The sequence below is a fragment of the Diadema antillarum genome, unplaced genomic scaffold (genome assembly GCF_040938485.1).
Source record: "Diadema antillarum isolate AM-2024a unplaced genomic scaffold, OU_Dant_1.0 seq00001975_RagTag, whole genome shotgun sequence".
Classification (NCBI taxonomy): Eukaryota; Metazoa; Echinodermata; class Echinoidea; order Diadematoida; family Diadematidae; genus Diadema; species Diadema antillarum.
The window spans coordinates 12-72,100 of NW_027272633.1; the positions used below are offsets into that span (position 1 = coordinate 12).

Here is a 72,089-nt window from a genome sequence, read left to right on the forward strand (position 1 = left end):
GATTGGGGGGGGGGGGGGGGGCTGAGGGAGGAAAGGGTCGATTAAAAGGCCCGTTCCCCTTATACATGAGGGAACCTTGAGTTTTCGGAATATAAGTGATAAGTCTTGTGCACTCAGAATTATTCATATTTTTTTGTAAATCTAAAAAGTGTACTAAGCTAGGGAAAGAGGCATAGAGGGGGAGGGTTTGGGAGGGGGTATCCCCCTCCCAAGCACGAGAGATTTTGCACATTTTGAATTGAAATTCAACGATCTGGTGCACACTTTGAGTGAAATATTCAAAAAATATCTTATTTGATGAAAGGTTGCAAAGGAGACCCGCTTCATGTGCATGCATATATACAGTATACACGCATTTTTTTTTCCGCCTCCCAAATCCCCGGTCCAAATCTTAGGGGGGGGGGGGGGCGATCGCCCCCATCGCCCCCCCCCCACCCCCCCCCCCCCCCCCCCCTGGCTACGCCAGTGCCCTCATCTCACAGGTCCGGGGGTGCGTCGGGTACGTATGCACCTTCTCCACCCCCCCCCCCCCCAAAAAAAAAAAAAAAAAAAAAAGAGAAAAATCACATCGCTGAAAGGTTCACTTTTTCAAAAAAACGCATTTTCATGGTATAAGACTCATCACATACGCACTAGTCCAATATGACTGTAACTAAAAAACAAAAAAAGCTGTTTGAATGACAAATAAAACGCCTTTGTGATCCAGTATGCTGATGCATATGGCAGTCGCGACCAGACCAAGCTTGGTATATCTTACCCCGCCTCTGCACACGCGTTTTATAATTATACAAATTACAATACACGAATGTTGTGCCTTGCCCAAGCTCATGCAACATGTCAGATTGTAATGCATATAGGCGGTGATAGGGGTGGGGGACGAGTCCCCCTTGGAATTTTCCTTGGATTTATTCATATTATGTATGACCAGTGTATATAATTTGCCTGACTGAGGTCAAGTGTAATTTTGGCACAATTGTTGATTTCAAATTTAACTTTCGTGAATGTAAAATTGATTCTTGTGTTTCTGGCGTAGATGTTTTCTAGAACATCGTATTTTGTTTTTTGATGATCCTCCGTGTGTGTGAGTGTACATGCGTTTGCATGTCTGTGTTGGTGTGGACAAGCGCTCGTGTATGTATTATCTAATTCATGTTTAGGTGATGCAAAATAGGTGTGGGGGATGAGTTCGCAGGTGGAAATTATGTCACAATCTTATTAGTTCTGTTAAATGAGCTGCTGTGGAGACTTTTCTATTTTCTTTTCTCCAAGGCTTCTTTTTTTTCTATCTTAATGAGCTCCTCTGTATAGAGAAACTACCATTATGAGCGCCCTCAGGTTATTAGCCTAGGTTTATATCCTGATATTGTTTTATCTGTTTATAAAAACATTTGATGTGGTGTAGCAGAACTGGCTGGGGCAAGGTATTTTCAGTCGGGCTCACTTTTTCTCTCTCCCCCCTCCCCCACCCCGCATAATCAACAACATATTATAACCAATGACAAATCCTGTCATCTATTACTCCTGTGGCTTCACCGCGGATTCTTGTTTTCCATTATATCCAACCTTGTGAACACTAAATTATTTTGCACAACACAGTTTTCATTCTTTTGGGCTAAAATCTTTGATTAAATTCTATAATCAACATCGAAGAGTGTAGGTCTGTAATTTTCAACGGACAAAGGATCCTTGCCCTCTCTTTCAAAACAATGTAATGTTGACAGATTACTTGTGTCATAGGCCTCATTTAGGCAACAGCCGGAACCCTCCTTTTTAAGGATATGAAATTGCACAGTTAGAACTCCACAGAAAACCCATTTTCTTAATGATTGGCTTTCATTTTCTTTAACACTTCCTCAACGTTTTTTTTTTAATATTTTTTATTGTTGCTGTTGAACTGTTTCTTTCTTCGTAAGCATTTTGACTCCCCTCGTTAGGTTACGTATATCATTAATAATTACAATTTAAGCTGTAAAGCCTCAGGTGAAAAAAAAAATTCTGAATACTATTATTTCTTGTAAAGAGCCTACCAAAGTTTCATCTTGTAGGTAAGCTATGCTTTCATACGATTCTTCAACTGAGTATAGGAATTCCCTTTTTATTTAATCTAAATGATTATTCAGCATTTTATTTTTCCTTTTCCCTTGTTTATTTACAGTAGTTTATTTTGGAGTCACCTCTGTCCACAGTTTCAACCAGAAACTCTCGAGGCAGAATATACTTTGTATGATAGTGCCAAACCCTAATAATAATTGAGGGGGTCGGTGCAATATAGTGCTAACCCACACAATAGTCATTTTGAGATAATCGCTGTTGAATGTTTGGAAAGTCCACACATTGTACATTAATAAAGCATGAATGCATGCATTTTTTACCATCTTATTGGTTGAATTCAAATATGATATTTTCACTGAAGTTAGAATGAAGAATAAGGAATATGAAAACGCATGTAACTCAATTTTAACAAAAGTGTGGGTTAGCACTATATTCCACCGGTGCGAGTGTTTGTCATGAATGAGCTGAGGCCGAGTTAATGTTTGCTTCCCTCTACGGTCATTTGACGACACATATAACCATGGCAGACGGTATTTTCGAAAGTGGCACTCTTGTTCCAACCCTGAGTAGCTTATCTCAACTTCTTGGCGTCACCGAACCCACTCTCCGTTTCTTTATAACAGTACTACTAGGTAAGTTCTATATGATTTTGGTAAGGATTGTCATGCTGGTGAAGAGACCTTCCGTACCAGGACTCGTTCATATCCGTGGGGCGCCATCCGTAGGACGGCAGACAGCTGCGCCAGAAGTTTGGGGCGCAACAGTATGGACTGTCCCGCTAGATAGGGCACCAGCAGCAGCATGCAACAGGACAGTGCAGTGCATAGATAGCACAGTCACTGAGTCAGTGAAGCCGTAACAATTGCTAGGCCCTGGCCTGGCCCTAGATACTACTAATGCATGCAGTGATTTTGACCAGTAAGCCTAACCGGAGTAACCAACACGATACTACTAGAATTTAATGATATGAGAAACCAGTGGTTTTTTAAAACAATGTGAGACTGAATTTACTATTGAGAGGCATGCCCCTTTTTTTGAGATAGATCTAACAAAACATGTTAACAGTTAGTAATTGAGTATCACAGTTAGACTTAAGCCATGTGGGTGGTTTTCTATAGATATTCTAGATCGAGCCTAGTCCACATTAACTGCAAAATACAGCCTGAACAACGAACGCTAAACACAGCCCGAACACCGAACGCAAAGCGTTCGGGCTGTGTATGGAACTTGGAAGGATATTAAGTTATTGGTATGGGGTAGTATCACGGATAAATTCCAGCTTTTATGTAAATTTTACTAAAAATTGCTTCAATTTGAATACGAGTAACTTAAAGATTTGGTCCAATTGTTGATAACACTTGCTGTGGAACGTTTTGCTCATCCTTCTGCAAAAATTAAAGACTTTAAATGATCCGGTCAAATCGCAAGAGGAATCTGTGAGAATGATAAAACGTCTACTCCTTTCAACGGACTTGAAACCTGTAAGCATGCGTTAACCAGAGTGCAATGTAGCCTTTTCACAAGGCCTTCTCACTGTTTAAGTGTATTGCGTTGCTTTCTGGACGACTGAAGAAGCGATATATCCCAGCCGAGCGCGACAGCGTGAGAGCAAAAGGGCCTTGTCCAAAGGCAAAGGGTTGTATACCAGTAGACTTCTATGTGGTAAAATTATTGAGGGACATTAGGCAGTCTTTCTGAGCTTGAGGATAAAAGGAAGAAAGAGCTAGAAGATCAAATGAGACAAAAGAAAAAGAAGGAAGGACAGAAGATGCTATGCTGTGGAAATCAGCCCCGCCGCTGTATTGATCATGCGTAAACGCCGTTTGGTGGGGCCGCATTCACGAGTTGTGCAAGAAAGCCCCACCGCTATGCTTAGTACCATCAAATGACACACGGTGGGGCTGAATTCAACATGTAAGCTGCCGTTATATTTAGTACAGACGGACAGTGGCAGGGCCTATAAATTCACAAGAAGAATTGTATTCCATCTGTGATGGACTCCTCTATAGACCTTGGCCTTGAACAAGAATGTACAAATTACAATGGGGTGGGGAGGAGGAGGAGGTTATGTATTCTATTTCAAGAATGATTGAAGACGGTGTGTTATTAATTGGACCATGGACTATAGTCTTACAAGTGACCTTTGGACCTATCATTTAAAGAGGCCGGTGCCTGTGTAGTATTGATATTGTTCAGATCAGTTTAGTATGATTTACCCTTCATTACAAAGTATTTTAACCCATTGAGGACGAGTCCCGAGTATACTAGGGCAGGTGTCTATGGGAATTGCGTGTGGTAGCAAAATCAAACCGTCCTCAACGGGTTAAGGAGCAAACAATGAAAAACAAAACAAAACTAGATTAGACTCTACCATTGTTGGGCAAAATACACAAAGTACAGACAGTCATCAAATGAAGTGTGGACCTGAGGAAGCCCTGCAAATGACCATGAAGAGAGCCGTGACTGAAGATTTCAAAACAAATTACAAAACTTACAAAACTGTTATGAAAACAGAAATTATGCATTATCCAATCACCAAACTGTGAATTGTTCCAGTTTTGGAGGCCAGTGTGTTGAAGAATATCAAGTGCCAATTAGTAGGCTGTGATGAAACAACTATGTACGCAATGTTTCTAAATAAAAGATAAAAAATATTTGAGATTTACCTATGTGACAATTACATAATGTAAATGTCAATGTACATTGTACATACTGAGAGTAACAAATTGATGTATATTGGGGAACCTGCTTCGTAATGAAGAACATTTGAATAGTTTGGGAATGATAATCTGAGTGATTTTTAATTCAGTACATCTTTTTTGTGCAATGACTCAATCAATTAAAAATGGATGCTTAATAGTGAGTTACCTCCTACCAATGATTTTGCCCTAAGGAAATGACGGTGAATTTCACAATCTTACAAACAAAATATTTTATGGAAGAATACACATACCATGATTTTGAGTGCATTCCAGTGCTTCAAGTCCAAGAAACTCTCATACATTCTGACCATGACTTTTCAGTTGATAGCACATCAATAGTCCATGTCAAAAATGATAGTACAGATTTTTGTAATTGAACTCATTGTAGACTTTAGTGTATATTCAATGGATATGAAGAGGAAGTCTCCTATTCTGCAATCTAGTGAAGAATGTAAGGTACTTTATATTTTTCTTTGGCTGAAATTGAAATGAAAGTATAAAGCAAAAGCAAAGATAAACACTGGGCCAATCAATGTTGAGTTCATCACATTTCATGAGTATATAATACATTTGTGGGATAAAATTCTAATTTTTAGATACTCCTGACTATGCAAAACTTAGTTATGTGCTTTATACAATTATTCATAAACCACTGAGATCCATAAGCTGTGTTGAAAAAAAGAATATGTATACTATACTTTGCTGCATTGTACTCATTTGAAAACATGCACAATTTTAGTGTTAGCATTGAACATGTCAGCACCATACATGTAGTTTTGTTCATTTTTCATGTCAAAATTAGAAGTTGTACAATATGCAGTGATACTTCAAACTTATGATGTAATGTGACATAATGAAGTCCTTTCTGTATTGTACATTGCACTCACTTGTATGAACAGATGCAGAATTTTATTGCAAGCTTTACAGAACATGCTAACATCATAATTGCACTAATTTTTCTGTGCAAAATCAGAGGTTTTATAATGCAGTAGGAGTGATAACTTTGATGTACATGTAATATGACATACTACTGGAGTCATTTCTGCTTGATGTATGACTGTTTGATATTGCTTTCTAAGTTTGATCAAGGAGGTTTTATACATGGAGTTCCAACTGACTGTAATTTATTCAAGCAGTTGTCAGATTTCTATTGATGTAGAAAAGAATACCACAGGTGCACTTTTGCCTTTGATGATCGATGTTCCAAGCCGCCGTCTTGCTGAGCAATCTGAAGATTCATTTTGAAAGTTATCATAATGTTGGCCATATTTTGCTTATCTAACTATCAAATGAAATGAAATTTCACATAATAATAAAGCATGTAAAACAAAAGTCAATTCTGTTCAGAAATTTGCGCAAAAGTGTAAATCAGAGCTGTATTATGTGAAAATGTTTAAAACTGTACTATCCTGGAAAGCTGGTTTTATCACTTTTCGACTTAATTTCCCTAAATGAAACTAACATGTAATAATCTTCAGGTATAATTCTTTATTGATAGATAAGAATATTAGATTAGTGCCCGCGTATGCCCAGTTGAGTAATTTTCATTTTCATTTCAGCATTTTCCCCTCAATTTCTGTTCGCGCATCCTCGTGTCTGTACCACCTAGCTTTTATGAGAAGGGATAGTGAAAAGTAATTACCATCGAGAAGACATATCTTCCTTTGAAAGTGGCTGGTGATTATGCAATGAGACATGAGTCAATTGTCTTCATATCGGCCTGTTTGGCACATGCTTCAAATATTTTTGAGCGGCGGCTTCGAACATGGATCAAAGGGAATAACTCTGTTGTTACTCCATCTCTTCAACCTCCCTGGTTTGATCAACAGGGCTGCTGACCATTACTTTCAACCCGTTGAGGATGAGTCCCGAGTATACTCGGGCAGGTGTCTATGGGAAATGTGTGTTATAGCAAAATATGTCCGTCCTCAACGGGTTAAAGATGGTATTATGTAGTGTTGACATGCACTCTTACTGTTCAACATTGCAGGCTACCTGATTGCCCTCATTCCAAGAAATTTTCTCTACCATGCACCGGCTAACATCCAGCATGTCTTCTACATTGTGGTTGGGCTTGCCATGTCATACTATAACTTTGGTAAGATTATTATGCTATTTATTCAATCGACCTTTAGTGGTTGTATTAGTTCTGAATGACAGTCACTAGTTGGAATGCAGAGAAACAGTTGTGACACTTTAATTTTCCTCTTGAAACATGTAAAACTTTGTGATGTAACTTTTTTTTTCAATGAAAACAGTTTTTGAAATCTCTGACAACAAAGTAAATATTTACTTACTCTTAACTTCTTTGTAACCATTTGCCAACTATTGCAAGTCACCTGGGGCAAACCACAAGGGGTCGGCATCATTCATTCATTTTCTGGTGTGGGTGGGTAGGTAGGTGGGCCAGTTCACTGGGTTAGCATGGAGCTAGGTGTGATGACACAAACCCTCTTCACTGTCATTTATGTATGTGGCCTTTCAGATGTATCAATACCATAAATAGAGAGGTACTCAGGTTTCTGTGTACATCAGCAGAGGTACAAACTGAGAGCAAGGATTCAGTGCAATAAACTCATATGCTGTTTGTCCTTGTGAGCTATTTTCCCCAAGCACTATATAATACTATGACAAGCTTTCCATACTTATGGTTTCTGCATTTAATACTTTCATCCTGCACTACAGGAAAATTTGGCAAGTATCAGTTTCCAACCTTGTGAATTGTTTGTGCACCGAGTTGTGTATCAGTGCTAAACTTGTGTCTTCAGTTTTGCTCTGTCTGACTGCCAGTGTGTGATGAAAGATCCCGTGAACTTGTAGTATTCATTTCTGATGTATTTAATCTGATCAACTTGAAGATTAGCATTGATCCTTGCACTATGACAGTGTTTTCTTTTCTGATATGTTGCTACATTGCACATTTGAAGGTTGTTATTTAAACAAATAACTAATGCACATGTCTTCCCATTTGTGAATGTGAGTGAATCATCATTCCATGCCATAGTGAAAATTCAAGGTTTCAGCTAAAAGTTAAATATATAAGGGTTGACTGCAGGGATTGTACCAGTAATCCCTTTGTGAGTGCTAACGACTGAAAATACGGCTTTGACTTAACAGATAGAAGAAGTTAACTTCAATATTTCTTTGTTCCATACCTGCAGGCTACCAGACCATCCACTATGTAATCACAGTGGTGGTCAACTATCTTCTCCTCTCTCTGGCAGGTGGCACTTTGACATCAATCATCATATCTTTCATCTTTAACATGGTAAATATTGTACACAAATTTCGTGTTAATCCTTCACAATGCTATTGTGGTCTTTTTCATTGCTAGTCCCTTAAGCAATACAGGCACATGCAGGCACAGGGCATATGTGTAGGAACATGGTGTAGACCGATAAAACAAAAGATTAAGGATAAGGATTATAGAGAAGTAAATAGCATCAGACTAGCAACTCTTCTGTCTGTTTTACAATCTTTTTTATTTTATGCCGTCCTCAGAACAATGAGAGAAAAAAAGCACAGGTTGATTGTCCAGTACCGGTAAGCATTAAGTTACATGTTTGGATCAACAAGGTCCCTTCAATGTATGTGGCTCTGGCTCTTCTGGAAAGTTCAAAGGGGTACTACCCTTAGATAGCTTTTGTAGAAGTAGCTAAGGATCAGGGCAAGGGTTGACTTAGATTAGCCTTTAATATCCTTTCATCCTCAGTATCTCTGAACACTGTTTCATTTTGCAGAATAGTTTCTATAACCTTTTGATTCCTAGCTCTTTTGTAGACCCTGCCAAATTACAGTCCTCTTTTGATAAACCTTTCATTCTGCAGAATAGTTTTTATAACCCTTTCATTTAGCTCTTTTGTAGACCCTTTCAAATTATAGTACTTCGCTAGTTGCCTCAGTTTGCCGTATTCTTCTGGAGTAATGGTCTCCAAGAATGTATAGAAGGTGAACTTGTGATACTCAGATGAGTGCAAGATTCCCAGGTCTTGCTTTTTTAAGTCTTCTTTGGCAATTCCCACAGACTGTTGCCTTCCCAAAGTCCATTTGACTAAATTCCATGATCTATGAATTGTAATTGAATTGGCAGTCATAATTGTAGTTTGTGTTCACAGGAGAAAGTTTCATGATTGGAATGAATGAGAATGCAACCATGACTACAAACACATCTCCCCCCATGTTTAATCCAGCCCATTCTTTCCGATCTCCTGTTCTTTGTGATTTCTCACAGACTTATTTTCTGGTTGGGACTGTGTCGGTGTCAGATGGAAGTCATGATGTTTTGTGGGACACTCCACACTGTGTTATGGTGTTAAAGGTCATGGGGGTGGCCTATGACCTTTATGATGGACAGAAACCAAAGGTGAGCTTATCAAAACTGAAGTGATGCTTATATGATGAAAAACTTGTGAGCCAGTTTGTATTTTATTTAACAGATTACATGCAATGACAAAAAATTTGAACTGCAGGTGTTACCCATAGCCTAATACACCCATGAAGTCACATGTTTCAGGTTCAGAAAAATGCAAAACATAAGTTTACAAACAAGGCATTCTAGGTGAAATGTATAAACATTGAGTATTGTGGCAAATTAAGAGTTGACATTTAAACTACCTCCTTTCTTAATTTCCCAGAAACTGAAAAATCCTCCATTTTTGCAATGAGTCCTGCTACCATGATCTCCTCATTGACCCATTGCAATTAAATGTCTCGTCTTCTGCATGTGGACTAGAGTGCATCTAAACTTCAAGGCAATTTTCTCATGTCTGTTTGGATCATGGTTGATTTCGAAATGTTCTTGTGTTGTTGTTGTTTTTTTTTTGGGGGGGGGGAGGGAGGGGGGGGGGAGGAGAAAAGAGAAATAATTTATACCTGAAAGCTTAGAGTCTATTGATTTGAATATCAAGAAAAAAGATATGAATAAATATATATACATATATATATATATATATATATATATATATATATATATATGTATATATATATATACATGTAGATATGTGACCCACCACCACAAAACGACCATTAAGTCGCAATGGGACTTTTCAAGTAAACAGCTGAAATAACCAGGTTGGGGTGGAAAAGTCCATTTTTTGTTTTAGGTATTTTCTGAAAGTCCATTTATCGATCTACCACCTGACAAAATTTTAGGGTCTAATGTTTACTAGAAATATCTCAAATAGTTCTTGTCATTGATACACTCCAGCTCATACTTCAGCTCAAAGTGAACCATTCGAAAAAGGCTTGATTTGATCACATTGAAGCTTTGAAACAACTAAGTATGACTCAAAAGGTATACAATATCAGGTCGTGAGATTTTAGATTTTTTGAGGAGTATGTCTTTTTAAAAGCTGTACCAAGTTTAATCCTAATCTGATTAGTCCTTCATAGTGGTTGATAAGGGAGATTTGATCCAATCTTTTGTCCCCTGCCCCCCCCCCCCCCCCCCTCTTGACAACAGGACATGGTTCTGCGCTTCTGAATGGTCACAGTTCTTTAGAGCCCGTTTTCTCCAGTATTCTGGTAATTACCCTGTCTGACATCCCCACTTTCTCATGGTATTTTCAAAGGGTTTGCTTTGTTCATACAAGGTGTGTTATATACATGTATCATTTTAAACCTTAGAATCTCAGCTTTTTGACTGTGTTGGAATCTGAAAAATACAAATTTCCAACTTATTGGTCATTTTGTTGTGTGGGTCACATATATATATATATACACACACACATTGTATGATTAAAGAATACACCATTAATAAAAGCAAACTGGATGACATCAAAGATGTCAGGAGTAAATGTTTATGAGTGTATGGCAGTGGTAAAATGTAATGAGAGGAATTGTGAAATTTTGTGTTGTGAAGGTTCCAAATGAAAGAGTATACTAATATTGTCAGTTATACAATGTACCCAGCAAGCTCAAAGCTCCTGGAAAAAAGCTTGTGTTGTGGACAATGATGCCAGAGTGCCATGGTGTGAAATATTGTTATAGAGAATGGAGATGTTCCAAAATTGTGCTCAGACTGCTGTACATTTAACGGAATTGAGACATTTACAAATACGAACCTGTGAATTCGGAGTGTGTGGATTGGTGCTGCAAATTTAATAAGCATCATGAAAAGTGGCACTACTGGTAGTAGTAGTCAGCATAATCATTCGTTTTTGGTTCTATGAGCCTAGGAGCAGTTGAGCCAGGAGCAGAAACAGTACTTTCTGATCAGAGCACCTTCTTTGCTTGAGATGGGTGGTTTTTGCCTCTTCTTTGGGGGATTCCTTGCTGGCCCACAGGTAGGAGGGTCAAACTAATGGGTTTGTTGTGTGTTTGTGCTTTTGTCTGTGTGAAAATGTAATACATGTATAACACATAAGATGTTAATAAGAGGGAAGGCTAAGGGTCCTCAGTTGCTGATTTGCCATTCATAGCAATTCGTTTAAACTAGCTTGTGGCATGTATAGCTTCTGTCAGTTTTGCTTCGTGTCATAATATGTTTATTCCTTTACGTATAAGGAGGGGGATGAAATGCTTTATGTTTGTTTGTTTGTTTGTTTTTTTGCTTTGGCACACAGTCCAAATTATATTTGTAATGATACAATATCAAGCATTTTCAATGCACTGATACTAATTATGGCTTAGTCTTGGCATTACTTGTACTTTCATGTTTCATTGTTCTTAATTTTTAGGATGTGTGGGGAAAAGAGCTATAACAAATGAAACATGATTATTCCTTTCTGAGATATGTTTTTTAGTTGACAATTATGCCAGTAGTTGTACATATCCTTTAAGACCTATCCAGTACATATACTGAGGAGCAAAAGAGTCTGCCAACCTGCACATACTGTATAATGTAAGCATATATTGTTTCTCCAGTGTTGCAATATTTCTGTTTCAGCTTTGCAGCTTTTGAAAGACTAAGTTGCTGTTAGTTTTTGTGGGTTTTTTTTTTGTGTGTGTGTGTGCGTGTGTGTGTGTGTGTGGTTTTTTTTTTTAGTATTCATTGTCATTGAATTCTACATACCAGATCTGTTTAATGACATGTCCCCTTGCAGTGTCAGGATGAACTAAAAACCTTGTTCTTTTGTGGTACAAAAAAAATTAATACAGCCAACATTCATACAGGTACTCTTTATGTTGCACACTGCAATGTGATGAAAATAAAACTATATAAAAAGCAACCATTTGATACTCTAAAATGTTTTTGTTTGTTTTACAATGAAGTAAACATCAAATCAGTTTAACCCAATAAGTGGTCTTACACATAATACTGTATGATTGGTCCTACAAACAGTTTTCTATGCGGCGTTACATCAATTATACCAACAACAACCTCATCCCAGAGTGGGAAAGAGAGAATCCGTCCAATGTCATTCCTGCCATCAGTCGCTTCTGCTTTGGTGCCTTTTACGTCAGCCTGGGTTTAGCACTCAACCTTGCCTATCCAGACAGATTCCTCTTGTCCAAGGAATTTGTGGTGGGTGGATACCAGAATTTTATTTATTTATTAATTTCTTTAATGTTTTTGTGGATTTTTTTCATCGTATTGTGTTAATTTAAGGAGAGTAACTGTATTTGGAAGACTCGATGGAAGGTAGCAATGAAAGAGCTCACCTCATGAAGTCATGTCGAGTGGTGTTTAACATATGCAGTGTATATTCCTTGACTGAAACATTCCTGAATAGTGTGTAACTCTTAGGACTACTGTATATGGCAAGTGCATTAAAAATATTATGTGTTAGAAACAGATACCTGGTGCATTGGCCTTCATCATAGAGTTGTTAACAAATCAAGAGAAAGGAAAGGAAGTTTGGAGTTTCAAAGGGACATGGCAATGATTAATCAAAGTGACTATATGCAAAAAGAAAGGAGTTTGTACTGATTTGGTGAATTCTTTACACTTTTAAGCTTGCTTGTGTTTTTTTAGATCTTAACATTAATCAAAAATAAATGAATGAATAAATAAATAAATAAATGACAGTAGTCATTTTTGGAAGAAATACAAAAGAACAGGAAGACATGCCAGTTCAAAGTTTTCTACAACACTGTCTATTGTACACCTATGGTTTTCTCCCTGAGTACAGGATACCTCAATATTCTACAAGCTGTTTGTTGTCTACATTTGGGGACAAGCCTACAGAACACGCTATATGGGAGTCTGGCTCTTCACGGTAAGACAGTATAATGCATCATTCAGACCTTGTTATAGAAAAAACTCAAGTGCATTAAAGGACAAGTTCACCTTCATAGACATGTGGGCTGAGTGAATGCAGCAATATTAGTAGAACACATCAGTGAGAGTTTGAGGAAAATCGGACAATCCGTTCAAAAGTTATGAATTTTTGAAGTTTCTGCTCAGTCACGGCTGGATGAAAAGACAAAGTAAGCTTGTGATGTCACATGAGTACAACGGAAGAAAGAATAAAGAAAATTCAACATATTTCCATTTTTCTCGCATAACAAAAGAACACTCGACTTCTCTCTTTCAGAAGGCAGGGGGAATAATATTACCCTTAACATACTTCAGTAGCAAGTGGAAGAAATGTGCACTTTATTCAAAAAGTAAAGTTTAAGTATGAAATTCTCATTTCATTTTCTTTATATAGTTGTACGCATGTGACATCATACACTGTAGTAGTCTTCTCATCCAGAAGTGACTGCACAGATGCTTAAAAAATTCATAACTTTTGAACGGATTGTCCGACTTTCCTCAAACTTTCACTGATGTGTTCTACTAATATATTGCTGCATTCTCTCAATCCTAATGTATATGAAGGTGGACTTGTCCTGTAATATGACAAACAGTCAGCAATATAGGCATGGAATTGGGCACATGAATGTACTTATATATATATGGAGTAAGTTTATGATTCATATTTAGCATTAAGTTGATTTTTGTAATCAATTTTGTTGCATGATATATATTATTTTTCGTAATCTCCGTTGTTCGTTAATATGAGATCCCACTCGTACGCATGCGCAGTCAATTCATTCGTAGCGTGTGTCACAGGGGACTTTCCTCTGAATGTGGGGAACGAAAGTCCTCCCTGCGACTGGGATCTTTTCTATAGTCAAAGGTTGACTTTCTCTAAATGCAGCAGATTGTTAGCAGACCATTCACTCATTCAACTCTTTCGACTTGTGCAACTACAGTGCCTCGAAATAAGTAGTCAATCACACAGTGTTCTTACAATGTAACACTCAATAAGATTTATTATACTGGTCTCAAATTGTGGTAGTTTACAACAATAACATAGTACAAACTTGAATACAGATATCCAATTCCACTTGATCTTGAGCTTGGTTACTCTGCTCGTTGGTTTATTCTAGAAGCTCCCGTGCTTGGTTGCTCTAGGTTGTCGACGATGCCCTGCCTGAAGTAGCGGGTCGTCTCCCCTTACTTCTGGTCCTCTCTGGAACCGCAAACTGTGGTTCTCTCTGCAGCCCTAAACTTGGTCCTCGCTGGAACCCTAAACGGTGGCTCTCTCCCTGGAACCCTAAACACCCTGTTAATTTAATAACATGATACCTCCCTTATAATTTGTGGTCTTTAGTTATTCCTGATTCTATTCATATAACTTCAACAAAACATATAATTATATATTCTATCATATTAACATTGACTAGCCACACATAATTTCCATAATAATGTTTCACCATGGATCATTATCTTTCAATGTTGAATAGGGGTGATTAATCAGCCCATTAAAATCTAAGCGTTGTTCTCATTCTCTATTTCTTTCACAATGCAATTAAAGTTCGGTTTGACATACAAACATCACACATACAAAGCAATATCGGGAATTACATAGGAACTTACAAGGCATAAACAACTTCAATTAAATGATCGTGTACTTACAACAGTTGTTGGTGTTTACACTCGAATCCTCCTAGATTCTCTGCTGGACGGTCAGGCTGTCCAAGCCGAAATGCAACAATCCCTGAATCACACTGATTCCAAATAACACTCTGCTACTCTAACTTCGCAATCTCGAAGTACCGTAGCCTGGTCCTGAGTGTTCCGCAAATAATGTGGCATCTGAATTTTATGCCCAAACACTGCATATTTATACATTTGTTGGACCATAGGTCTCCATGTAAAATTAGTTAAATGAAGTCAAGTGACTTCCTAGAAAGTTTTCATAGAAGTCCTGCCCCCTTTTCTTATTGGTTGGCGTTTTCTGTCTGTCAAAACTTTCCTGAGCATCTCATTTTGCATTGGTCAAGCCCCTGCTTGACGTCATCACTTCCTGTCCACGGAAACCAAAATTCTTTGAAGTGGTCCTGTTTTGACCTAGCTAGAAACTTGTGTTTGACGTCGTGAATGACGTCCACATACCAGATAGTATGATGCATACTACCAGGGATACCCTTTCCTCGTGTGTTGACGTCATGTAGGGTTTACTCATCCCCAAAACATTTAATTCCAAATCACTCTCTTTTACTTTGATTGTGCATCGCAACATCTCCTTATATGGTTATTTTGATGCAAGCTTTTGTCTTTAAAGCTGCACTTCTTTTGTAACCATTGCGATAACATCAATTTCTTACATGAGCTACCTAATAAACAGTACCATTGTAGTACAATGAGACAATTTATTACGTGACAAATACAAAATATGTCATATCCTGACACAACCCCCCATTTCAAGATAGTACTGCTATCTACAATAGTATTTTCACGTATGAAACTAATTTGTCCGTACATACACATGACAATATCAACATTCGATAATCCCCTTGCTATGGGTAAACATGCCCCTCTTACTCTGGACATCGGCTCAGGAAGTCTGCCCCAACGTTATCTGTTCCCTTGACAGCGGTCACGTGGTAGCGGTAGGATTGGAGGGCAAGTGCCCAGCGCAAGACTCGGTTGTTTTGCAACTTAGCCTTGGCAATGTACATGAGGGGACGATGATCCACCTCAAGTTCAAACTCTCTCCCATATAGGTAAACATCGAACTTTTTTACTGCCCATGCAATTGCGAGGCACTCTCGCTCTATGACGGCATACCGTCGCTCTGTGTCTGACAACTTCCGGCTGATGTATGCGATAGGGAACTTCTCTCCCTCTACGCGCTGCATCAGTACTGCGCCGATGCCTACGTCAGACGCGTCGGTCGCCAGTATGAACGGGTATTCATGGTCTGGAAGATGGAGAATGGGGGATGAAGTCAATCGGGACTTCAGCGTGTTGAACGCCTGCTCTTCCAGGGGTCCCCAGTCTACGCGGTTGGCTCTGTCTTTCTTTGTTAAGTCCGACAGCGGTGCGGCGATAGCTGCGAAGTTGGGTATGAACTTGCGGTAATACCCAGCTAGCCCTAGAAACGCGCGTACCTCCCGCTTTGTTTGCGGCACCTCCGCCTGCAAGATCTGCTCTACTTTCTCAGGGTGAGGCTTCAGCGTGCCGCCACCTATGACATGCCCTAGAAAGTCGAGAGTCTTGAAGCCCACATGACATTTACTTGGCTTCGCGGTCAACCCAGCATCTGCAAGCCTCGAGAGTACAGCTTGCAAGGAATCCAAGTGTTCTTCCCAGGTCTCGGAGAACACAAGGATATCGTCGATGTAGTTCACTACATTGTCGAGTCCAAACAGCACTTCTCGCATCAGCCGTGAGAAGGTAGCTGGTGCATTCACCATACCAAACGGCAGCACGGTGAAGTGAAACGGGCCTTCAGCGGTGACGAATGCTGTTTTCTCCTTATCAGACTCGGCCATGGGTATCTGCCAATACCCCTTGCTGAGGTCGAACTTCGAGAAGTATTTACCTCTTGACAGCTTCGCTAGAAGAGTGTCAGCAATCGGAATAGGTTCTGGATCGAACACAGTTATAGCATTCAATTTGCGGTAGTCGACGCAAAATCTGTTACTTCCGTCCTTCTTTTTCACTAGTACGATCGGTGACGCGTACTTGGATCGTGATTTCTCTATCACGCCCATCTTTAACATTTCGCTTAATTCTGCTTTTACCGCAGCTTGCATAGATTGTGGTAGGGGATACGGCTTGCTTACCACGGGGTCAGCGGTAGTAAGTGTCACTGAGCATTCCATCGCGTTTGTTCGCCCTGGTACATCGGTTAATTGCGCATCAAACTGATTTAACAGATCAGCTACCTGCGTTGCTTGTGACTCAGTCAGTTCCGCATCTATCACCACGTCAGCCACGCTCTCATTCTGCGATAAGGCGGGCAGTCCTATGCACGGTCGGTCGAGATCGGGTTCGACCTCCTCTTCGACTACGGAGATGGCATTCGCTTGGACTTCATTGTCCCTACTTCGCGCACGGTCAACATACTTCTTCAAGAGGTTAACATGGTAGGTCTTGACCTTGCCATTGACCTCAACTCTCACATCACATCGTCCTAGTGTGTCTGTGACTGTATACGGTCCCTGCCATTGCATCAGGAGCTTGCTCGCGCTCGTTGGCCTCATAATGAGCACTTTGTCGCCAACCTCAAACTTTCTGTCACGTGCCTTTGCGTCATAGTACTTGGCATATCTTTTCGATGCGCGCTTGAGCTCCTCATGCGCCACTTTGCAAGTCTCCTCGAGTCTCGCTCGTAGGTCCACAACATACTCATATGTTGTTTTGACCTCTTCGTCGACTGCTTCCGCTTCCCAGATTGTCTTAATCAGGGACAGAGGTCCACGTACAGTCCTGCCATACAGCAGCTCAAACGGACTAAAGCTAAGGCTAGCTTGTGGTACCTCCCGATACGCGAACAACAATGCCGGTAAATAACGGTCCCAATCTTTGGGTCGCTCTGCACTCATTCGTCGCAGCATAGCTTTGAGAGTTCCGTTGAATCTCTCAACCAACCCATTGCACATGGGATGGTACGGAGTTGTGTTAAGCTGCTTTACGGACAGCAAACGCCCTAACTCCCTCATTAGCTCAGAAGTGAACTGCGCCCCTCTATCAGAGAGAATCTCATCTGGCAAACCTAAGCGGCTAAACATCTCGACAAGCGCCTCAGCCACTCGCTCGGTTTCAATGCTCGGTAATGCAATAGCTTCTGGGTAGCGAGTTGCATAATCGACCAGCGTCAAAACATACCGATTCCCACGATTGGTCTTGGGGTCAAAAGGTCCTACGAGGTCAATCGCCACGCGCTTGAACGGAGTATCAATGAGCGGCATGCTCGCGAGCGGCACGCGACCCACGCTCCCCTTATTCACGGTGCGCTGACAGATATCACATGATATGCAATATCGCCGGACATCATCTCCCATACCTGGCCAATAGAAGCTTTGCTGTAATCGGTCGAGTGTTTTCTGTGTTTTTAGGTGCCCAGACATTATGCCATCATGGGCAAGCGCCATTAATCCATCACGGTATGCGCTCGGTACGGCCAATTGTCGAACTGGCTTGCCATATTCCAATTTTGTAGATTGGAATTCGCGATAGAGCAGGCCTCGATGCACGAGAAACTTGCTCTCATTTCCTTTGCTTGTGGTCGTTTTCTGACCACTCTCTGCTGCTCGCCAAGCCTTCGCAAGCGTCGGGTCAGCCTTTTGCGCTGCTTCATACTCACCTTTACTCGTCGCGAGTGAGAGTGCACTTGCTGTCGGCAGTGGTTTGAGGGGTTTCGCACTTTGCGCTTTCTGACCACGTGTCTCTACTGCCCCTCCCTCGGATGATGCTACCATCTCTTCTTCATCTACCACTACCTCGTCCCTATCGAGTGACCACTGTGGATCGGGATTATTTTGGTCCCTGACCCCGGGAATATTCCCCAAAATAAGCTCATACATTGGGTCTTCCATAACCAGAGCTTCCACTTCCCCAGTGTAGAAAGGCGTGTCTACCCATACCCTAGCAATGGGGAATTCTCTGACAGTCCCGTCTATCAAAACCACCCTCTTCTTCTGCCCTGCAACAATCTGAGGGGTTCTAACAAACACTGACTTTACTACGGCTGTACTACAGCCACTGTCCCTTAGAACGGACACTACATGCCCTCCTACTTTTCCCTGAAGAACAGGCATGTTCACACCTGATGGTCTGACTCCCGAAGAGCATCCTGCCTCGAGAAGGGGTATTTCATCCCCCGAAGCTAGCTTCACATACGAGCCTGGCTGTCTTGCCGTTTCATATCTAACTGTGTTAGCCTCAATACAGGCAGCCCCCTTTCGGTCCTGACTAGTCTTCTCCTCAGACCCCTTCATTTCATCCAAAGCAGCGGCCCGGTTTGGTCTCGGACTATTCGTTTTGGCCTGGCAGTTTCGAGCCAAATGACCTGCCTTCCCACAAACATAACAACCACTTGACCCCTTATTTCCTTGTGGGCCACTGAATTTGGAAGAGATATGACCCTGACTTTGGCCCTTGTCAGGTCGCTTTTGGTCTCTGTAGGAGTGGTTCTTTTGTTCCTTATGGGGGTGGGCCTGACTGTATTGATCCGCTAGCTTCGTCATTTCATGTAAGTTTGCCGGATGTCTCTCGCGGACAAACTGCTTCAGCTCTTTCGAGCTCCTGGCATAAATTTGATCCATTATCATCAATTGAACTAGGTCATCAAACTCAGCCCTAAAACCAGCTAACTCTAACCAACGCAAGAGATAGCGCTTCAGCCTCTCGGCTAACTGACTGTGAGTCTCGCCAGGCTCTACCTGCGAGCTCCGGAATTTAGCTCTAAATCCCTCTTCGTTCAACTCATACCTTTGGAGTAAGGCGGCCTTTAATTCATCGTAATCATTTGCAAGTTCTGACGGCATTCGGGAATACACTTCCAGGCCTTTGCCCGTCAACAGTGTACTGAGGGGTAGGGCCCACTGAGTTCTTGCCCATCCCATACTCTCAGCGTATCTCTCAAATCTGCATAGATAGGAGTCTAAGTCATCTGTTTTCTCATTGAAAAGAGGTAATTTCACCTTTTTCATGCCATTACTAGGAGAATCATTTCTAGGTCTGGCTGCTGCAATTTGCAGCTCCAGCTCTTTCATTTCTTTCAAATGCTCCCTTTCTTTCTGTCGTTCATCCCTTTCCTTTTGGCGCTCTTCTCTGAGCTTTTCTTCCTTCAAGTCTAGTTTCTCCTTTTCATCCCTAGCAAAATCGACCAATTCCTTGCCTGTCAGCCCTGCCTCCTTCCCCACTTTTATGAGTTCAGAATACACATCCATTGCAATGTACAATCGCGTTACTATAGCAACAATCACCTCAATGTAATCTGACCTTAAGACACTGGACCTTGAGCCTAACTCTCACTGGCCAGCAAGTGGCCACTGGCGGTCTAACCTTTGGCTTCTTGTTTCGAGTTGTCAGTTGCACATATTGAGTTGACTGGTCTAGTTTCTAACTTTTAACAATTGCTGCCCGGGTTCTCCACCAATTCTTGTCACAGGGGACTTTCCTCTGAATGTGGGGAACGAAAGTCCTCCCTGCGACTGGGATCTTTTCTATAGTCAAAGGTTGACTTTCTCTAAATGCAGCAGATTGTTAGCAGACCATTCACTCATTCATCTCTTTCGACTTGTGCAACTACAGTGCCTCGAAATAAGTAGTCAATCACACAGTGTTCTTACAATGTAACACTCAATAAGATTTATTATACTGGTCTCAAATTGTGGTAGTTTACAACAATAACATAGTACAAACTTGAATACAGATATCCAATTCCACTTGATCTTGAGCTTGGTTGCTCTGCTCGTTGGTTTATTCTAGAAGCTCCCGTGCTTGGTTGCTCTAGGTTGTCGACGATGCCCTGCCTGAAGTAGCGGGTCGTCTCCCCTTACTTCTGGTCCTCTCTGGAACCGCAAACTGTGGTTCTCTCTGCAGCCCTAAACTTGGTCCTCGCTGGAACCCTAAACGGTGGCTCTCTCCCTGGAACCCTAAACACCCTGTTAATTTAATAACATGATACCTCCCTTATAATTTGTGGTCTTTAGTTATTCCTGATTCTATTCATATAACTTCAACAAAACATATAATTATATATTCTATCATATTAACATTGACTAGCCACACATAATTTCCATAATAATGTTTCACCATGGATCATTATCTTTCAATGTTGAATAGGGGTGATTAATCAGCCCATTAAAATCTAAGCGTTGTTCTCATTCTCTATTTCTTTCACAATGCAATTAAAGTTCGGTTTGACATACAAACATCACACATACAAAGCAATATCGGGAATTACATAGGAACTTACAAGGCATAAACAACTTCAATTAAATGATCGTGTACTTACAACAGTTGTTGGTGTTTACACTCGAATCCTCCTAGATTCTCTGCTGGACGGTCAGGCTGTCCAAGCCGAAATGCAACAATCCCTGAATCACACTGATTCCAAATAACACTCTGCTACTCTAACTTCGCAATCTCGAAGTACCGTAGCCTGGTCCTGAGTGTTCCGCAAATAATGTGGCATCTGAATTTTATGCCCAAACACTGCATATTTATACATTTGTTGGACCATAGGTCTCCATGTAAAATTAGTTAAATGAAGTCAAGTGACTTCCTAGAAAGTTTTCATAGAAGTCCTGCCCCCTTTTCTTATTGGTTGGCGTTTTCTGTCTGTCAAAACTTTCCTGAGCATCTCATTTTGCATTGGTCAAGCCCCTGCTTGACGTCATCACTTCCTGTCCACGGAAACCAAAATTCTTTGAAGTGGTCCTGTTTTGACCTAGCTAGAAACTTGTGTTTGACGTCGTGAATGACGTCCACATACCAGATAGTATGATGCATACTACCAGGGATACCCTTTCCTCGTGTGTTGACGTCATGTAGGGTTTACTCATCCCCAAAACATTTAATTCCAAATCACTCTCTTTTACTTTGATTGTGCATCGCAACATCTCCTTATATGGTTATTTTGATGCAAGCTTTTGTCTTTAAAGCTGCACTTCTTTTGTAACCATTGCGATAACATCAATTTCTTACATGAGCTACCTAATAAACAGTACCATTGTAGTACAATGAGACAATTTATTACGTGACAAATACAAAATATGTCATATCCTGACAGCGTGTGTTTCTTAGCGGTCAAGTCGCCATTTTGAGCTCTAAATTTCGCCGATTTTCTTTCACTTTGCGATCTTTTGCGTTCTAGTTTTCGGGGTTTCATAGGTTATTTTACCTCCCCGATCGTTTGGTAGTATTTCTGGAGAGTGATGGAAGCGAATTCGGGTTCTTCCACGAAGCCGAATTTCCCGCACGAGAAGCTGGTTCGCGATGCGGGTTCCACCAGCATCGCCAGCGGACCGCGAGCGGGTCCCTCCCCCGGCAGCGATCCGGGGGGAAAGGGTAAGACGGCAGCGGCGAGCTCGGCTAGCCGCGGTGGTAAAGGCATGGGGAAAGCCAAAGGCAAAGCACCGGCGAAGATTACTTCTCCTCCTCCCGTGATTGCACGGAAGTTCGCCAAGTCGGCTGCTACCTCTGAGGTCTCAGACCTTTTGATTAAGAAGCCCTCGATCATGATTGACTCTGAGATATTAGCCAAAGATTCTCGGGCTGTCCAGGACTGCATTCGTGCAGATCCTATTTCAAAGAAGGACAGTCAGGCCTGCATTCGTGCAGAGCCTCCACAGACCACGACCTCGAAGTCGGGACCAAGCACTAGTGTTGGTGGCTCAAATTTTGAACATCGTCTGAATAAACTGGAAGAGATGCTGGGAAAATTGGTGGATCATTTGCCACTTTCTCATCCACAGACTCGTAGTAGTCATGACACGAGAAGTCTCGGAGATGAGGATGATAATCTCCTTTTATCTGACTATGAGTATGACTGCGATCAAGATGATGGGCCTTTTGGCTGTAAACTTACACCGGCGTCTGACTCATAGACTTCTGATTTCAGTGCTGAAACAAGCACTGAAGATAGTAATGCTACTCCTGCCTCTGGCAAGAATGTAGCCATCCCAGCTATCGCAGCAAAATTCGCAGTGCCTCTCAGCGTGGGGAAACCCTTAGATGAGGATATTGCTGGGTCGGTATCCTACCTTGTCAGCCACACTCTTGAACAGGCTGCCCTAGAGGAGACTGGTAAGAAGTACACTAGCCCAGAAAACTGTCCACTACTTGACGTGCCCAAAGTCAACTTGACAATTTGGGAGAATCTCAACCCTACTACCCGGGCTAGGGACCTGAAGCTACAGCGTATTCAGAGCGCTCTTGTAAAAGGCATCACTGCTTTTGCGCAGACCCTTTCTGCTTCGGAGCTGTCAGAAAAACAGCAGGACGCTCTCGGACTCCTGTGTAGCTCTAATTTTGAGCTGAACGCCTTGAGGAAGGACCTCATTAAACCTGGCTTGAATGCAAAATTTGCACACTTGTGCAAGCCTCAGAACCCTGTGACCAAACAGCTGTTTGGTGATGACTTAGGAAAGAAAGTCAAAGACATCCAGGAAGAACAAAGAGCAGCAGCCGGTGTTGTGAAAGGCTCAAAACCTTTCTCAACAGGTAACTCCCGTCAGCGTCCATATTCGCAGTCACAGTCTCATTATCACCCTTACCGCCGACAGACGGAAGCTAATTACCGTAGAATGAGATCAGCGGGGTGGACCACGCCAACCGTACAGGCTGGGTCGGTACAGCGGCCTTTTTTAGGCCAGCGTTCGTGGAAGCCACACACTGCCACCCCGATGACCAGACCCAACAAGGGCAGCGGCCGACAGAGCCCTCGATACCGGGGGTTTGCGGGGGCCCGCAAGTAACTGAGCATGTTAAACCAACAGTCTCCTCATCCTCTGCAGAGGTGAGTACATGCCCTCTCATAAATCTTGCTTGTTCAATGGTGGGTGGACGACTGAAAAATTTCTATGACAAATGGAGAAGCCTGACTTCAGATCCATACATTTTGAATGCTGTCAAAGGATACAAACTCGAATTTGATCCTAATGAATTCCCTACTGTAAGAGGGAAAGAGTTGTATAATTTATCTCGCAGTTCAGAGCTTAACAGTCAAATAGAGGAAGAGATTTCTCGCCTCTTAGCTAAAAATGTGATTGAACTTTGCGAACATGAGAATGGAGAATTCATCTCCAATATTTTCACGAGACCCAAAAAGAATGGTTCCTTACGAGTTATCCTTGATCTTTCTGATCTTAATACAGGCATCCTTTATCAGCATTTCAAAATGGACAACATACATACAGCCTTGTCACTGCTCAGCCCAAATTGCTACATTGCATCTATTGATTTACAAGATGCATACTATTCAGTTCCCGTCCATCCATCATCGAGAAAGTATTTGCGTTTCTATTGGCAAAGTAAACTGTACCAATACAAGGCCTTACCTAATGGTCTCAGCTCGGCTCCCAGACTGTTTACAAAAATGCTGAAGCCAGTGTTTGCCCAGCTTAGAACAGAAGGACATGTAGTTATGGGTTATCTTGATGACACTTTGATAATTGGGAGATCTAAGGATGCTACCCAAAGGGCTGTTTCAGCTACCACTAAGCTTCTAACAGAGCTGGGGTTCTTAATTCATCCTGAGAAGTCAGTACTTAGCCCAGGCCTAGACCTAGAGTTCCTTGGGTTTCATTTGAATACTAGGTGAATGCACATTACTTTGCCAAGGGAAAAACAAGATGACATTTATGAGGTTTGCACCTCCCTCTTATCCCTTGCCGCCTCATCCATTCGAAAGGTTGCTAGGGTCATAGGGAAAATAGTTGCCACGTTCCCTGCAGTACAGTATGGCCCACTGCATTACAGATATCTAGAGAGAGACAAGGTACAGGCCCTTAAGGCAGCTTGTGGTCATTTTGATAGGCCCATGACTCTTTCCATGGAGGCACGACATGAATTGATATGGTGGAAAGAACATATTCATGAGTCATTTAATCATGTTGTCAGACAAAAGGTCAATTTGGAGCTACGTACAGATGCCAGTGCAGAGGGATGGGGTGCTACAGACTTAACCTCTCACACAGGTGGCAGGTGGACCACAGAGGAAGTACATTCAGCTCAAACATCGGGTATTAATTACCTAGAAACACTGGCAGCTGGACTGGCTCTGAAATCCTTCTGTGCAGATAAGAGAAATGTACATGTCCTATTGAGGATTGATAACACTACGGCTGTTGCCTACCTTAATAACATGGGAGGGCTGAAATCAGAAACGTGCAATCAGGTAGTGTTAGACATCTGGCATTGGTGTATAGAACGCAATATATGGCTGTCAGCAGCTCACTTACCTGGGTGCCAGAACAACAAGGCAGACTTCATGTCTAGACACTTTAATGACAGAACAGAGTGGATGCTAGATAAGAATAGCTTTGAGAAGATTGTGGCTACGTATGGTACACCAGTAATTGATTTGTTTGCATCCAGACTAAATGCTCAGCTACCTAGGTACATTTCATGGTTGCCAGATCCCAATGCAGAGTCAGTTGATGCTTTCACACTAGACTGGGGAAAATTTGCACTCTTTTATGCCTTCCCTCCTTTCTGTTTGGTAGCAAAATGCCTACAGAAAATACAAGAAGACAATGCACATGGCCTGCTTGTGGTACCAAATTGGCCTACACAGGCCTGGTTCCCTCTCTTGACAAGTATGATGAGTGAAGAACCTTTGATCTTGAAAAGAAGCAAATCCTTGCTGACACAACCAGTATCTAAGGCTACCCACCCACTCTGCACTAAACTCGATCTTCTTTGTTGCAGGATTGGCGTTCACAGTTCGAGATAAAGGGACTACAGGACAGGACTGTGGACGTGTTGTGTGCATCTTGGAGACTGTCTACACGCACACAATATGGAACTTACATTAAGAAATGGCAAGAGTATTGCAGACAGGAAACTTTGAACAGTCACTGCACTGCTGTAGAAAGTGTTATAGAATTTTTGAGTTATCTGTTTCATGTACATAAGTTGAGTTACAGTGCTATTAACTGTGCCAGAAGTGCTTTGGCCTCGGTGGTGCTGTTGGAGAACAGCAACTGTACAATTAGTACACATCCCTTGGTGACAAGATTCATGAAAGGTGTATTTCATTTACGAACTCCGCTGCCACGGTACAACCATATCTGGGACGTTAAAATCGTGTTAGATCATCTCCGCAAAATGTCACCAGCCAGTAAGCTATCTTTGTGTGAACTTACTCATAAGCTGTGTATGTTGCTCGCACTCACTTCGGCACAAAGGGCACAGACTTTGTTCTACATTCATATTGATGGCCTGGTTTGGAAGGATAATAGCGTAGAGATTCATGTCAGTGACTTGGTAAAACAGAACAAGACCTCCGACAGAGTAGGGAGTACGACTACAATTGAAGAGTATCCTTCAGAGAAGAGACTCTGTGTGGTACGCTACCTGAAAAAGTACATTGAGCGTACAAAAGTGATGAGGGATACGGAAAGGCACCTGTTCATATGTCATAGGAAACCTCACAAACGAGCCAGTAAGCAAACCATCTCCAGGTGGATAAAGGAGACAATGAGTGCGGCGGGTATCGACACTAGAATTTTCAAACCGCATTCTACAAGGGCTGCAGCAGTCTCTACTGCAAAGACAGCAGATGTGCCCATAGCGGACATTCTGAAACAGGCCGGATGGTCTAATGAGGAAACCTTCAACAGGTTTTATGATAAGCCGTCGATCAGGGCAGGACCTACATGTAGGTTCTCCATGGCGGTACTGGATAATCATTGAAGAGAAAGAGTATTATTGGTGAGCTACTATGTCATTCTTTCACCATACATTGCTTGGTTTTTGCAGAAATGCGACCACTTGCTTCAAAATCTCATATTAACGAACAACGGAGATTACGAAAAATAATAAATAAATTAAACGAGAACTTACCTGTTTGAAGTTTGATTTTTATTATTTGAGTAATAGGAGTGTGAGTTAATATGCCCTCCACTCCCACCCTCAATTCAAACTTCAAGGTAATGTTCTTACTCCGTCAATTTACAGTGTATTTCCAGATTGTGGGATTGTGACAGTGGTCGCATTTCCTCATGGATCAGGCAAATCTCACTTGACCCAGTTGGGTCTTTGGTTCAGTTCTCTCACCTAAGTTGACATTATGTATTAGACGTCGGAAGACAGTCCGATTGCTTAGGTGGAGATTTGCCTGGGCGACGAATATTGACTGCGCATGCGTACGAGTGGGATCTCATATTAACTCACACTCCTATTACTCAAATAATAAAAATCAAACTTCAAACAGGTAAGTTCTCGTTTAATTTATTTATTTTTTGTCTATGTCTTTCGCAAAATACATGTATATCAAAATTTGTCTCTGTTATCTGAGAGTGCACAGAGGCTCTGTACTTATTCATCACAGGGAAACAGCAATTGTTCATTGTACAAAAAGCATTTCTGCAAATTTTCTAACTTTAAAAATTATTTCCAAATTTGTACATTTTCTCTGTTTTTCATATTTGTTTATTTATTTATTTATCTATTTATTTATTTATTTATTTTTCTTTCTTTGTACCTTTCAAATGCGATATCCACATGCTGTTTTGTTCTACTGAGAAAAAAAAAAGAATAGAAGCACGATGTACAGAAACAAGCTTTACGTTGCAATAGAATACCAACAAAATGCTTTAACATGCAGATCTTGATAGACATGTGATGAGGTTTATTTTGATCACAAAATTATCAAAATGTATATGAAACAGAGAAAACTCATTGCGGTTAAGTGAGAAAGTGATAACTGTTGCAAGACAGTGAAAAGATTTATGGAAGAAGAGACCTCCCAGCTTCCTGTGCCCCTTTGTGGGTCAATTGACTCGACACAAAAGTAAATTTTTCTTGATATGAATGAGACTTCATTATTGGCAACTTCATAATGAGTTCTCCAGATTTGATACTTGATTATCAGAAATATGAAAACCAGCCCTTACTAAATATTTGCAGCCAGTTGCTTGATGCTCCTGCTTCTATTAATGTTGTTTCAGTTGATTTCTCGATGTACACTGTAGTAGTTTTGCTTCAGGGAGCAGACAGCATTGCAAAAACAGTTTGTGCTGATGTTCAGTAGGACCAGTGAAAGAACAAGAATTGTCCAAGTTGTAACAGCTTCTGTTTCACACTCAGAGTCAAGCAGGAAATGTGGAGACCAAAATGTGAAGGAAGCACAGAATTTAAGAATTGAAATGAGTTTGTCTATTCAGTTATCATTTTCAGATTAATGTTTAAAGTTAATGCTGGCCCAGTTCCGTTCTAATTAACTTCGGACAGTGCTGAAAATATTTTCGGCAAATAGATTTTAAAAAAAGATTGAGATTCCAAATCTTTTGTTCTGGTACGCTTCTACGCCAAGAGTTCTCAAGGAGTAGCAGATTGTCACAGAATGCACCCTGCATGCTGTTTTAACTCTGATTTCACATTCAAAAGATAACCTGAAATTGCTTGAACAGCCACGTTTCACCTGTTCTTTGAGATACTGTAATGCAACAATTTATCGCACCGGCTTTGGGCATATGTTACTTTTACCGCACACTTAAGGATCAAAATATCTGAACAGTTGATTGGATAGCTGAAAAGTACCATGCAGTAATACTAATCTCATACAACTGACATGATGCCTTTCCAATATGGTCGCTGTATAAACATGTTGTTGAAAACATGATGTTGTTTGGAACATACAATATCAGCCGGACAGTCTTGTTTACCTTGATGTCCTCTGGATTGTGCTTTGTTTGTGTGTTTGTCAGGAGGGTGTATGCATTATGAGTGGACTAGCCTACAGTGGCATGGATGAAATGGGTCAGTCCAAATGGGAAGGTAGTGCCAATGTGAAGATCTACAATCTGGAGACTTCTGTTACATTCCGTGACCTGGTAGCCTCCTACAACACTAACACCAACAAATGGGCTGGCAGGTAGGTCATTTCACAAGGTAATTGACATAAAACTAGTGGGCAGTTTCTGTTGTGTTTGATGTTGTCAGACTCAATAAGTTTTTTAAATAAAATGTACCTGTATATGCCACATGATGTGACCATGTCATTTGCAAAGAAGTAGCAGTTAATTAATCCTTTCAGACTGTAATGTTTAAAGTATATATACCTGTGTCAAGGGTCATGTTCATTTTGTTAACCTTTTGACCAATTCAATGAAACACCTATGTCTCCACATGCCATCAGTCCTGTATGTAAGTCAAATTTTCTTCAGTCTGTTTGCAGGCCCCTGTTGATTAGCACTCACAGAATGATTGCCTGCTCTGTTCAAAGTTGCCTCTTGAGTGGGAAAGCAGGCAAGGGCCAGCGCACGTAGATTCAAAGGGTCCCATGAAAATCAGCTATACTCATATTGCATTCCATTGTCTTGGCTATTTCTTATGTATTTGTTAAAAAAAAAACAACACTTGGGCGTCCAACAAACTATGACCTTGACCTTGAGAACTTACACAAATATTCAAGCATAGCGAACGCATGATTGTATGAAAGAGATGAAAGAAAGAGATTGATTAAGATGCAAGTCCTGTCCTCCCATGCTAATGCATGGTTATTGTGCTATACATATGATATGAGAAATTTCATGTTTGGGACGCATGACATTAAAATGTCCTGTGGCAGGATAAACATTAGTCCAAGTTTTTAGCATTTTGCATCAGGAGATGCGGAAGACTTTTGGCTCAAAAGTCAGTCAGGCCAATTCGGCATGATTTTTCTCTGTTTAGAAATGACCACAGAAAATATGGATTGGGGGTGGGGGTTAATACATTCAAACACACATTCACAGGTATATCTTGTTGACATGAATACAGTGCCACAAACATATAAGATGTTAAATCATATTATGTCTCTCTGTTGCTAGATGCATCTACAAGAGATGTCGTTTCCTTGGTAACCGTCAACTGTCCCAGGTCATTACTCTGATGTTCCTAGCCTTGTGGCATGGGATCTACCCTGGCTACTTTCACTGCTTCATGGGTGAAATGTTCTGCATCAATTTTGAGGAACAGGTATTGCAAATCCTTGTCTGAACATTGTGTTAATAGTCTGTAGTCATTTCTTCATGCATGTATCTTTGTATGTCTTCCATTTAAGACCAGCAGCTTTTTTCTTTCTTTCTTTCTTTTCACAACTGTGTAGTCAGGTCTTAATCATAGGATTAAAGTTTACATTTACAGATGTCAAAATGATGGTAAATGGCCTGGGAAAACTAATTATGTACCAATTTTCATACAAATATTGAACACTTTCTAAATCTTTTTATTGATTGGTTACTTTAGGAATTTTAAATTGAGTTGTAATCTTTGTAAAGTTGTCATAATCGACTTTGTCTTCTGTTTATTCCTTCTTTGGGGCAGGTTTATACAATGTTTTTCAATTTGTACAGATAGCCTTATTTTTTTATTTTTTTTAATTTATTTATTTATTTTTTTTTTTTTTTTGGGGGGGGGGGTTGTTGTTGCAAGAACAAACACTATTCTTCACAAATAATGATAAATTTCATCATTTATGAGACCCTGCACTTATAGTTATCATTGATTGTATGGCATACAGTGAGGGGGCATCACAGGGTGGATGCATCACTTCAGGGAGGCTGCATCAATATCTGTTATCTTGTTTTTAAATGAATGCCACAACTTCCTTTAATATTTTGAATGTGTGCAAATTGTGTATACAGTGTAGTTCCCCCGACTGCATCATTGAGAGCAAAGTTGTCTGTTCTTCAACCCCCAGTGGCAGATGGTGTGGAGAAAGCTGGGTCTGTCTGGACTGTGGTCAAACCCCATTCTTGCCTTCCTTATGTCTGTGTTCTGCAGCGTCTTCATCATGACCAGCTTTGCCTACTCGCTGGTCAGCTTCCAACTGGCACATTTCAGTTTGTTCAGCCAGGTGCAGTATGAAGTGATCCCTTAACTGTCCTTTCCTACACTGATCAAGTGTGTGCAGTGCACAGAGTCACACAAAACCCTGCTTAGATGAATAGATAAATGATATTCAATGAGATATTCATGTCCCACAATCAAACAATTGAATTGGACATGAAATTGCAGTTAATAAAAGAAAGTACAAAGGTGTAAAATGATACATTGATAAATGCTTACAAACACATAAATTGATTAAAGACAGGAAGTGATACACACAAATATGTAAATGTGTAAAACAAAATCCAATTGGGGTAATTTAGTTACGTGTAATTTCCTTTTTATTTCACTGCAACAGGTGTATGCATCCATGTACTATGTTGGACATGTGTGGTTGATAGGATGGGCACTGCTCTTTCCTTTTCTCATCAAACCACTGCTTCGAAAGGAAAAGTCAGCTTAATAGTAAGTTCATTTAACATTTTGTGTTTGCTATGTTGATGCTTTGTATTGATACATCATACAGTGTAATCAATGTAATGTAGAGTGATATATTGCTGGCCTCTGCATGTACCCAGTCACAACCTCCATGTATGTTTGTTTGATAAGATGGTCTATACCTACAATTAAGTACAGTGCAGCCCATGCTTTACAATGTCAGTACATCCGGTCCAATAATCTAGAACCATCAAAGGATAATGAAACCCAAATACAGTGTATATTCTCATGGTCGGACATCCGGTATTTTGCGTGTCACGGGTCATGGATAGCGGTTGGAGTGAAAACAAACCAGTCTTATCAGTCGCGTAAGCCTGGAGTGGTAACGCTGTACACTGTACGTGTCTTCTGCCGGGGCGCCCCGCGAGCATAGCGCTAGCGCAAGCTGTACTACTGTAGCTGTGCGGGCGGCAGGATTAGGCCCTAGGCCTACCCTAAATTAGGCCCCTACCCTAAGTACTACAGTACTAACTTTAGGCCTATAGACCTACTTGGAGTTTCTATGAGGTACTAAGTAAGCGTAGATATCGGGGTAGGGCCTACTCAGAGGTTCTACTGCACATCTGGCCATTTTGTCGGGTCGTTGATCCAGAGTCCTGCAGCATTTCATACGGGCACAGGTCCAGTCCGGCTGCCTTCAACTTGGCAAAATACCGGGACCGATCGACAGGATCCAGATTTTTAGAATATTGCTGGCAAGACGATGCATGTATCTCATGAATGGCACGAATGACAAAATGAATAATGAAAAACAGTCCCCATGGCCATGTGCATGTCGTCTGCGTAGAGTTGCACATAAATTATACGCGTCACACATGCACAGCATGCAGTATGCGCATTATGCAGGCTAGCGCTTGCAAGCCGTTTGTTTTCACTCCAGTCAACCGGAAGTGACGTGTAGCCGACCACAAGAATAATGGTATGTGGTTTGAGTAAATGCAGCAACATTAGTAGAACACATAAGTGAAAGTTTGAGGAAAGTCAGACAATACGTTCAGAAATTAAGTTTAAATGGCGCCATTGCGGATGAGAAGATTACAGCATTTTGTGACGTTACATTAGGACAATATGAAAAAAAATATAAAGAAAACCCCAGATTTTACACTTTACAAGGAGTACTTGTGGTACCTCTTTCAGAACGTAATAATATTACCCATCCCATGTGTCAGTAACAAGTCAAAAGAATGTGTAAATTTTCTTTGTTTTTTTATCTTTAGCTATACATGATGCCACAAACTGCAGTAGTCTTCTTATTCAGCGATGACAGCACAAAGGGATTGTACAGTTTCGGTTGAGACCTAACTTCAGATTTCTAACATTTTTTTGTGAGATAATGAAAAACTTTTTATGAAATATGAAAGAGAATGTAATTTTAAGAGGAATTCAGCAGTTATGTGATGAAAATTGGTTTTGAAATGGCTGAGATATCCGAAAAAGAGCGATCCTTAATAAAAGTTGAGACCCAGCTTTTATTATGATCATTTTGTTTTACTTTGTTTTTGGGTGCCTCAGCCATACCAAAACCGATTTTCATCAAATAAACTTTGAATTCCTCCTAGAATGGTATCTTCTGTACTATTTCATACATAAGTGATTTCCTGGTATCTCGAAAAATGTTAAAAGCCAAATTTTCATCTCCACCAATACTTAACTATCCCTTTAAACTGATTATCTGATTTTTGTCAAACTTTCACTGATGTGCTCTTCTAATGTTGCTTAATTCACTCAGTGCACATACTATTTTAGCAATCAGGCAAGAGTTGTGCATGGGATTTTGGGAGATTATAAATTTTGTAAATTAAACTAGTTTTTATTATTTCTCTTTCTTCCGAGAAATCATAGATTTGCTATCGATATTTCATTTATGTATTTTAAACCATAAAAGGTAAATAAATGTTTTACAACTAATGGTCACCCTTTTAGTTTCAATAAACTAATGGCCATTCCCAAGGATATCTCAAAATAGGTGGCATTAGTCATTTAACTTTGTTACTCACATGAAATTCTTTACAGTTTGTGGAAATGGAATACTATAAAAAAGGATATTTTCCTGTGAGTAATTTTTCGCACTCGGCCAAGTAAGATGAATTTCACATGGTTTTAATTCCACCAAGTCAGGACATTAATTACTGTAACATGGCATGCAGAAATTTTTGCACTACCTTCTGATTGCGGGGAACGCATGAAAATGTCCACACCGTAAAAAGTTTCACTTCTACAGTAATGCCATGAGGGACTTCTTTCTATATATGAATAGGTCTGAGAATTACAAATTCTGGAATCCTTTTTAATTTTTTTCTACACCCATGTAGCGCTGTCTCTAAAAACAACCAACTCTCCTTTTGTGATGTCAGCAACAGTAAATTCATCTGATATATAATGCATTATAACACAGTATATTATGCACCTTCCTTGCTGCCTAATTTCCCAACTCACAAAAGCAAGCTACTTGTAGGTCATAGATCTGTAATCAAATGTCCAAGGCAGAGGAATTTAAATTATTTCTCGAAATACATCTCTTTCTTTGCCACAAATATCTGCATGAAGCAAATATACAGTTTGAAACAAGTGTGGTAGTCAGTTAGTTATAACAAGCTGGCACAGCTTGTGATATTGGAATAATGAAATTTTAGATGATTGGCCAACATCTTATTCAAATTAATCTTTCCCAGTGCATACAGTTTTCACTAAATGATTGCTTCATGTGACTAGAGAAACTCAAAATTACTTTTCTTGTAATAGTTAGTAAGTGCTCCTGGAAGTAAAGTTAAAGGTCGCCCAACTGTCACTTGACATGAGGTAATGTACTGGTACTTGCCTCTTGTTTGTAGCATTTATGCAAAATGAAGTGAAAAAAAAAAACCCTCATCAGATTAGATTTGGTTTCTTGTACTTTGACATTTATATTTGCAAATTTTGAGAGAATTTTATTGGTATTCTGTCACATGTATATATACAAATATTATATTTACCTCTGCTGGCATTGATTTGTTTGTTTGCCTGTCTGTTTGCAGAATATCTCAAAAAAGTTTAGAACAGATCTGAATGAAACTTACTGGAAAAGTTGCTAAAGGCGCAAGGAACAGATGATCAAATTTTGGCAGTGATCCGGGAATTTTTATGAAGTTTGAAGGATTTTATTCTTTTGGCAAATAGGCTCAATGAACTTGGGAATTCAAGCTGCGCATATTTGAGGTTTGCATATGCACACTAAAGCACGTACTCTGCTCAAGGCGCAGAGCAGTAGGAAGCTGAATCCAATGAGGTAGACACAGGGCTTCTGTATCACAGGGAAATTGGGGGATTTTCAGCATGTGTGTATGCGTGGAAATGAGCTGCTTGGTGAGGTCTGCACTCTCTGAGTGCTATTCTAGCTTAAAAATAATTATCAAACTTCAGTCAAAGGGTCTGCATATTCCGAGTGGTACATGTTTATGTCTAATGTTTTGTTCATTCATCACCATAGGAAATCATTGTGTGTGTGTGTCTCTGTGTGTGTCTCTCTCTCTCTCTTGGTCATGTGTGTTTTGGCACCTCTTCCCATGTTTTGAGAGTACAAATGGAGAAATGGATATTGTATTTAATCTGTAATTGTCGAAAATTAGCACATCCATTGATAAGCCAGTGGGGTTATTGCTGCTATTAATAATTCTATGTTTACCTGAAATAGCTTTTTTCTGTTGTAGTGGACTTCAGGATTACGTGCCTATTTATATTCATATCAATAAAGCAGAATACTGTATTGTGTTTATGGGTCATTCCTGCAATGCTCGATGAAGTGTGCAATGCTAATATCCTCATTGTTTGCCATTGTGTCTTTTTCTTCTTTCAGAGCTACCTTGGAAGCAAAATCACGGTGAAAGAGAATCAGCTGCAGCCTAAAATTCATAAAGTGCAGAATGGCTTTCAAAAATATCTTTATATTCATTTCATTGTGTAAGAATTATATTTCAAAAAAGATTATATCAGTGTTATTTCTTTTCTTCATGAGAGACATTTCTATGAATTTAAATGTTTGTGAAATCAGTGTGTTTTGACATATTTTATCTTTTCATTTAGGGAAGCATATTTCATGGTTATACATGCATTTCTCTGTTCGAGTATACATTCTTAAGAAGAGTATTTGGCTAGATTAAGATGTAAGAAACAAGTCTTGCACACATTCAGTATTATTCTTCGGGCCACAAATGAAAGAGTCATACATTTTTAAGTGTGATTGCTGCACCAATTAGTTGTAGGCAACAGATATTTCAAGAACATGTAATGTATAACAAATCTTTTCTTATTTGCACTGAAAGGATTATGCATTTGTATTGAAGTGTGTCCCCTCTGCTTACATGGTTTTAAGTGTACTTTCAATTTTCATGACCCACCTTGTGTCCATGTCTTCCACTAAGGATCATGGTAGACCTACACATCTGTATGTTAGATGTCTACATGTTAGTCCAACACCTTTTGTAGATCCAAGAGAGACCCTTGTCATCCCTCTTCTTACGTTTCTTTGAATAGTGAAAAGCTTGTGAGGGATATAAAACAAATATCGACTGCTTCCTTTCTAGTCATGATAAAACTATTTGCCCATGGTAATTTCTCACCAGTGCCATGCCCCTTGACTTCGTCTGCGGGCATAGCACTGTTGAGAAATCTCCTCTGGGCAAATAATCTCAACCATCCCACTTTGAAACAGTCAATATTTGTGAACTGCAGTAGTATACTTGTACTATACATCTTAACTTTGCCTGATGTACTACAACTGTACGGTATTAACTGGACTTTTGACAAAGTGGTGATGGGAATAAAGTCTCACCCATTTCTGCACAGGATTCATAGCTAAATTCAGAATTAGATTCATACGCGTGTATTTATAGTAAAGTCACCCAAACTAAAACCTTTATTCTCATAATACCATTTGGTATCATTCAGCAAATGAGTTGTGACATCAACACCTGAATGCAAAGGCAATGATTTTGCAAAGTCTCTGATGGTTTGTCAATGTTCTTCTCCAGATTCTACAACATATCATGCATACTTTGTGACTTGTGATCACATTAATCATGTGATCAGACCTGCAGTAGTCATGTCAGGCAGCAGCACATCAATATGGTAATTCTTTAGGATGGGGACTTCTGTCTGGATGTGTAGATCACATAAAACTACGTAGATTTTGCATCCAAGATTGTGTACATGAAAGTCATGCAAATTGATAGCTCCCCATTGTACACAGAATGGAGACAAACAATTTATTGCACCAGCAAACACAAACATGTACAGTACTGGCTGGACTGTGCACATGTAAAAATGGAGAAAATGGTAGTGCTCAAAATGTGATTGTACCACCATATCAATTCTATAACGCTATAAATGACCATGTGTTTATCCAATACAGGGACAGAGAAATGCAGCTGAAATCCTTAATTCTCTAAGAAAAATTCAACATTGAATCCATACGTTTTGTCTTCTTGCCCCAACTTATTTTGTGATGCTGTGTCATTTGTATGCTGCTAACTTGGCAGAGAGGAGCAATGCTGCACTAGGAGACTTGTTAGATTTTTCAGTTTTTGGTATTTTTTTTCTTCTTTTTTTCTCTCTTTTTAGTACACAAGTTTGGTGTTCACCTATATATGTCATTCATTTGATGTGCATTCAAGATAATTGCAATCATTCCTTCATCTATTTCAAATACAGCATGATGGAGAGAAGAAAAAAAAAGCATGTGTGAAGGTCTGTATTCTGTTCCATAGTAGGGGTCTCCTCTTGGAGGAGATTTTCACACATTGTGAACAATCTGCATGAATTTGTGAATACTAAGCCAATACAGAGTTCAAACACGTGACTGTTTCATCTTTTTGTACTGTATGAGTGATCACACTTTGACAAGAAGTTCTTGTGGTAGAATGCAAAGTGTATTGATTGTGAGATCTGTAGCCATGTAGTAAATACTCAGGGTTGACTGTGGCAGAATATGGACAGTTTGAAATCCCACTTCACAAGTCGGTAAGAGCCGTCGTGGCCATATTATTGAACAATGTTCATATTTGGTAGCCACAATGCAGACGATGTCGCAAAAGACCCTTAATTCTGAATGGCAAGGCTTGAGCTGATCCAGAACTGAAAAATCAAGTAGTTATTTATCTGCATTCACGTTACTTTATATCGAAAGTACATTGTTTACATACTAGTCCTTGTCACAGACCATTGAGCCCCTCCCCCCTTGTTTAAAACCAATTCGTTGGGTAATGAGGCTTGATGTGCCTTCTGTTACACGAGTTTGAATACCTGTTATTTAATATTATGCAATGTCAGGAACCAGTGATAGAAAAATTAACATTATGATGGTGAGCTCATGCGTTACAGTGCACTCCCGTTATAACGAACACGGTTATAATGAAATTCCACTTATACACAACGAAGTAAAAATTCAGGCCGCAGCACTATCCACTCTATGTACTTTTATGATTTGTTCGGTTATAACGAAATTTCGATATAACAAGAGAAAACTGCCGGTCCTGAGGACTTCGTTATAAGGGGAGTCTACTGTATTTTTGTTTATGGAACACCAGTGCTGAGAAAAATATTTGTGTTAATAAATCTATACTGGCATGTGCTTGAATGATTTCCTTTTCAAAATATTTGTTGTTATTCAAACATCATTGCAATGTCATGATGTAATGTAAGGTACAATATGTATATTCATGGATTATTCTACACAATTAAACATTTTGCAGATTTTGTCACTAGCAAGTAATGCAAGTGACCTACACACAAGAATCACTTTATTGGCAATATATGAACTGATTTTAGACTTATTTTACTATTGTTCATGTGATTTATATTTGGTATATGAGCATATCAGTCTTTCCAAAGAGTTACATTATCTTTTCTTTTTTTTCCCACAGTGATATGTCTATTTGGATGCATTTAGTGCTGACTTTTCACTAATGGGATATAATTGAGGCCTTGTGTGAAATGCAGTGAAGAATGCAGTTTGTGAATGTATTGGTTTTCACATTTACAATACATGTACACTGTATATTTAGATGTTGTGACACATGTGCAGAACCAAGATGGCTTCATTTATTTCATGAATTCTGAAAACTATCAAAATCATAAAAAAACACTTTTGTAACCAACTTGAATGTTTGATCCTCTATAAGAAATGAAGAGCAGAAAAATTCAGTGCTGGACAGAACAGGACCCCTTCAAGTCTTAAAAACAAAAGGAAAGAAGAGAAAAATAAAGCAAATCATAGTCCTGCTCATAATGATGTAATAATATGTGTGACAGGATTATCCACAGTTCCATCTACACATATAATGTACATAATATATGCATTGTACTGTATTTCTCTGTGTATGCTGTAAAGATATTATATACATGTACAATGTATTGCACACACACATATCTTGAGGTGACAGCACCCTCATTGTTCTGGACCCCCAAGAAAAGTGCCCCAGAAGCTCTATCTTTAAATTAAACGTTTTCCAAGCATGTGTCTGTCAGAAGCATTCTTCACTATGACCTGTTTGTAGTGTGTACATGTAGTTGTCATTAAATTTTGCTCATATTGTTTGTATTTTTATTTTCCACATTTTGATTTGACTGGGCAATCACAGTGGAATTTTCATTGACAGTTGCAGATGTGGTTTGTGTGTGAGCAGTTTGCTGCAAGCAATCATTTCAGGTAAATTTGTTGGACCACTGTCAGAACAGTGTCAGGACGTTTCCTTATCTGAACCTCACTTTGATTGGTACTGAAGTATACTATATTATTAAAACTGATTTTGAGTGTTTTTTGATCCAAGCTATTTGTGTCCTTGTCATTTTCTTACATGTGTATAATGAAAGATATGTACATAGCAAGATATACTTATGTGTAGTTTAGCTCCATGTTCCAGTCTGCTCTCTTAATTAGAGTCAAATTAAACAGTTTGGTAGAGATTACATCAAGATAAGATGTAAATTAGAGTTATAGAACTTAAGACTTTTCAAAAAATAGTGAGATGGTTATAAACCACATGCTACTATGAAAACGATGCAAGATAACGTCATGGCCCCATAAGTCGCCCATTGACCCACTGAAATCTACATGTATTTTCACATGTTGCGTTTCTTGACATAGCCTAAAAAGGAACTAGATGTTGCTGCGGCAACTGGTATACCTGTGCCATATCCAATTCTCCCATTAGGCCTACATCTTGACATTGTAAGAAGGTGGTTTTACATGATTGGACAGACCTTTAACCATTTGACATTGACCACATAGCCAACAATTCTCTCCAAATACACTGTAGTCACTGTCTGTCTTTAATACAAATGCACCGATTTTCATATCGATAATTTGAGCCCCTTTCAAAATACAGATGTATAACAAAATGAATAGTAAAATGTTAACAGTTTCACTTGACCTTTCACCCCTCGAACACAATCTTTCCTTACAGAATCATTCTGCAGTCATGTATGTATGCATATGTATCTGTATGTAAGTGTATGTAAATACCTTCAGGCATTGCAAGGACACGGGGATTGAAATGTTAGAATTTGATATACATGTACATGCATATATATGCAAAGTTTCATTTTTGGTACCTCAAACGCTTCTTAAGTTACACTGTACTTCGTTCAGAAAATTGATTGCAGACATACTAGGCGTTTCAAAAAACATTTCCCACTTTTGATCATTAATAGTCCAACAACTGTTCATCCGATAAAACTGTCATTGATATGGGCAATAGCTGAATAGTGTACAATTTTGTTGGAGGTACCGCAATTAGGATGTGGAAGCATGAATCAGTTCCATTAAAGGAGACCTCCGGGTGATTCTCAGATTTTTACATTTGTACAACTATAAATTAGTCATACTGAGGACAGAGTTTCAGAATTTGTAATAATTGGGATGAAGAATAATATTTTGAAAAAGAACAAATTGCAATGAACAAGGATGATGACATGGCAGAGTCACCATAAGAATCTGCATGAGTTGGGGCACAAGGAAGCAGAACAAAGGAAGAAGGCGTGCGTAGATTATAGACAGGTGAACTCGCAAGCAAGCGGTATTGTTATGGAATTACACTGCTATCATTTCTGAAATACTAGTATGTGAACCTTCTATGTCATCATCCTTGTTCTGTGTAATTTGTTTAAGGTTTTTCAAAGTATTGTTTCTCTGCTCAAGAACTACAATAAATTCCACAAATCTATACAGGGAGTTGTCGATTTATGTACTACGTACATGATGTGAAATTATGAAAATCGTCTGGAATGTCCCTTTAAATCTAAGATTAATTTTGAAGTAAGGTTTCAGATTTTGGTCAAATTTTAACCCTCTGTAAAAAAATGAACTTTGCACAGGAACCAATGATGTGTACATGTGAGTGTGTGCTGACAATGGCCCTGAACAATGGACATGCCTGAACCACCTTCTGGCAAGGCACATGAATGCTTAATCAATAATTCATGTGGATTGACCTGGGCACTGCTAGTCTTAATTCATGCTCGGTAAAGGGTAACATGCATGCACATGGAAAAAGTAAGCGCATGCTTCCATGTTCTCGCAAGCACCACATCTCATTCCAGCTGGCAATCATTTTCAAATTTTGCTTCACATATCACTAAATTTGGGATATGAACAAGCATAAATGATCTAAAGTTCTTCATTTTAATACAACTATCTTGCCACTATCTACTAATAGTCTGTCAAATTTGTCGCTTTTTCGATAAAAGAGCTAGATCATTTTTGGTAAAGAGTTCAGCAGGATTTTTCATTGGGGCGATTTGTTTCACAGTAGATTTATTTAAGGCTCCATATACACAAGTGTTTTGTTTTTGTTTTTTGCTTCCTGTCACCATGTTTACGACAGAAGGTATTCATTGTAATTTCGTTTTTCAGTATAGGGAGAGCACTGTCGCCACTCAACGACAGTATCGGCAGGCGTTTGACTTTACACAGATACTGCCAGAGGCTGAATAAAGACTAGTTGTGATAGTGGAATTTCTCATAAATTTAATAATGAAGCATTCAAACCCTGGCCATTGGGCCGAATGCATAAACGCTAGCAATTGCTCGTGCTAGCCGAATCCGTATGCATCATAAAACAAGCAATTGCTTGCGAGCAGAAGCTTTTGCTAGCAAGCACATTTGCTTGCTGCCCGCAAGCAATTGCTTAGAGACCAGGCATTTTTGCTTAAAAACGTATGCATAAAACATACCTTTTGCTACTTCTTGACAGCAAGTGCTTACGATTTTCCAAGCTCTGTAAAATGAGCTTGAGCTTTTGCTTAGCTGGGACGTTCCCTTTTAAGTATCATTTTCATATTCATGAAAGAAAAACCACACTTGTGAAGGAGTGGTATAAATCTACAAGAAATTATCTTAAGTAGAGTAAAAAACTTTTTTATTTCAACTATGGGAATGTCTAATGGTTAGCATGCAAAATGTGATGAAAAACAGGTAAGACGTCCGACTTCGGTGGAGAGCAAAGAGACCCGCTCCACGTACTGGTGTGACCTGGAAGATCCGGGCTGCTGTAAGCAGTGATGGGAATCAGCCAGTAATACATGTGTGTGTATACTTGTATGTGTGCTGCTGTGTGTGCATTTATGAGTGTCATTTCAAAGCTCTTCTGCTATTAGTCCATGGGCCAAGACCCGAAAAATGGGTTGTTGGTACCATTTGAGGTGGCACAACCTTTTTGGTGTCATTTTGTTTGTCGGGCATAGATATGCTTATCAAGCTATGATAGCATTTCCAAATGAGTAGCTTAGTCATAATAAATGCATTTTTAACCAATTTGGTCTCGTATTTATATCCCTATACTTCTGAATCGAAACTAAACCGCTATACAAAGAAGAGCACTGCCTTCTGTATGTCCACAGGTGTTCTATTGTAAATGCGGTGCGCGTAGTCTTTATTCAAGGCAGCGAAGGGAATATCCAAAGGGTTATGATGTCCACAGCTGTCACGCGGTGCGCTTAGTTCTTTATCTAGACCAATGTACTGTTATCATATCTAAAGTTCCTCATAAAAGGGATTATCTATACTGTTTTTATACTACCCTATCAACAAATACATCAGTTTTAAACAAAAATCACTCTGTTCATTTACAATATCATTCATTATAATGTATCGTAGTGTACCGGTACATTGTTTTTGCATTATCTTATATTGTTGGAGGGAAATAAAGCGACATTGGCGTGGTATCAGCGTTTTCACCGTAGCGTTTTCACCGGAAAATGATAAATGATTGAAAAATACGGTAAAATTCACTAGGAATTGCTTTTGTTGTTGTTGTTGTTTTTAGATAAAAGGATATACACTGTATCATACGCTTTGGATATTCTCTTCGCCGTCTAGAATAAAGACTAAGCGCTGTGGACATCATAACCTTTGGATATTCCCTTCGCTGCCTTGAATAAAGACTAAGCGCACCGCGTTTACAACAGAACACCTGTGAACATACCATAGAGCTGCATTTTACAGCTCTATGGAACATACAGAAGACAGTGCTCTTCTTTATATGGCGGTTAGTTTCGATTCAGAAGTATAGGGATATAACAACGAGACCAAATTGGTTAAAAATTCATTTACTATGACTAAGCTACTCATTTGGAAATGCTATCATAGCTTGATAAGCATATCTATGCCCGACAAACAAAATGACACCAAAAAGGTTTTGCCACCTCAGATGGTACCAATATCTGGCCTGGCCCATGGACTATATGTCAGGAAATGTTTCCGCACACTCATGCCCTTTCAAATACATGCTGCCACACTCCTTTGTTCTTGTCTTCGTACAGGCGTGACGTCCCTTCTATTGAAAACGCAAGCAATAATTGCTTGTAGTAGACTTGCTAAGGGGGTAAACGCTGCATTTTTTAGTACAAATGTCCTACTTGGCACAGATGTTCCCTAGGGCAATTGAAAATTTTTCATCTAAAGAGACAATCTGTATCTATGCAAATAAGCCTTAATTTGCATAATTTATGCAAAAACACATATAAAAATTATTTAAAAATATATGTGCATCCACCGGAAATACCTAATTTGGTACAAAATTTCTATTGAGTAAGTGGAAACAATTCCTGCAAAAATTGATTTCATACCTATGTTAATTAACATAAAATTTGCATAATTTATGCAAAAACACATATAAAAATTATTTAAAAATATATGTGCATCCACCGGAAATACCTAATTTGGTACAAAATTTCTATTGAGTAAGTGGAAACAATTCCTGCAAAAATTGATTTCATACCTATGTTAATTAACATAGAATTTGCATAATTATGCAAGTTATTGTGCAAAAATCAGTATTTTGAGAGAATTTCTCAACTATTAAGCACTGGATCTTGTAGTACAAAGTTTGAACCTGGGATGGATGTTCCTTGGGTCAAGATTAAATTATTCATCTGAAGAGACAAACTGTCTCTTTGAAAACAACCTGTTATTTGCATAATATGCATATCAATACCTACACATCTACAGATAACCAGAACAAACAATGTCTTAAATCGCTTTGAACTTAATATCCAAAAAGCTAATAGAATAAGACAATATTCTCACAACACTTTTCAGTTGCTTAAATTGTTTCCATATTGTTAAATTAACTTAGTTGTCTCTATGAAAACAACCCGTTATTTGCATAATATGCATATCAATACCTACACATCTACAGATAATCAGAACAAACGATGTCTTAAATCGCTTTGAACTTAATATCCAAAAAGCTAATAGAATAAGACAATATTCTCACAACAACTCTTATCAGTTGCTTAAATTGTTTCCATATTGTTAAATTAACTTAGGCACTTTAAGCATAAATTATGTAAATAAGTACACCAAACGTGAAATTTCAAAACATATTGATCGTTGAAATGATTTTTGCTAGCAACTTTCCCTCATTGCATAAATGCTTTGCAGGGTGGAAAAAATAACGGTCGATAGTGACACTCTTCAAATAGGATTATGCAAAACTAACAGTAGAGCCTACATATGAAAAGATGCAAATTGGAACAATATTGCTTACAAAAGGACTGTGTTTCCCTTGCAAACAGTACACAACTGAGGTCATGATTAGAAGATCATTACAAAAAATACTACCATAGTGAAAGTGTGAACTCTAATTGTCATTGTATTTTCTAGGCAATCAAGCGAATGAGAGGCTTTTTACATCAAACTGATTGTGCAAATTATGTGGATGCAAGGGTAGCTGCACACATTATAACTCTCTTAAAAAAATCGAGTGAAAATATTCACTCTTAAAGGAGTGAATACAAAAAAGAGTAAATTTAGAGTGAATTAATTAGCAGTGAATTTTGAGTGAAAAGGTTCATTTTCACTCGTTTTAGAGTGACCTCAGGGATCACTTAAAAATCTTCGAGTGATCCCTGAGGTCACTCCAAAATGAGTGAAAATGTTCATTTTCACTCAAAATTCACTCTAAATTCACTCTTTTTTTGTATTCACTCCTTTAAGAGTGAATATTTTCACTCGTTTTTTTCTTAGAGAGTAAGAACTTACAAGCTTGAGTTAAAAACAAAGTCTGTTTCTGGAAAAAAAAATGTTAACTCAGTATACTATGAACTACTATTGTATGGGAACTATGCTAGGAAATTAATACACAATAACATTTTGATATGGCAATAATATGCAAAACTTGTCATGTGAACAATAAAGGAGATGTTATACATGTACTTTAAGTCAAATAGTCTCAGTCCCTGACTTTAAATCAGTCAATTTCAACCATAAATCAAAGCAGAAATACTATGTTCATAGCCGTAAAAGAGTTAATTCGATGGCTTTTACGATTACTAGGATGTGATTTGTCAACAGATCATCACAGGCTACTGTTTACGTGAATCGTAAATGTCATATTCTCCCTGGTTGTGATTGTTTTCCCTTGGGAAAATGTAACTCCCTGGTGGTCCAAAGAATGTTATATTCCACCACATATCAGCTAATACCTGTATAGATAATCACGACCTACATGATCTTGAAGCTTTTTCCAAGAATAATTATGTTAACTGGTTTAGTGTAAAGATGTCAGAGATTAAATTAAAAGAAATACACAGGTAAAAATGTAAAAGGTATAAAGAATGTCAGAGGTTATACATTGTGTGCATCAAAATTAACTTCCATGCGACCCATACATTAAATGTAATGACGGTGATGACTATACCATTTCACTGAATTTCATGTCCTTTCCTACTTATCAAGAGGAAACAAAAACACTTGAGAGGGGAGGGCTCAACGTTTTTTTTTAAAATAATAAACAGAGGTATCACTGTCAGGTAGAACATGCACAACTATGTACTAAGTTTCATGATCTCGCCTTGATTCACATTCAAGATCTTATCAATTATCAATCTTATCAATCTTATTTTGGTAGTACAGTGTATGCAGTCAGTAAGTTTGAAGAAAGTACCTTCAGACGTTGCATAGATAGGAAAACAATTAAATTTTAGCATTGACCTTGAACTTTTTGACCTTTGACCTCTTGCTGACTTTACTCAAAAACTGCTTAATCACTTGCCCCATCATACGTCATCACCAGGTTTGGTGAAATTTGCATAGTCTAGTCTCGAGTTACCGCGTAAACTGATACAATTTCTTAAGCCGACCTTGACCATTGACTTCTGGTACATTCGGGTATTAACATGCATAAGATGCTAATTAGGTGGTATTTGCATATAGACAAATAGTCTTTTGATATTACAAACCATTTCCTTTTGACTATAAAAGGAAATGCATACTACTTCCGTAGTTTCGATTATAACATGCAGTTCTTTGACTGTATTACAGAAAACTTTAAAAATAATGTTTTTACTTTACTTTCTTTAGGAATTATGTAAATTAGCTGGTAATGATAGTTCAATAAATTCAATTTCTTTTCTCATTTTGTTTCATAAAGTGTTTCTAATGGGTTAAATATATCTAGGATGAGATTTAAGGGGAGTTTCTTTAAAGCTTCATTAAGGCTTTTTGTTTGTTCTGATTATCTATTCATGTGTAGGTATTGATATGCATATTATGCAAATAACAGGTTGTTTGCATAGACAGTTTGTCTCTTCAGATGAATCATTTACTCTTGACCCAAGGAATATCCATCCCAGGTTCAAACATTGTACTACAAGATCCAGTGCTTAATAGTTGAGAAATTCTCTCAAAAATGCTGATTTTTGCACAATAACTTGCATAATTATGCAAATTTTATGTTTATTTACATAGGTATGAAATCAATTTTTGCAGGAATTGTTTCCACATACTCTATAGAATATTTTTAACAAATTAGGTATTTCCGGTGGATGCACATAAATTTTTAAATATTTTTATATGTATTTTTGCATAAATTATGCAAATTAAGGCTTATTTGCATAGATACAGATTGTCTCTTTATATGAAAAAATTCCGATTGTACAGAGGAACATGTGTGCCAAATAGGACATTTGTACTATAAAATGCAGCGATCACCCCTTTTTTCGCCCTTAGCAAGCCTACTATTGTGCGGGTCAAGCAAAAGTTTATGCATATGGATTAAGCAATTGCTTGAGCTAGACCTTCTGCTAGACGAGCTTGTGCTTTTACTTGAAGCAATTGCTTACAAGCAATTGCTTGTTTTATGCATTCGGCCCAATTGTTCAGGACCATTGTCAGGGTGTTAACCACACACTCCCATACACACCCATTGACCCTTGTGCAAAGTGAAAGTACGTGTACAGAGGGTTGAAAATATAGAGCAAAATCCGGAACCTAACTGTGGAATTAATCATGGATTTCATGAAACTGATTTATGCTTACATATTTAAACTACCTTCAACAAAATTGTACACTATTCAGCTATCACTCATATAAATGACAGTGTTATCTGATATATAGTTTATGAATTCTTAAGAATCAAAAGTGGGAAATGTTTTTTGAAACACCTAATACCTGTAAGAACGGACGGACATCCCGAAAACATTGGGCCGAATGCATAAAACAAGCAATTGCTTGTAAGCAATTGCTTCAAGCAAAAGCACAAGCTCTCCTAGCAAAAGGTCAAGCTCAAGCAGTTGCTTAAATCCATATGCATAACCTTTTGCTTGTGCCCATACCTTTTGCTTGTCCCGCACAAGCAATTGCTTGCGTTTTCAACAAAAGGAACGTCACGCCTGTGCGAATACAAGAACAAAGGCGAGTGTGACAGCATGTATTTGAAAGGGGTGTGTGTGCGAAACATTTCCTGACATACCAATAGAGCTATGAAATGGCACTCATAAATGCGCACACAAACGCACACACACATCTATATACACACACACGTATACTGGCTGATTCTTATCACCGGTGACTGCTTATATTATTATAGAGATAGCCCCCGGAGGAGGTATAAAAACGTGTGCATTCGTCAAATTTTTGTTTTGTTGCAGTGAAGTAGCACACAGTGGCAGAACTACTAGGAGTGGCAGGGTGGTTAAAAAACCAGTGCGTTTTATTACAACGTATCACAATGTACTCGTGCTAAACACAACAATATGTAGTTTATAGTGTTTTATTAAGTGAATTCACAATTCAAACATTTATATTCGTTATTACCTCCGTTGGTTTGTTCGTTCGTGTGTTAGTTAGTTAGTTAGTTTGTCCGTGTGCAAAATAACTCAAAAAGTAGTTCATGGATTTGGAGGAAACTGGGAAGAAATAACTAATCTGCCGTCCTGTGACAGCGTTTATAGTGTTGTTTAGTGTTGTTTAGTTTATAGTGTTGTGTGTGTTTTTTTTTAAGTGAATTCACAATTCAAACATTCAAACATTCAAACATACGTTATTACCTCCTCCAAGGGAGAAGGCTATGTTTTCGTAACCGTTGGTTTGTTCGTCCGTTTGTTAGTTAGTTAGTCCATGTGCAAAATAACTAAAAAAGTATAGTTCACGGATTTGGATGAAACTTGTCAGGAAAGGTTTAGAATGATACAAGCAACAGATGATTAAATTTTGAGTTCCTTAGTTAAAGTGAAGTCCATGTAATTTTTTTCAAACTTTCCATACCGTAACTTTGACCCATCCGAAGCCCAAATATGTAAATAAAACCATAGGTTCGTGTGCTTGCGGGACTTTGAAGAATATAACTAATCTGCCGTCCTGTGATAGCGTCACAAGATCGAGACCATGATTGGCAGCAAGATCTGCAATGACAAACTTAAATCCCCACAATTCTTTCAAAATCCACGTTATTTTCTTCAAATTTGCAAGAATTGCAGAAAAAGGTACCTAAAACGAGGAAAAGGTTTTAAAGTTAGGGTTTACACTCTTGTTCTTGAGCAACAGCGCCCTCACGCGGTAGAAAACACCAAAATCTCTCAAATCCTTCTCATCAACGTTTTCTGTGGGTGAACTAAAGGAGAAGGTTCATGAAATTTATGCTGTACATTCAAAACCCATGTCATTTTCACGAAACTTGAACAAATTGCAGAAGAAGGCTTACTAATTCCAGAAAAATAATAAAAAGTGGGGATTCATGCGTTCGTTTTTGTGCTAGCAGCGCCCCCATGCGACATATATCATCGCAAGTCCCTAAAATCTGGTCAGGAACATATAATATGCAGGGATACCCTGACAGGGTGGGTTCACAAAACTTATATGCTGTACATTCAAAACCCATGTCATTTTCACGAAACTTGACCAAGTTGTAGAGGAAAGCTTACTTATTCCAGAAAGACAATAAAAAGTGGGGGTTCATGTGTTTGTTTTTGTGCTTGCAGCACACCCATATAATAGAAATCATAGGCCCCAAAATCTGGTTATAAACCTATCGGGGATGGGTGCACTGCTTAGGTTGGGTTCATGAATGTCATGCTGTACATTCAAAACCCATGTTATTTTTACGAAACTTTATCAAATTGTAGAAGAAGGGTTACTTAATGCAGAACAATTGTAAAGATTGGGGGTTCATGTATGTGTTCGTTTTAGTGCTAGCAGAGCTTCCTTGCGACAGAAATCATCGTAAGAACCCCAAATCTGGCCAGGAACCAATGCAGGGATATACCCTGCTACGATGCATGAATTTCATGCGGTTCACTGAAAACCCCACTTTCTTTTCTTCTTTATTTTAACATGATATAGAACAACAAAAAAAAAAAACCGTGTCATAATTGCAGTGATATGGTGAAAAAATATTCAGACAGGAAGGTCCATGCGCGTTTTTGTTATTATTTCCGTTAAACAGCCATGATGATATAGTGGACGCAAGCGTTGAAAACTCCACATAGACATGCTTGTTTGTTTTTGCCCACTTGCTGTTACCATGTGCAGAAAGTGATAATGGAGGAAGAAGAATAAATAAAGAAAATATGAATTTTGGTATTAGTCTGACGGTCCTCCAAAGGAAAAACAAATCTTAATATAATGGCATTGATGGTAGATTGCATGTGTTGGTTGTTGCAGTGGTTGGTAAAGTGCGTGTTATAAACTATGGAGATGTACCTTGAGTAACCCCCCCCCCCCCCGAAAAAAATTCTTTGATTCTCCTTTTGTTACACCAGATTTGGTAATCAAAAATTAATATCTGAATGGTGAAAGTGATAATAGTCATACTCGTTTGATAGGCCTAATACTTTCGTGACCTTGTATTTTGTAACCAAAAATTAAAAAAACCCAATATTTTGTATTAGTAATGACAAGTTTAGATCTAATTTAGATTTTAACAGAGATTTTACTGATTGTTTTAGTTGTTAGACATACAGATGAAATGTGCGTCATAATTTTATGTTTGTTTGTTTGTTTGTTTGATTGTTTGTTGTTGTTGTTGTTGTTGCTTGACACCTAAAGTCTAGTAGACTAGTATTCCCCCGACTAGAAGGGCCATTAGGCCCTAGGTATACATACCTTAGCACTCGACTTGACCATGTTGATGAACAGATAATGAACTGAATGTCACAAAACGTCCGGATCTATGGAATGAAAATGGAAATAGTTCAGTTCCACTTCCAAGCTTCCCAATTCTGCCGATCAGTGTTGTGCTACCATGACCTATAGTACAATGTATATATGCGGCTCGGACCGCTGAACTTTGCGTAGTACGTACAGATTGTAACGTGTAGAGTCGGCACGTGAGCCGGGCGAGACCGCCTAGCGCGGCCGCGGTGGGGAGTGGTTGTCGGCATAGAGATATATATAAAGTGTTCTTAGTATGTATATCTCTATGGTTGTCGGGTATCCTTACGTACATGTACCACAGTCTAGCTCGATCTACTAGCAGTGGTCCAAGAGTATTAGTTTTAACCTGGACATTTTTGGTAACAAGCTGATTTTTTTTCCGGGATAGGTCCAGAAAAATGTCTGTAGAATAACATACTAAAAGTCCTCATAAATCCTCTTTGAGCGTTTTCCGCAATCCAAGATGGCGTCCAAAATGGCCGCCATTTCCAGAAATTCTTATAACCTTTCAACCAGAGAACCCAGGTACAAAATTTATAAATATAAATGTAAATGTATGTTTTGAAGCATGAAGAACTCAATGAAATACATATTAAGAGATGTTGATGTACGCAAGTACCGAAATCAAAGATGGCGCCCAAAATGGCCGCCATTTTCTAAAATTCTTATAACTTTTCAGCCATGTAGCCTAAATACAAAATCTAAATGTCTACATATATGTTTTGAAGGAGGAAGAACTCGATAAAATACATAATAAGAGTCGTTGAAGCATACAAGTACCGTAATCCAAGATGGCGTCCAAAATGACCGCCATTTCCTGATTTTTTTTTCATAATTTTGCAAGTAGATTTCAACTGTACACACTTGGAATGTCGAAATATACGTTTTGAGTCACAAGGAACCAGATATAAGACTTTTTCAGAGATTTTGAAACACAAATAAAGCACTTGAGCACTTTCAGAAATCCAAAATGGTGTCCAAAGTGGCTGCCATTTCCTGTATTTCTCACAATCCTGCAACTAGGTAACCGCAATACGCGCTTATGTTTAAATATATATTTTAAGACATAAGGAACCCAACGAAATACTTATTCAGAGATCATGAAGCACGTATAAGTACAAATAAAACCACATAAGTTCTTCGCAAAAACCAAATGTTGCCCAAAATGGCCACCGTTACTGTTTATCAAAAATTGTTGTTTTTAGCCTGTTTCAAGAGACAAAGAAATTCAACATAATGTTCAAAATGCAACATTTAACTCAGAAGGTCCAGTGGAATCTTTCCCTTAAATGTGCGCAAAACGGGTACAGGTTGCCCCCCCCCCCCCCCTCCTCCTTGGGGAAGGTGGTGGACTGTACAATTATCATTTTCCAAATATTCAACCTGAAGTATTTGCACTTTGTCATTAAATTGCAATCATAAAATGCTAAATGTCCCTCGCTCGGCCTCTCTCCATAGACTTTGTACACTTTTGAGGTTAACAAATTTCCGAATCTGTCGTCAAAAAGTGTGTAGATCTTTCACTTACAAAATGCATAAGTTAGTTCCGTCATATTGGAGGGTAATTTGCCCTAACTCTTCAACCGCTCACTTCCCCCATTAAATTAGATAACCCTTTGATTAAGAAATCCCAAATATTCCATCAATTGTGTGTAAATGATATAATTATTTCCATTTCTATTCAATTGTAAAAGCTCCCTGGTGTTGGTGGGGGATGGTGATATTGAGACTATTATCTTCTCTTTGAGGATGGACAATTTTCTCAATATAACACCAAGGGTGCATTAGGCCGTTTAATGATGATCATCGAAATGCACCACCTCCTTCCCTCGAAAGTGATCCCCCAATCCTCTACTAGCTCATTGCCTGGAATATACTAGTCTTTATTCTACTCACACTTTTTAATAGAAACAAAAATCTAGTATTTCATCAACAGAGCCCACCATTAAACCCTAACCTGAAAAAAAAAAAATCTCCATTTTGTGGGAGGGTGCATCACCTCATACACCTTCCCCGCATATTTCCATAAATATATATTTTCTTACTTTTAGGACAAGAACAAATCTGAGATATTTCACCAAAAGAGTGCACTAAATCTCTGGATTTCAAATTAGAAAATCCCAAAATTTCCATCGTATGGGAAGGAGTATTCTCCTCTCACACTTCTCCCTCCCCGACACTTTCCTGAATATTTTTTCCTAACGTTTCTAAGTAGAAAACAAATATCGGATATTTCAACAAATGGGTGCAACAGCTCTGTGAATTTCAAGTCCGAAAATACAATGTTAGAAATTTTCCCTCGTGTGGGAGCAGGCAACCATAATTATAACTGCGCACTCCCATGATTATATATCTTTTTGTTCCTTATTTGATGGAAATAAAAATCTAATATTTCACCAATAGGGTGCATCAGATGTCTGAATATCAGGTCTGGAAATGCAAAATCTCTCTCCCTTCCACACCCTTCCATATATTGCCTATTTCCCTGAATGCTACTTTATATCCATTTTCCTATAGGAAAATGGATATAAAGTAGCATTCAGGGAAATGGGCAATATACTCTATTATTATGGAAATAATTAAATATCTTAATAAACGTTTGCACTATAAATGTTTCACTTTCGAGTACAAAAAAGAAAGAAAAAAAAGGGTCCCTCGTGTAGTAGAGGAGTATCCCTCCTCCATGTACCAATGTCTGTGAGTGCCATATTCTCTGATTTATATTTATTATACGATTTTATCTAATCTACACGAAATGGAAAAGATAGATTAGACACTATGTTTAGGTAGGCAATATAATGCACCAAAGAAATTCACTGTCATGTGATGATTTACACAATATTATTTTGTAGCACATGTAGACACTGATTTATCATTAGTGTTTACATTTATGTTATCCTAGCACAGATATAAAAAAAAGAAATGTTTTTACTTCTCAAGTGATAACTGACAGTTTAAACTGCAACTCACCTCATGGTAGATATCAAATGCGTTGGTAATAAAAAGGGGCTAACACTAAATTTTCATCTCATGCGCTTGAGGTGACGAAAATAGACCATGTGGTGAAAAGATATTGCCTTCTAAACAATGTATAGGCTCTCTATTTAGCAACAAATCTGTTGGTGAAATATTTCTCTCGCAACGCGGAAACACTCCTTGAGTTCAACATCAAAATGCTTTTAATTGCATACTTTACACATAAGAACTTGAATAACTTGAACTTTGAATAAAACGTTGCTTATGAACTACATGTATACTGACATTTATCTATATTATTGTAAGATAAAATTGTGACTGCCGGCCATTTTGCATCCAATTTTTCCATATTAGGAAGAGCTCGAGTGGTTAAAACAGTACATGCAGGGTGAGTCACAATCTCTTAATATATATTTTATTGAGTTCTTCATGTTTCGAAACTTGTCAAGACGATTAAATTGTGTATTGGGTTCCCTAGTTGACAGGTTATAACAATTTCAGGAAATGGCGGCCGTTTTGGATGCCATATTGGATTACTGTATACTTGTGTGTGTCAACATCTCTTCATATGTGTGTTGAGTTCTTCATCCTCCAAAACATACATCTAGACACTTAAATGTTGTATTTGGGTTATCTGGCTGAAAAGCTATAAGAATTCCAGAAGATGGCGGCCATTTTGGACGCCATCTTGGATTTCGGTACTTGAGTGCACCAACATCTTTGTATTCTATTGAGTTCTTCATGCTTCAAAACATATATTTAGACATTTAAATTTTGTATTTGGGCTCTCTGGTTGAAAAGTTATAAGAATTTCTGGAAATGGCGGCCATTTTGGACGCCATTTTGAATTGCAGAAAACGCTCAAAGAGGACTTATGAGGACTTTTAGTATGTTATTCTATACATTTTCCTGAAAACAAAAATCAGCTTGTTACCAAAAAATGTCCAGGTTTAGGCCTTTTTTGACCTAATAATGCCCTTGGACTACAGCTGAGCTGGCTCAGCTCATCACTCGTGCGTGCGCTTCTACGCTCTTTGTTACGTCACTGCCAACCTGCGCAGCTAGGATGCGCACAAACTCAACAGAGGAACGTCCTTACGTCTTTGGTGCGTGCTCATAAAGTTCGATTATTAATATACAAATGATGCACAGGATAGAGTGTGCGCCTCGTGCATGTCGCACCCAGGTCGCACCATTGACAATACTCTCGAGCGCGCCGCACCTTCACCAACGCCACGAAATAATCCTGTGCATCATTTGTTTTATAAAATGGGTCGAAAACTAACAGCATTATTCACGTACCTTTGTGGGTCAATACCAGTCAGCTACATGTAGCACTCGCTGAAAAGTCAAGATGTCCGAAGATGTTCGTCCCAAACATTTACGCACGTCGCACTCGGAAATCCCGCACATAAGTACTGTACGTACGTATAAGAGTATACGTACGCCATACGTGTTATGCACAAGAAAGGCCGCCGGCTGCTGTGGCAGCCCGAACTAGAAGTTGTTTACAGGATTGACAGCGCGTATAGTAGCGCGTGACGCACTTGTAACAACTGATTGAGTGCGCACTGCTAGTGTAAACATTGTGACGTACGTCAGGCCGTGCATTTCTGAGAAATTAATGCACGCACACGTGACTCATTTCAGCGCTTCCAATTGGCTACATTCTTGAACCCATTTTATAATACTGTATACAGCTCTATGTGCGTGCTCTAGTTTCTGCTAGGGCGAGGCGCGCCGGGCAGCTGAGGGTTTATGACGTAACAAAGGCTTAAAAATTGGGAAATCGGGCGACTTTCAGCACACAATAGTGAGGTTCACACCTAGGTCCCTTTACCTTAAGGTTTTCTAAACCTCGAGGTTTTGTAAACCACGAGGCACTAAACTCCAAGTTAGCGTAGATGTAGACGCATGGGCCCGTATTCTGCTAAAAACTTAGACCCGAGTTTAAACCCACGCTTGGGTCTAAAGTGGGTTTTTTGGGTTTAAACCTGGGTTTAAACCACCAGTTTAGACCCAGGTTTAAACCAAGGTTTAATTTGTATTCTACTAAGTCCAGCTGTGGTCTAAATTGGGTTTAAATTAAACCTACCCAGGAGGAGGTTTATTTCGAGTTTAAATCGAGTCTAACGATGACTGGTAAGGGTACCAGCACACAGATCAATGCCAATGGCACAAAACGAGTGGCTGCCTGGATACGTACAGCAGCTAGCTTGCCGGCCACACGCGTGTACACACGAGATACGCCTAACTACGTACTAGATCTACTTGTACACTTAGAAGAGACTCGAGATCTAAATGTTAGAAATACTACTACTACCTAGTATTGCATAGATACGTTAGTCTAAACTTTACGATGAAAATAATCTGAAGACTAGACCAAGAACTCAACGTAGGACTAGATCTAGAGGGTAGAGCCTGCAGATGAGGTCGATTTGGCATAGATACTTCTAGTAGACTAGATCGAAGACCTAGATTGTAGGACTAACGTTAGGACTAGGAGTGGGGTCCTACTAACGTTAGAACCTATTCGAATAGCTATTAAACGCTAGAGTACATTATTGTAACGTAAGGACTATAACGTTAGATCTATTAAAAGTTAGGTTAGTGTGGTACGGTAGGTAAAATCTAACGTTGACCGAAAGATCGGTCTGTATCTGTCCGTCGGGGAATGTTCCGCGGAGACTGCGTCTGGCTTCACGGATCCCCTCCGTATACAGACCGAAGTCAATGATTGCGGCTCCTGTGTGGAGCAGTCGCGCACAGATCAAACGTTACGATAAACCAAATTTCAGACAGCTTTTTTACATTCAAACAAGTATGACATGACATGACACATTATGCAGCAATATTTGGGATAAATTTCTCACATTGTGCAATCGAAATACTCACATAACCTCGGTTATAATGCAGAAATTTTATCGATATCGCAACATCGCCGTTCGCGAGCAGTAAGTCGCCATTTTGAATCTGTAACAATTGCTAAGCCAATCACATGCGAGGTACTTGTTTTAGTAAAACAAATACGTAGAAACTACCTCGCATGCGATTGGCTAATAGATTCATAGTGTATGTTTCTGCAGTTTGAATGTGACGACGCGACAGGCTGTGTTTTAGGTTGAAAATTCTCCTAAAATGTTGGATTATTCATTAATCTGGTGAGTGTAACGTATTCTTAAAAAAATAATTTCACCATACAAGCTTAAATTTGCCGACCTAGGGCCGTGAATTAGACGCAATCGAGAAGGGTGAGGTACCTCACCCAATTTTCCATAGAGACAGTGGTTAAGAACATCCACACAGCAATGGGTACTGCAACCTTCCGTCTGTCTACGGAGGACAGCGTAAATGGCAAAATATAAAAGAGTCCTCCGGACAGACGGATCTTTCTGTCTAAATCTAACGTTACTTCTAATATCGAGACAGGGTTGATAGTAGATCTAGATCTATTTCTAAATTTTAGAATGGTTTCCATTTTTATTAACTGACAATCTTAAGAGAAAAGCTTTTATTCAATGTCCTACCTCAAAGTCCTGGTTTGATCAATTGCCAGTCTATTCCGAATTCACGATTCAATCGACATAAAAAGCCATGTCCCATCCAGCGCACACAGCAACCGTGCCGCCGGCCGGCGCGGCGCGATGGATCTGCTGGTACTCAGCATTCAAAGCTAGCTAGCCAAGAATATAATAGCGCTACGCTATACGCTTACCATGTATCCTGTGATGTGCGTCGCACACGTACACAAACTGTACAGTATATGCACAGTGCTTCACGAGTCGTCGCAAGCAAAAATACAGCATGCCCTTATTCGACATAAATACCCGTAAAAACTATTCAAAATCCAAGAAAGTCACGCTCATGTGGCTGATACACTGCCAATAATAAATTGAAGTGGATTTGTGGAGATAAAGTACTCAGAGAGGAAGAATTTCTTCTTCCATAGAGGGCACCATGGTGGCTTGACCCAAGACTATTTCGGGTTTAATTTAAACCCGAAATAGACTTGGGTTTAACTAAACCTCGCTAGCAGAATACAAAATTAAACCTCGGGTCTAGCTAAACCATAGGTGAGTCTAAAATGGGTTTAAACCTTGGTCTACAGTAGAATACGGGCCATGTAGTTTAGAAAACCACGACAAAACCTTAAGGCGAAGACACCACGACAACACCACAAGATTTCTTAGGGTGTTGTCGTGGTTTAAGCGCGTAGTTTAAGCGCGCTGTGGCAGCGCGCTTAAACTATGACAGATGTGAACGGAGTTTTGTTAACCACGACGCTCAGTTTTTTCCACAATAGTGCGCAACCCTATGTGCAAACTAGGCGCCCTTTATTTTCTATCGTAGTTATCTTTACCTCGAGGTTTTGCTAACTGCATGTAGGTGTGAACGGCATCGAAGTTTTGTCGTGGTTAGGGGAACGCATTTTTGCGCTCGTAGTTAGTATAACTACAAGTTTTTGGATAGGTGTAGACATGGCTAATGCTATTAGGGGGCTTTAGATTTTAGACGCGCGGACGTTCAGAGGGAAAAAAATGTTCTGAGCGTGCGCAGTAGCGCGCATAAAGTCAATCTATTTTTAGCTTGCGTCGCCTGAGTTTTTCACTACGCGTACTGGGCTATTTTTACGTCCGCACAGTTTGCAACGTAGAGAACTACTTCGGTGTGGCGGAATCCGGACCAGAGGAAGACACCAGTCAACTAGTCATCGATCTGGCGAAAGAAATAGGAGTCGACATGAAGAGGGAGGACATCTCAGTGAGCCACCGTGTGGTTTCTCGCAGGTCCTCGAAGCCACGACCGATCATCGCGAAGATGGTGCGCCGAGAGAAGAAAGTGGAGGTAATGAAGGCGAAGAAGCGGCTGCGGGAGCTGAAGGACAGAGGAGGCGTCTTCATCGTGGAGGACCTCACGCAACTCAGGGTGAAAATGGTTCGCGAGCTGCGCAGTGACCCGGCGGTGACGAAAGTGTGGACTATTGATGGCAAGGTCTTCTGTATCCTGAAGGACGGCGGGAAAGAAGTGAAACATGCAGTTGACAGTCCTGACGACCTGTACAAAATCGGTTGGTCCGAACAACGCATGAAGGAGTCGGGGCTCTTCATAACCAAATAGGATGTGGCCGGCCCGGTAAATCAGCCAAAATTTGTACATATGTTATGTTTAAATGTATGCGGACTGAGAAAAAAAAATTATCAGATGGCATTTTAGAGCAATACATTACGAATTTCGATATAGTTTGCCTTGTTGAAACAAAAACTGATTCTTTAAATGAAAACATGCTACCCAGTTGTTTCGAGTATATAAGCAAAGAAAAATCTGATAAAGATAAATTTCCTTTTGGTGGAATACATGGTATAGGAGTCTTGGTGAGAGATAGAATATATGATTGTATTTCAGTTTTGAAGAATGGGAAATCTGAGACAGTATTATGGGTACAGATTAGTAAAAAGGCTTTTGGATTTTCGTTTATTTTGGGTGTCGTCTACATTCCTCCAGAAAATTCTAAATATTACGATATATCTATGTTTGATGACATTGCTACTGATTTGATCATGCTGAAGAATGTTTACAACTTACCTATTTGTCTTCTTGGTGATTTTAATGCTAGAACTGGGGCCGAAAGTGAACTATTAGAATATGAAGATTTAATCGACTTTTCTAACAACCATTTTATAGATAAATCTGAAAACTGGTTGAATCAACCGTTCCCGTCACACGGGATTAGCTTGATAAGAAAAAATTGCGATACAGTAGTTAACAACCATGGCCATAAATTTCTGGAACTATAATATGTAGAAATTTCAATCTCGTAATAACTAATGGTCGTATTGGTACCGATAGACAACGTGGAGATTTTACCTGTGCAAATGCAAGTACGATTGACTATTGTGCTGCATCATCAGATTTAGTCCAGTTCCTTGATAATTTTGAGGTTGATACTTTTGACCCTCTGCTCTCTGACAAACATAATCCAATTATTTTAAAGTTTGTGGACCTGAGCAATCAGAAAAAGGTAACTCATGAAAAATTTGTTCAGACTTTGAAAACGTTGAAAGTGAAATGGAAGAAAGATGCAGGGAATGAATTTGTTAATAATATTGAGAGCAATGCAGTTGACTTATTGCTCTCAGAAGTAAACAGATTGGAGGGTCAAAATATTAACCAAAATTCTGTTGATAATATTGCTCATTCCATCAAAGATATTTATCTTGATGCAGCCCATAAAAGTGGTATGATAAAATCTTACTCCAAAATCCGTTATTCCAAACAGAATAGCTACAAAAATAAAAGGAATTCAAAACCATGGTTTGATGAAATTTGTGCAAAACAACGTGCTCAATATTTTCGCTTGAAAAACCAAGTTAAATCGGAAAATTCAATCAGTATTCGCAATGCACTCGCAAAAGCCAAGAAAATTTACAAAAAAAACTCTTCGTTCTGCCCAAAAACAATTTGATACGAAATTCTTGAATGGGGACTTAAAAAGAAACAGCCTCAAGCGTATTGGGATGTTATAAATTCCTCAAGCGGAACGAAAGCTCAGACAATTCCAATCGATACTGAGACGCTCGAAAAACATTTTCGTGACTTAAGTCAATCTAAGAATACTAATTTAACTGGATATATCAACGCTGAATATGAGAATATTTCCTCAACCAACCATGCCTTGAATTGTCCCATTGCCAGTGAAGAAGTTATCAAGCAAATTAAACGTCTAAAAATGGAAAAGCGCACGGTGAAGATATATGATTTTAAATGAATTTTTAAAACTGAGTACAACTTCTTTATTGGAAATTATTGTCAAACTATTTAATATTGTATTAGAAAGTGGTATTGTCCCAACGGCATGGACAATAGGCCTTATTCGTCCACTTTATAAGAAAAAAGGAAATGCCAATGATCCGAATAATTACAGAGGTATTACTCTACTAAGCTGTTTTGGAAAATTATTTTCCGCTGTTTTGAATGAGAGATTGACCTCTTATCTTGAAGATAATGAATTATTAGGTGATGAACAGGCTGGATTCCGTGATGGTCATTCTACCCTAGACCACATATTCGTACTTCACTCATTGATTGATTTACATTTACATAAGAAAAAGAGAGTGTATTGTGCTTTTATTGATTATAAGAAGGCATTCGATTTGGTTGACAGATCCTCTCTTTGGTGCAAATTGTTTGAACACAATATTGATGGTAATTTCTTTAAAGTAATCAATCATATGTACAAGCAGGCTAAATCATGTGTATTAACTGGATCTGGAAAATCAAATTTGTTTGAGTGCAACATTGGAGTACGTCAGGGAGAAAATTTATCCCCTATGTTATTCGCCCTATTCCTAAATGACTTTAGAGATTTCATTTGCAACAAATACGAAGGGATAGATTTTCTTCCTCACGAAATTGATTCTGAAGCATACGATATTGGATTTGATATTTATTTCAAGCTTTTTACTTTACTTTATGCTGACGATACGATTGTCCTTGCTAATTCTGAAAATGAACTACAAAATGCTCTTAATGCATTATCAGAAAAAAAAAATGGTACCTCCAAGTGAACACGAGTAAAACAAAAGTGGTCATATTTTCTCGTGGAAAAGTACGGAACATTCCCATTTTTAGATTTAATGGTGATATCGTAGAAGTTGTTGATGAATACGTGTATCTTGGCACCACCTTTAGTTACAATAATAAGTTCCGTAAGGCACAATCCAAACAACTCAATCAAGCGAGAAGGGCAATGTATGGCCTTTTATCAAAAACGTATCATTTACGTTTGCCTATTGATATTCTTCTAGAATTATTTGATCAATTAGAAGTACCAATTTTGCTTTATGGAAGCGAAATTTGGGGGTTTGATATCGTTAATGATATCGAAATATTTCATATGAAATTTTGTAAACAAATATTACATGTTCGAAAAAATACTGTAAATTGTATGATTCTAGGCGAGCTAGGAAGGCTGAAATTAGAAAAATACATTGAAAGTAGAATGATAAACTTTTGGGGCAATCTTGTACATAGTGGACAAAGTAAACTATCTGGTAAAATCTACTTGATACTGAAATTACTTTTTGAACGAAATATCTATCGCTCACCATGGCTCATGAAAATACACATGACGCTTAATAATATAGGTATGAACAACCTGTGGAACACGTGTGAAACTACAAGTCGTGAATGGATCAAAGCATCGGTAGAGCGCCGACTCGTTGATATACACAAACAAAATTTGTCGTCCACTATCTTTGATAATTCACAAACCAAGACTTATCGTATATTCAAACAATCACTAAATTCTGATATTGAGAATTATTTGATTGAACTCCCGAAGAGGGATAGAATTATTCTTTGTAGGTTTAGGTGTTCAAACCATCACTTACCAATTGTTTCTGGGAGATACACAGATACTCCCAGGAACATGAGGATCTGTAGTCTTTGTGATATGAATACACTAGGTGACGAATTTCATTACCTATTTGAATGCCCTGTTTTCGACAACGATAGGCAATTATATCTTTAAAAATATTTTGTTACTAGACGCAATACGTTGAAAATGGAACAAATGTTTAACTCCTGCAATCCTAGAACACGTTCTAATTTAGTTAAGTTTTGTCATAAAATAATGATTTTTTTCAAGAACTCATAGAAAACTTATGGTAAACATTGTTACTATAATGTTAATTTCCTGTCTGATTTGTCATTTTCGAATATCAATTTTCCGCATTGTATCATCATTTACTGGTGCCAACCAGGACCATCCCTGTTTTTGCATTGTTTTATTATTTTTTCTTGTACAGTTATGTTACAGATTTAGTTATTTGGTTATTTGGTTAATTGCATAGCATTATACAACTTTTTTTCTTTCTTTTTTTCCCCAGTAAATTTATGTACCTTCATTGTACTTTTTCATAATTATTTATTTTTATTTTTCTTTCTTTCTTTATCTATTTATTATATATATATATATTTTTGGTTTTTGTTTGTTTGTTTGTTTGTTTGTTTGTTGTTGTTTTTTTGTGTCGATATGTAATCTCAAACGTATAATTCACATGGTTATCTCCAATACCCTGATTGGGTGACATGAGATAAATAAAATTGTCATTGTCATTGTCATTGTCATTGTCATTGTCATTGTCATTGTCATTGTCACTTCATGCACCGATCATATGGGGCGCGATTTTATTTTTTAAACGTTGCGTCCCAGCGTAATATAAAGCTACTTTTCCACACGACGCAGGGAGAGGAGAACGTCCAGCGCAAGCGTCGGCTCAAATCTAAAGCTCCTTATTGACCGATTCTGTGACGCGCTTTGTGTATTATCGGCATGGGCAGCGCCATTACTGCGGTGTCCCAGCCGATCCCCCCCCCCCCCCTCCCTGCATTAGCAAGCGGGCGGAATGAAAAACTGATGCATGGTTGTTTTAGCCAATAGGCGTCTCGTACTGAGTGCGCGAATGCTTGCTTGGTGCGCGAACCTTTGTTACAAGTGCGCGATAAACAGGTTGCCCGGAGGTGGGGGAGAGGAGGGGGGGGGGGGGGGGGTCGGCTGGGACACCGCAATTTGAGCTAATGGCTACGCCCTGCGCCACAAAATGTTTGCTGCCCTCAACGAACCCGAATCGGTCAATAAGTACGTATGGATGGAAGTCACTGATATCTCTATGGAAGAGCAAAATCAGTGGTGGAAATGAACTGCATGCTTGACGGAGGTCAGCACTCTCAGAGTGCTTTTCTAGTTGTTAATATGTTCATTTTATGCACATACTCACTATTGTAAATGTGTTCATTTTGTACACATATTCATTATTGTGAATGTATTCTTGTTGAGATGCTTATGATGCTCCCGATTGGGGGTCGATGTTATACAGTTAAATAAAATCTTACAAATCTTATAACACATACAATTTCTACAGCGCCATTTCCCGTTATGACTGAACGCTCAAGGCGCTTTACACCGAAGCAAAGAGACTGAAAATACATATCAATGTACCGTAAAAGAAAAAAGACGAAAAAGAAGACATGAAAGTCTGTCTTCAAAACGCACTATCGAACAAGTAGGATTTTAGGTTACTCCTGAAAGACATTATATGCAGCTTGAGTCTTTCATCTCACGTGGAAGTGAATTCCAAAGTGCTGGTCTGGCGTGAGCGAAAACTCGTCCTCCCCCCCCCCCCCCCCAAGATTTCCTAGAAAGCTGAATATGTAAGAGACCAGAAGTTGAGGATTGAAGAGTTTGTGTAGGTTGGTATTGACGAAAAAACATACATTGTAATCAGGAGCTGTTCCCTCAATAACATGATAAACCAGAAGAAGTACCTTAAACCGTAGGACCTAAACCTCCTTTACAGGCAACCAATGAAGACTCTTCAAGATAGGGTGACGTGACTGCGTTTGCTTTACAAAGAAAGGATGCGTGCAGCGGTGTACCAATTTTTTGTGTAATTCGGCAATTTGTGAGTTTGGTAAATTGAAAAGCAGACCATTACAGAAATCAAAGCGTGAAGAAGTGAGTGAATGAACAGGTTTTTTTTTTTGTTTTTTGTTTTTTGTTTTTTTGCAGAGCGGGTCAAATACTTTCGAATGAAACCAATATTGCGCAATTGATAACGGACTGATTTAGAAATGTTGTCACACCTAACACGTACCCGGATTGAGACATGACTTTGGCTGCGTTTATCAACTTTCCCTTGTTTAAACGGCTTTCAAAAGCCGTTTCCAAAGCCCTTTAGAAACGGCTTCCAAAATAGTTGCGTTTATCAACTCTTCGCGAACACGATATAACTGCCTGTCACTGCACAGCTGCATTGCGCAACCCGAGGAGAAGAGGTCATGTAAGGCGTGCATTGTTCGTAACTGCAGTACAATGCTACAGTGTCGTTTCAAAACAGCTTTGCGTTTATCAACTTCAAATGGCTTTTACAAACAGGTTTCTGAAAACCTGTTTAGGAAACCCGTTTGGAAAGCCACAAATTTGCGGCTTTCGAAAAGGCTTTCCGAAAGGGCTTTCAAAACAGCTTTGCGTTTATCAACTCGTAAAAATTCCTTGAAAGCTGTTTGGGAAACCTGTTTCTGCCGAGAAAAAGCGTTTATAAACGCACCCTGTGACAGAGGGATATCGTTATACCTATAATCTTGGAAATGGAATTGATATCCAACTTGTTCAAGTGAGATTTAGAACCAAGCAGAATAAATCCACACTTGCTATGGTTTAAAAACAATGAGTTAGATCTCATCCAAGCTTCGATATCAATGACGCAATTTTTTCGACTGCGCAGTGCATGGGATGCTTGGAAGTGATGCGGAGGAAAAGATACAAAAGCTTGTATGTCATCTGTATATACTGATACCGAACAGAATCACATCTAAATTTTTCCACAGACCGATCAAAATAATAGATAGAAAAAAAAATGGGCCCGCCAACAACGCCTTGAGGTACACCACAGCCTAATTGCTTTGAGGACGATGTAACATCATTCAAAAGAACAGACTGTGAGTGCATGGATAGGTATGATTTAAACCATTCGAGAGCCTGTCCCTGGAGAGGGGGGGGGGGGGGGTGTTAGGGGATTTACCTCCTCCCCTTGGGCTGCCAAGTGAAAATGTGACCAGATAGAATAACGCCATTATGTGTGCAGACCCATACAATAATATTATGTTCCGGGCACTCTTGTCTCGGGCAGAGACAGACCTTTATGTTTGTTTGTATGTTTGTTTGTTATCGAGTGTTTAACGGTTGTTTGCTTTTTCAAAACTCATCGTCATTGGGTCACCCCCCCCCCCCTTCAGCAAAAAGCTAGATCGCCCTTTGCAATGATTCCTAAATCACGAACAATCATAAATCTATAATAGAAAAGTTGTCGGTTATATAGGGAGATCTTCGTTATTCCTAGGGTTTGTTGATCCGAAAATTATATTTTAAGGTTGATTATTTCGAAGGTCCGTTAATCCAAAATTGAAATAAGGTTCGTTATTTTAAAAGTTCGTTTTTCCGACAATGAAGGCTCGTTCCGAAGGTTCGTAAATCTGAGACGTCTCCAAAGGAGGTGACAACTTAATTGTTCGCCCGGAAATTGCGGGACCCCCCCCCCCCCCCCCGACGTCTTCACAGTTGCGGAAACGTCTCCTCTATCTACTTCTAAACATCATCGCTGGAAGGTCGCCATATAAGGCCTCCACAAGGTTGCGGAGACGTCGCGGACAAAAGTCTTCGCGACGCGGCCACAACTGACGAAGGCGTCTTCGAGGCCAGCTGTATGGACGGAGACCCGGCTGGTCTCCAGGCCAATAAGATACTGGTACTCAATGGATCAATTATAATCGAGGAGCTGAAAAATAAACAAAAGAAGCTTGTCAGCTAGACAGCTAGATGTACCCAAACCAACCACAAATTAAAAAAAGAACCACAGTTTTTCATATTTTGTGTATGTGGGAATGGAGATGAACAGGTGGTGGTGTTTACTGTACAGTTGTATATGCAAGGTAGTGAGGCATGGTGGTGGCTGGAGAAAGGAATGTCAGGATGACCGTGAGAAAGACAGGATAGAGTGACCAAAGCAGTGATGGTGAAATGGAAACATGTGATGATACAGTTTGTTGTATACACATATATGTACAGACACAATATCCCTCCCCTTGTTGAAAGACAAAGAAAAGTCAAGAGGTCTAGAGAAGGAGTGTAAGCGTGAACACAGGAAAGTCAAAAGATCAAAATATGTGAAATGGGGGAGGCTCTTTACACAACAATGTTTAAAAGGCAGAACATGATACACTGTATAGACAGCTATATATGCCTATTACGGCGCGGTGACAGACTTCAATGTTTACCCGGCAATGTCCAACATTGTTTTTCAAAGTTCAAGTCCATTTTGGTCAGTCCTTTGTTTTCTCCTATGATCCAAATTTAACTTTATCAAATCTCAATCGCGTAGTCGTAGTCTGGGGCAGTCCATGTTCATTCACTGAAGTTCCCTGTTTGTTGTTGACGTTTTGCTGTCGTCACTGGTTGTGGTCAATTTCGGCATCGTTCAAAGTCTGTCGCTCTCGTCCTCGGGTCACACTGCACTGGACGTCATTGATGTTCACAACTTCCAAAGTCGCGCTCGGGTCACACTGGTCGTCGTATCCACTGGTATCATTTTCCTCTCCTTCGAATCAAAATAGTCTGTCGCGGTCAAACAGTGTCGATGTCTAGTGGTCGTCACTCCGCTCCAATGTGTTCGTCGTTCGATGTATGATGCTTGTTGATTCTCGTGGTCAGCTCTCTGATGCTGATGCGGTCGTCATTCGCTGTGGTCGTCATTCATTCTGGTGTATGGTCGATGGTGTCTCTCGTTGTCGTCAGCTCAGTCCAATGTCGTGATTTCTCTTTGCAGTCAGGCCATGCTGCATGTGTTAGATGCTCGGGCCGAGGATGAAATCCGAATCCACTCTACTTTCTCAGTTCAGTCGTATAACGGTCAATCTGGCCATGCTGCACACTTTGTCTCATCCGTGCTCGGGCCGTGGATGGCTGGTCCACTCAGCGATGCTCAATCTTAATCCCTAGTTCTGTTCGGGTTTTTTTTTTTTTTTTTGTCCTGGTCGATGGTCTGGCCATGCTGCATGCTGCTGATGCTCGGGCCGTGGACGGCTGGTCCACTCAGCGATGGTCAATCGCGGTTTTTGTCTGGTCAGGTCATGCTGCATGCTGCTGATGCTCGGGCCGTGGATGGCTAGTCCACTCGGCGATGTTGAATCAATCGCGGTTTCTCTCGTTGAGTATTGGTCAGTGTCAGGCCGTGCTGCATGCATCCGATGATGCTCGGGCTGTGGACGACATGTCCACCCGGCGAGGCTCAGTCGCTCTGTTCACAAAGTCTCTTGCATGTCGACGTCGTAATCGTTGCTCATGTTCATGGTCACTGTTGTCCTCTGGAGCTAGGGTCCGGCTCAGATTTATCGTGGTCATTATATAAACATCACCACCTGTTCATCCCATCCTCGTCGCCATTTTTGTGTATGTGGGAATGGAGATGGACTAGCCAGAGAGAGAGACACGAACACGTCTTGCTCGGCTCAGGTCTGAGAGGCAATCTCTTTATTGCAACCAATATGGCTGGTTTCATAACACAGTCCAGTACAAGTATTTACAGTAATGGGATGAAGAGAGGAGATGAGATGAACAGGTGGTGGTGTTTACTGTACAGTTGTATATGCAAGGTAGTGAGGCATGGTGGTGGCTGCAGCTTGGAGAAAGGAATGTCAGGATGACCGTGAGAAAGACAGGATAGAGTGACCAAAGCAGTGATGGTGAAATGGAAACATGTGATGATACAGTTTGTTGTACATGTATACACATATGTACAGAAGCAATATCATATCGTTGTGTCCTAACGTGGAATAGTTTGCCAAGCGATATGTTAAACCATGGTTATGTCAAGTGCTTCTTTAGCTGCATTCAAAAGTGCAATAGATACGTTTTATACAAAGGTAGGATTTTTAGGATAATTACTTCCAGGTATGTGTGTGTGTATTAAGCCTATATGTTTGAATGGTCCCACTTTTATTTTTTTTTTTTTACTATTTTTTTACTATTTTCATTTATCACATATTGTGTGTATATTCATGCATATATTTTTATTCTTTAATGCGTAAGTAATTTTATGGATTATTTCAGTATAAAGTGTAGTATTCTTTAATGTGTGGTTGATTTTACAGTGTAGGCCTATAATAATTGTGTTTGTTTTCATGTCTTATGTAATGTATACTAAGTAAGAAAATGTTGTATTATATGTTACTTTGATCTGTTTTTACCTCTTCACGGACTCACTGAAGAACAGCCATTGGCTGAAGTGAGTGACCGTGTCGAAATAAAATAAACTGAAACTGAAGTTTTACCTTAAATTCCTGTTCTCCAGCTGTCTATCACGATGTCGGCTCACTTTTCCAGTCGGAGGCCGAATACTCTTGCCACTGCAGGAAATTCCTCACTCACGGCTATAGATCTCCCCTCAGAGCATTACAAAATCTTTTTCTGTGATTGTCCGCCGAAAGTCAACAGTGGTATCAAGGATCGAAACGATCGCCTTACACTGAATACTCTTTGTAGTACAACAAAAGATCGCGCATTGTAAAACTGGGCTTCTTGCAGGCCAATTTTTGTGCAGCTCCTGTAATTCTCTCCGTTATTGAAATTCTTGATCAGTCACTTTTGGTGTTTCCGAGTCGTTATAGGGACGTGACCCTATTGAATGAAATGGCCTGTTGGATACCCCTCTGAGCTCTGTCGAATTCGGGAAGGAATTAAGTGTGGAACATCATAATGCATGGGACCTCCTTCACAATTACAAATCCTAGAAGAAAATGATCCGGGAAGCATCGTGGCATAAACTGCACACCAAGAAGGCACAGGGAAGTCCATTAACGTTCTTTAATTGCAATGTGCACGTCGTACTGTAGTCCAGACTCTGGACGGTTTTTATTATTACGCATCAACCTCAGTGCGCCGCTCCATAGCTTATCGCGCTACCCCCTGTAACCGCTCGATGCCAACAAAAATGTCTGTACGCCTGAAAAAAAAAAAAAAACCTTCCAGGGACCCATTTCATAAAAAGTGTATGATAACAACTCTTGTTGCAATGCCACGGCAACAAGAATCTGGCTTCCTGATTGGTTGTTGGTATTGGAAGTTGCCATTCCAGCAAGAGTTGCTATCCTGACATCTTTTATGAAATGGGACCCAGAATGGTTTGACAGTGCGTAGGGTCAAAAGTTCATAATCAGGTATGCTAAAGCCCAGCTCACACCTTTGCGGTTTTAGCTGCGTATAGCTGCGTCAGTCGAACGCAGCCTTAACGCAGCCTAACGCAGCACTCCGTGGCAAAATATTTTGTAGCAGTCACATTGTTGCGTTGTAGCTCGTATATTTTGTACAAAATGGTTGCCTACGGTTGCCTTAGTTTGCTTTCCACCTCGCTCCAGCTCGCTTTTGCTCGTAACAGTACGATTCAGTACGAAGATTGCTCGCCCCGTTGCCTTGTACCTCGTTCGCCACTCGTTCGTTGCTCGCTGGTATCTCGCACTAGCTCGTAGCATCTCGCACTAGCTCGCTAGCAGCTCGCATGAACTCGCTTCTCCTCGTTTCACTGCTCATCCACTCGACTGTTACTCGTTCCGGCTCGATCCACTGCGTATCAGTTCGCCCTGCTGCGTTATAAGCTCGTAGGGAGCTTCACTGGTATATAATTTTTTACATTTTACAGTTACGGGGGGGGGGGGGGGGGGGGGGCACAAGGACTTTTTGGTTCAAATTCTTCAAAAAGCACTAAATTTGGTACACGTGTTGCCAAAACCATACTATTTCAATTTTTGATGGGCTCCAAGAAGGGCGCCCTGAGGCCATATTGGCCAAATCCAATATGGCCGCCATCTGAAATTCAAAAGTCATTTCCATTGTTTAAAAAGGTAAACATTTCACAATAATTTTCAAAATCTGTATTATAGGTTTTCTGGGTCATAGAATGAAATCGAGTCTGAATGTTGTTTTCATGGTCTGAAGCCAACTTTTCCTTATAGGGTCAGGACATTATTTTCGCTACAGGTTATTTCAAAATGGCTTGCCTACGGTCACTATAACAGGAATGACAACCCATGCTCATTACCTGCAGTTGTTGAGGACTGAACAGAGCATATTACTGTGTTAAAGAAATTACTTTTCAGCAATATACATTGTGTGGTAATACAATTCTGAGAAAAAAAAAAGATTTTCCATAAAACCTACAATAACAGCGGGAAACTCAGTTTGAGGTGTTTTTAAAAACTGATATGTTTGAATCTGATGTTGCTGCAAGCACACAATCATTCCAAAAGCTTCATGATTTGGTAAGCATATTGTGTTTCTAAGTCAACTACGTGAATTTTAATTAAATCTAACTAGATTTTGTATGAACAGATGTATACGCAGTCATAGCGAGCTAAAGCGAGCAGCATCGAACAGGATCGAGGAGGAACGAGGTAAGGCGAGGATGAACGAGGGGGAGCGAGCGACGGACGAGCTAGATACGCAATGAAGCGAGTTACATCCGCAACGGTCCTCGCTAATGCGAGCAGAGTACTAGGAGTAGAGTGAGGTGATGCGAGGTAAAGCGAGGTAACGCGAACTAAAGCGAGGTAAGTCGAGGTGAAGCGAGCAGGTATCGAACCATACGCAGTGAAACGCAGTTCAAAGTAAAGCTGCGTTGGCCTGCGTTAAGCAGCTCGTTGTCGCTCGCCTTTGCTCGTCCTTGCTCGCTCTAGCTGGTTGTTCCTCGTCTTAGCTCGTATGAATTTTGATCTTGCGTTCAGTTGCGGATGTTTGAAAAAATTTCAAACTAGCGAGCTAGAACGCAAAGCCTCTGCGTTAGTCTGCGTATTAACCTCGTATTAGCTCGTTTCGTTGCGTAGTGCTGCGTTGGGCTGCGTTAGACTGCGTTCGGGCAATACGCAGCTGAACGCAAGCTCGAAACGCAAAGGTGTGAGCTAGGCTTAACGTAATGCCCTATCTTTCGCAAGCTCATTGCGTATGCATGAAAACTAAGGGATCGATCACAGAAAAGAGTTCTTTTTTTGTTTGTTTTTTTTTTTTTTGTTATTGATTGTTTGGTGGACAGGTTCGGTGTTTGTGTGTGTGTGTGTGTGTGTGTGTGTGTGCAAATATGTGTGTGTATCTGTGCTGGAGTGAGGTATACCTGGAGTATGCCTATCTAGAGGGGGAAGTGTTGATGAGGTTATACGGGTGAGCGATGAAGGGGTAATGTTTTATAGGTATGGATTATGTACAGACATTGATCATGTAGATTTGTAAAGTTTTTGTATGTATGTGTGTACATAGGTATGTAAGCTTTTTGTTGACCCCTGATACATAGGTATGCATGTTTTTTGTTTGACCCCTTAACAATATTTGATTTCATTATTTAATAATTACTGCTGTGACGAGTATGCGGACGCAGTCAATGGATATGTTCTGTAATGTGTATTGTACCTACATATTGGTTTTGCTGACCCATTAGGCATTATCAAAAATTGATCTTATAATTATTGCGGGATGATTATATTTGTGAAGCAGTTACTGTATTGTACAATAGAATAATCAGAAATCGACACAATGACAGTCCTAAGAATTATTTTGTAATGCTGTATTTTGATATATGTTTGAAATGTCACGCAGCAAGCAACATAACTAAATGTTGAATTGTAATCAACGATGGATGATGGAATCGAAATAAAATATTGTTTGAAACAAAAAAGCTCTGTGGGATCGATCGATCTGCAGCCAGCTGTGTGCATTGCACCGTCCCTGGTGCGATCTACAACATGTACAATGTACCCAGGGAGGTGGGAAATCCCACCTCCCTGATGTATCATGATATGTGCACAGAGATACCTGCATTTCTGCACAATTCACATTATCACAATCAAAGTCTTTGATCACAATGCAATGCGATACTTCGTGATCAGTATGCATTGTTGCACAGCTGATTCGTGCAACGTTTTTGACTGGCTGAAAGTTATGTTTGGAGTCATCATTCTGTAGGACCTACTTTCACGTGGTGTCTTGGACTTTGTTGTGCCCAAACTCGATGATGATTTGAATATTATTCTTGAGATTGAAAATGGCGAGCTACAGATCGCCAGCTCGCCGATGTATGATATTGTGATGTGCCACTTCTAACGTCCAAACACTACATAAAACTGCAATGAACTCTGTGAAGGTCGTGAGATGTGGACTTCAAGAAAAGTTGGAAGATTTGTTTGGTGATGTTATTGTTGGTCAAGGGGATCAATATGTTTTTTTTTTGGGGGGGGGGATTGTGCCAATCATATTCATTAAAGGGAATAATTTTGTCCTCAATTATTCTTCATAATATTGTATAATAAAAGATTCAGAAATGAAAGACATTCTTTAATTGACATAGGTACTTGTATGCACCTGTTTTCACTATTATCTGGCCCACTAAATAACAATGTGATTTTGTAATGTAACCTCAGGGCTGTGGGATGTGGGTTCTATAAACCGGTACTTAGCTATGGTACACAAGATATCAAGCATATTCAGGGGTGGTGGAGGTGAAGGGGATACCAACAATTTGTAGTGCAAAGTTTTGAAGTACATGTACGGAACCGGAAAGTGCCTTTTTGTTTGTTCTTTTCCCTAAATGTTAGTAGAGAGCAGTCTAAATGTAAAGAATTGCGCTAAGTTTGTACAACTTTTATTATCTTA

The 72,089-nt window shown here is 39.4% G+C and overlaps 1 protein-coding gene across 1 annotated transcript; it reads left to right on the forward strand.

Moving 5' to 3' along the window:
- The first annotated feature begins 2,572 nt into the window (after window positions 1–2,572).
- On the forward strand, window positions 2,573–30,925 carry LOC139713459 (lysophospholipid acyltransferase 5-like). The gene is made up of 11 exons (XM_071625186.1): window positions 2,573–2,684; window positions 6,745–6,852; window positions 7,916–8,022; window positions 8,986–9,117; window positions 10,931–11,038; window positions 12,037–12,219; window positions 12,827–12,913; window positions 28,359–28,525; window positions 29,463–29,610; window positions 30,335–30,490; window positions 30,821–30,925. Exons 1-11 carry the CDS (start codon window positions 2,573–2,575, stop codon window positions 30,923–30,925), a joined length of 1,413 nt encoding a protein of 470 aa, XP_071481287.1.
- The last annotated feature ends 41,164 nt before the right edge of the window (window positions 30,926–72,089 follow it).

Excerpts from the sequence above, each read along its gene's own strand:
- LOC139713459 (XM_071625186.1), top strand. The coding sequence starts at position 2,573 with ATGGCAGACGGTATTTTCGAAAGTGGCACTCTTGTTCCAACCCTGAGT. Across the intron at positions 29,611-30,334 it reads GCATCAATTTTGAGGAACAG|TGGCAGATGGTGTGGAGAAA; the intron begins GTATTGCAAATC and ends TTCAACCCCCAG. Across the intron at positions 30,491-30,820 it reads ATTTCAGTTTGTTCAGCCAG|GTGTATGCATCCATGTACTA; the intron begins GTGCAGTATGAA and ends TCACTGCAACAG.